Raw genomic sequence first — 72,089 nt, 5'->3', positions numbered from 1 at the left:
TTAGTAGGCCCACAAGTCAGCCTCCCACCAAGGTGGGTCCCAGGTAGTAGGGGGTATTAATTTTTTTGTGCGTAATAAGGAGGCACTTCCGGTGGGTCGGAGCTGACAGCGGGGGAAACGTTTTTTTCGTGAAATATGGTGGCCCGACCTGTGGGTCCCAGCTGTCAGGGGGAAACGTTTTTTCTCGCAAAATACTGGTGGCCCGTCCGGTGGGTCCCTGCTGTCAGGTGGAGGAATAATTATTTTCCGCATAATAAGGAGGCACTTCCTTGCGGCTGCCGTGGACCCAGCTATCAGCCTCTCCACGTGCAGTACTCTTCCGATGGAAGTCGGTCGTTGACCACATTGAGCACGCCGCGCCGAGAGCACCACGACGGTGGACGATGGTGAGGCCTAGGAAGGGGACGACACGGAGCCCGGGAAGACACGGTAGTGGAAGCCCGCGCAGAGAGGAGTACGAGGGTTCACCGGTTCGGCTGCGGTGTGAGGCTGCCGTCGCCGTAGAATAACAGTGGGTGTGGGTGAGTAGAGGGATGCCCTGGCCAGCGGTGGGAGTAGTAGGGGGTGCTGAGGCCTGCGCGGCAGCACAGCCGGCCGCAGGAGGCGGGAGTAGGCGGTCCTGCCAGCGCTGCTTTGGCGGCTGGAGCAAGAAGATCAGAGATTAAAGAAACACGACGGCCGTTGGATTGACATCCAACGGTTACGTCTGCTAGAATCGTTTGTTGACGTATATAATAACTAAAAAAATCTTGCATACGCGTTAACTAAATAGGCCCACAAGTCAGACCACTCCCTCCTTTTTTAATAATTTATATATAGATCATGGCAACTTCTTATGCAATTTATTGCAGTCGTTTTTTGGTTGGCCAGGGCCAATTTCGCATATTTCTGTGGGTTCCAAACTATTTTTAATACCGAAATGTCGAGCCAGATTTAAAGTACTTTGAAGATATATTTAAATTAGGTTAATGCCTAGTGAAATAGGAATCTGAAAATGTGAAAAAATTCAGAAATTATAAAGTAATTGCCAATTTGTCATCTGTTTTTATATTTACAACCCATTTCATATTACTTTCAAGATTTACAGGCGTCTTGAAAGAGTTGCAGCCCATCAGGGCGTAGAAAAATAAGTAGGCCTGGATTGGGTATTCTTCAGAAAAAATAAACTGGGCTCATTTTCACAAAGAAAAAATAGCTGGGTTGGTCACAAGGTGAAAATAAAATATAAGCTGGGCTAGACGGGCCACAGCCCAGTTCAAACCCTACTCCATCTCAATAATACCAAACAAAAAAAATACTGCTTGAGTAGCTATGTCCCAAGTGTCAGCCGATCTTGTGCTGTTCTCTTGTCTATTGACTATATAAGCTCACAATGTCGTGGGTCCCAGATGTCAGGAAAACACTAGGAGGAAGCATTTTATTTTTCCATACGCTGACGTGGTGGGCCCCTACTGTCATCCTCTCCACGTACTTCTGCTGATTCCTGTTGTTTGTTGACCATGTTGACAACGTGAGACTACGACGCGTGGCGAGCGCACCAAAGCGCGCGAAGGACGTTGGCGTTAATGATTTTGGAGACGATGGGGCGGCGATGCGTGCGCTGAGGCACAGCCAGCCATGGGAGGCGGAAGCAGGCGGCCCCGCCGGCGCTGGTTTGGTTTTGGCGGCTGGAGGAAGACAGGACTGAAGAAACACGACAGACTATAAAAGCAGCAAGAGTACTTAACAACCTTAACTGAAACCAGCAGGGGCACTTAACAACCAAAGCTGAAAGCAGTATGAGTACTTATACAGGTTCAACCGTACAAAGCACGCCTCGAACAGTGCTACTTTGCCTACAGTTAACCAAGGGTGAGGCCGCCAAGCCCCAGGATAAGGCCGAGGTGCCACCCCGCGCATCCACAACCTTCTGAAAGCGGCTTCATCTCGCAACGTGGTCAATAAACAGGATATTCGCTTTAGAGCCATGAAAAAGCATGAACATAATCTTCTGTCCTATTCTCCAAGATGGACGGGCCTTCATTATTTGAGACCACCCATGAATAAGTATCTTTTCACCTCCAAGGGGAATTGAGTAGGTCGACATAAACATCATGTTGTGACCAAGCGCAAGTCTGACCCGACCATGGTCAGGCATCTGTATAGGAACAATAGAACTCGACAGTTCCTATTTCAAGAAGATCATAGCTGTAAAACTGTGTATAAGCAATAGTTTATGAACAACATATATAACAGAAAACAGCTCGTACCATAAGTTTCTCGACACAGTTGGACCTGTCCAACGAGTGCAGCAGTGGCACACATATCCCACGTGGCCTTCCACCATTGAAATGCCCCACAAGGACCTCAAGACGATCAATAAAGTGTAGGAACTTGTGGATGTCCATCCAGTCAACTTCAGTGCCATTAGTAACAGCCGAGTTATTACAGAGTAACAAACGAGCAGACTGCTTAACTCTAAAAAAACCTACACGTGCCACCAATTATAAGAAAATATTAGTTAGAAGTAGCATCTTCGTGAGAGATTCGTTGCTACTTCTAAAGTTAAAATTGTGATTAGTTAGACAGAATAGGTGGATTAAGAAGTAATCGAGGCAACAAGCAAGAACCAGATACAAAACTAACATGGATGAACAATTGGAACGACGTCGGGGTGGAAGATCGCAGTGAAGATGAGATCAGGTTCTGCTATTTCCATCAACATTCGTGTGCCAACTTTCAGTCCGTAACACTTGAGAAAGTTTATCCAAGTTCGGCCATAAAAAAACAGTGATCTTCTTGGTTCATGAACCCAACTCGGAACTTATATCCATGGCTTGTCTTCACTATGACCATTAAACTAGTGTATTCAGTTATGGCAAGGCCGAGCATCTTGAGTACGTGTGTTCTGGCAGAGCAAATAATACACTGCAGGAAAAATAGTATGAGAACACAGCATGTTCAAAAAAACTGCACCCTCCCGGATAGAAAAGATGATTCTAGGAACATACTGCGCGCGTTTAAAAATGATGTGTTACGATGAGAAGGAACAAGTGTGGCGTCTCGCCGAGGGCGCAGAAACCTGTAGGGTACTCGCACTTTGGGCACTACAAATGAAACACACTAGATTCAGTAGGAAGAAAAATGCATCAACGGCGGCGGCTGCCATCCTAGGATTACCTGCGACCAAGGGACATAGATTTATCGGGGATGGATGAAGAATTCGTACCTAGTTCTCCATGAGAAAACCCTATGCAATCGTCGAGCGGGGGTTTTCTCTGAACAAGCAGACGAGGGAGAAGGGGATTCAGGCCCAGTGAAATATTGCCGCTTCGTCCGTCCAGCTTACAGCTAAAGCTGGAAAGGGGGGTTGTGATTTGACAACTCATTAGGCATTACCGCGGCGCTACGACCGGGGTGTGTCTACTGTGAAGTTGTGCACTCTAATTTGTGCATATGGCACATGGACCCTGTTGCCGGTTGCCCCACATATCAGCGAAAGGAAGTAGAAAGACATGAGTAACTAGTTACACATAAATATATTTTTTGACAGAGAGATACTCCCTCTGTAAAGAAATATACAAATCTTTTATATCACAGGCTCACCTTGCCGAGAAATATACTCCCTCTGCAACGCACGGGCATTATGGGGGTTCAGCTTTTTTTATGGGGGTTCAACTAAGAATATAATACTCAGATAGGCTCACGGTTCTGGACTTTGGGCCGCAGGCCGACCCTGCATGTTTGGGGCCCCATGTGTCCTTCCTCAGCGCTTTTCATATTGCAAGCAATCGGTACGGCGCTGGTTTTAGATGCTGTCGCAAGGCAAATACACAAAATTGAATGAAGCACGACAGCTGTTGGAATGAAATCAAACGACAGTTCCTAACCAACAATCAGAGTTGTAATTCTATCAACGATATACCATGTGATAAATAATACTCTCATACTACTTCTACACATAGGACACTTGTTTCACCATGCCATATTATTACATCAAAATCTCTCGGAGGATAGATCAGTTCGAGAGTTGCGTGCTGCTACTGAAGAATTTCAAAGTTGATTTGGACAAGCTCTCCTTGCCAAGAAAGTTCGATTTTGACATCATCCCCTACCGCAATATATGATTTAGATTTGAACCTTGACCATCCTTTAGCATCAATCATCATGCGGCCATCCTTTGTACTTACGGTATATTGAGCAGGTTCATTCACACCAAGGTTGCGCATGGTAAGAGAAACTTGGCCGCGGTCGCCCGGATTGTTGAATGACTCCCTCGTGGCTCTAGGAATTCTCTGTTTGCAAACAAGAAGACATACCCAAACAGTTAGATCAACACAGTGAATCATGTGAAACAACATGGAAAGAGAAAAGAACGAAGCACTTGGGCGGCCAATGCTTACCAAGAAGGTGGACATGTCGGTTTTGTAAGGACTTTGGTATATGAAGTGCGAACTGCAGCCCAGTTCGTTGCCGGTGCAACTGCACGGGCCGAAGCAGATGCAAGTGCAAGTGTTGGTGCAGGTGCCGAAGCCGCTGCTGATGCCGGAGATGGTGCTCCTTGTAGAGCTGGTGCCGGTGTCGATGCCCGATCCTCCGGTAGATCAGACTGATCCGCTGACGCGGTCGGTGCCCAATCCTCAGCTGGATCAGACTGAGCTGTTGCCGCTGTCAGTGCTAGAGCAACTGCAGGTGCTCGATCTGTGCGAGACAGTGGCGATCGTGTCTTGTCTGCTATGATCAGCTTTCTAACTTGACTAGGATCCGTGACCATGATCCAGTTTTTTCTTCATTTCTTTTAAACACAAGAAGGACTAATTGTGGCGTTTTTGTTAAACCAAACTGCAGTTCGTCATAGGGATTCAGCTTGTACTCAGACAACAGACTGATCCAATTTTTTCCAGTAATATAAGTGATGGACAGTGCCTTCGTTACTGACATGACATAAGAAGTGAAACCTGCAAAAATAGCCATCGTAGAGCAAACCAAACGGTTTATTCTGTGATGAATGTCACATGGCAAAACCTGCATCGTAAAATTGCAGGAAAAGAAAGAAAACATGACATTAAATCAATAAGATTTAGACAGTAAATCAATAAGATTTACTTGATGTGACATGAGTGAATCCTTACCAGGAAATCACTATGTTGAAGTACTAAACATAAGATTGATCGTCCAACTACGCGTGGCATGCAGGGGCCCCGCCTACTCCCACAAGCAGGACAGTCCAAAGGTCGTGACAAATCGTATGGACCGAACATCCATGGGACTGGAAATCCTGGTGGGTGCGATAAACCCTGCAATGCATACATATATTGGAGTGTAAACATAATTGATAAACCGTCCTCACAAAAAATATGATTTGGATACTTCAAAATATACAGACTGAATTGAGTGGACAAACATTAACATAGATCGTTCTCAGGACTAACCACACACCAAAAGCGGCAGTACTAATAAACAATATAGGGTTCACAAACACAAATCAAGTACTGAACAATAGTACTTACTACAGAGAAGCAAAGTTGCACTAACTAAACTCTGTAGACTATTTCTTGCCACCAACCTACGGGATGAACCCCGCATAACTTCATGTGTGATGTCTACATGCACCATCACAATCTTGTCAACCTTGGAGAACCTAACAGAGTGGTCTTTCCACTCATAAACATGATGATGAAGACAGGACGCATCAGATTTGTTGGGAAGCTTTACAAGAACCACACCATTCGTAATCGAAGGCACAGCCAGGAAATTGTTGTGGTCAAGTACAGCCTCGAGAACACGCCTGACAACAATGCTATAGGAAAACACTAGTTCAGGACACGTGGCGACAAGGACACATCAGCTGGATAGTTCAGCAGTAGAACTCATCATCAGGTGTTCCAATTCACACGGCATGACTTTGAGAACTTCATCTCCACTGCGGACCTGGTTCTAATTCAAACAGAAACCATATTTTATTACTACCTCCGTTCATAAATATAAGATGATTTTCGATATTATACTCCATATATGACTACATATACGCACAGAAATGAGTGAACAAAGACACTAGAACATGTCTTCAAAGGCATGAGAGCAGAGGGATTACATGCAATATCCATAACACAAGTTACTGAGGCAAATATACCTTCTTAAAAGGTAGCATCGATGTTCATAAAGTACTCCCTCCATCCCAAAATTCTCGTCTTAGATTTGTCTAGATACGGATGTATCAAGTCACATTTTAGTATTAGATACATACGTATCTAGACAAATCTAAGACAAGAAATTTGGGACAGAGGGGTTAGTTGAAAGTAGTCTATAAGAAATCAGTGTCAACCTCTCACATGTTTTGGTCAAAAGAGGAATTTAGAACCGTCATTTGGCACACTAAAATCACATGCAAGATCACCCAGAAAGTTGTACTACCAGTACTAGTACTGCGTGTTAGATGAAAAAACACGATCAAGATCGAGAAAAAGATCGTCAACAAGAGACATTACCTGGACTTGCTTAATGAGGGATCCCGGAGAGGGGGGCTTGGACAGGGCGATGGCTTTGAGCTTGTCTGCGGTAGTCTCGGCGGGGTGCTTGTGCTTCTTCGTACCATGAGCCTCGACGGTTTTGGCCAGAACCGTAGACATCACGTCGGTCGGTGCTCCGGCATCCATCCAAGAGAGGAAGCTGAGAGAGAAGAGTGAAAGGAGGAACGAGATGAGGGAGAAGCGAAGCGAGTGGGGGTTTTCTTCAAGAGAGGAAGCTGAGAGAGAAGAGTGAAATGATGGTTGCTTCGTCCATCCAACATACTGCTGGAAAGGAGGGGGTTTTGTGATTTGATGGCTCATTGGGCATTACTGCGGCGGTTCGATCAGGGTACTCTACCGTCACTCTACTATGGAGTAATTTAGTGCATGGCTAGTGGACCCATGTGTTGGCTGTCCGACACGTCGACGAAAGTGAGTAATTTAGTGCATGGCTGGAGGAGGATCCGCACGGTAGAGCATGTCCACTGTTTTTCTGAAGAAAAAAATGATCACAGCAAGCGTTTCCACTCTTACGACGGAGGAGTGCGAAACATGGCAGCCACTTGAACATACACAGTGCTCCTACTACTAGGCATGTGCAGTGGTTCATACGTCAGTACTACACAATCTTGTTGCTAGTGTAGTAAGATATGACAATAACAAATGATGTTGTGCGCATGTCAACTACTCCTATATGTAACATAGTACCACTTTTTCGACTGTTCGGTCGAGAATGAATGGTGAGATCAATGTTAACAGAACTAGGTCCACATCGCACAGAGAGTACGGTGCTACAGTACTCCACGAAACATGAACCATATGAAGCACGCATAGTGTTGGGTGTATGAAGGGTGCACGGGATGGGAGCAAAAGTTCCCTTCTCGACCCACTTTTGGGTGTTTGGTAGAGTGCATGAAGGGTGCATGAGTCCACACTAGTAGGTTGACAAAAATACACTAAGAGGAAACAACTATATTGAGATGAGAATGCAACCAAACACACCCACATGCTTTGTGCTACAGTGACTGATCTGCCCCATCTGAGTTTGATCCAACGGTCATGTTGCGCCGAGACATGGACATGCCCATGCAAAGGGTGCCTAAACACCACCGAAGTCCCTCTGCTTCTTGAGGCGCACGACGTTGGTGATGCAGGGTGCAACCGCCCGCTCCCGGTCGATGGGAGCCAGTGTTAGGCGCCTCACCTCGGACTCCGTGATCTGCTGCACCGCCATGGCACCAGGTAGAAGCAATGGGGAGAGGAAGCAAAGGGGGCGAAACGGCTGAAAGGCAATGCAATCTACGGGAAGGCGAAGGGAGCGGGGAATCTTTTGGTTTTCACCACGGTAAAACACCAGTGGACGACTTCTCACATCAGGGAGCAGTGGGTTTTTACAGGCAGAGTCATCGTGACTAATGCTGCAGTGCCTGCTCCCATCAATCAAAAAATTAAAAATTCTGCCGCGCCTGCTCCCGTCAATCAAAAAATGAAAAATCCTGCCGCACCCAAACACCAGAGCAACGCCGCGGTGGATATTTAAATTTACCTGCCGGCAAGTAGATAAAAAAGGGGTGAAAAAACAAATGTGGCGGCGGCCTAGCTAATCTGTCGAACTAGCCCAACTAGCTAGCCACCGTGCTTCACTGATGTACTCGGCGGGAAAGGTGGTCTTTCATGATTTGACGACTCATTTACTTGCTTCGGCGCTACGACCAAGGAGGACCCAGAAAACGCGCGGTAGGGCGTCCCGTGTCAGGAAGAATATATGCGTGCACCACCCGGGAGGACCCCGAAACCGCGTGGTAGAGTGTGCCACGTCTCGGCACGGAGGAAAAATGTGCGTGTAAAAATATACTGTATCAAACGTAGTACCTATGGTTCGACCTCGGGACCCAACCAGTCGGTCAAAAACACCCCACTAGCCACACAGCTTCATCATGTAAACGTGGCACGAAGGATAGATGTGGTTAGCTCCGCCTCGACCAGCCACAACGTCTTTTGTTCTAGGCAATTCTTCTATTTTCCAAGCTTTTTTTAGTTGTAATAACACCATGACAAGCTAGCGTCGCTCTTCTTGTGTGCCCGTGCAAAGGTTAGACGATGGAGAGAAGAGAGATTGAGATCGCAGACCTGGGACCCACCAGTAAGTGAGACAACGGTCATGCACATGTTGACGAGGCACTCCCTCTACCTCTACTCAACGCAAGTACTGTATAAAATCAAGTTATGGGACAAAGCCAACAACCATTCATTTTTTTAGGCTATCGACTTACGCTTTGTAGTCTAGGTTGCCAGTTCGAATCTTGTCTTTCAGATTTGTTAGTTTTAGGTCCAAATTTGATTAATGACAAGTGGGACCCCCATGTGTTGTTCTGATATTTCAGTGTAGGATGGTTTTTTTGAACAAACACTTTGCGCGGTTAGACAAGTAACGACACGAGTTACACGTATTTTGCAAGTTTACGAACAAAAATGACAGCGGCATAGAATATCACATCCACCCCGCAGCTTAGATACTATGGTGATACGAGTTTTTACACCGTTGGAAGTGAGATCCAATGGCTTAGGAGTAGTCTTTGTAATTATGCGCAATTTCCAAACTCTCCAAAGGTTTTTTTGCAAATAAAACATTCAGGCCTCGTGTGTGCCACTGCATCTTCGATCCAATGGCTCCCCGGTGCTCATATTAGGTGCTCCCCGTAGCTTAATTACCCGCTACAGTGATATGAGCATCTAGGTCGTATGATCAGTGATCAGATGGCACATGCGTAGTACTTGTACTTTCTGCGCATTTCCCAAACTCTATCAGCCGTATATTGCAAAAACATTCAAACCTCCTACTGTGGGCCGTTAGATCTCAGTGAACTCTTATCACCATAGAATCTACGGTGTGGGAGCACCTCATACTCTCCTGTGTGAGAAAACATAAGGTGCTATCACAACTTGGATGCTACGGTGATACGAGCTTGGAGGTCGTTTGATCTGAGATCCAATGGCATCTAAGCAGTCTTTGTGCTTGTAAGCAGTGGCCGAACTCTTTTGGGGATTTTCTGCAAAAAACCATTCGAACCACCGAGGAGGTGTTGGGTCACAAATCCAACGCCCCCGAAGAGCTTGTATCACCAAAGCATCTAAGGTGTGGTAGCACATGATATTCTTACATACAGGAGAATATGATGTCCTCCTTCATCTTAGATGCTACGGTGATACGAGCTTCGAGGTCGTTGGATATGGGATCAAAGGGAATCTAAGTAGTTTTTGTACAAATTGTGTGCAATTCTCAAACTCATCAAGGTTTCCTGCAAAAATATTAAGACACATCATGTGAGCTGCTATATCTCAGATCTACAAGCTCCAAGCAACTCGTATTGGCATATAGCATCTAAGGTATGGGGGCACATGATATTCTCCCGGGGAGGAGGGGTGGGGGGTGCACAACCAATCGGTGGTTGGGAGGGTGGGGACAAATATAATCTAAACAACCCTAAACAGAGCTCCACAATTTTATCTAAGGTCGAGGGGTTGACCCCCGACAATCATACCTCCGCCTAAACACAACATTTGCATGTACTGTAGTACTAGACTTAATATTCATGTTTCAGTTTCATGTTCATTTTAAATATTGAACTGATGACCATGGATGTCTTACATTTTACTCCCTTCGTTCCTAAATATTAGTCTTTTTAGAGGCTTCAAATGGACTGGCACATATGGATGTATATAGACATATTTTAGAGTCTAGATTCACTCATTTTGCTCCGTATGTAGTCACTTGTTGAACTCTCTAAAAGACTAATATTTAGGAATAGAAGGAGTATTTTTGAATTCGTGTCATACATGCATGGTTTGGAAAAATAGATGCACTATACTTATTGGATTGTTGTTGTGTTCATGCGTGTGTGTCTCTCTGTGTGTGTGTGTGGTCATATGCTTGATACATACAAAGTTTTCACACCTCCATATTGTTCATCTTTTAAATTTGAATTTGCATTGGAAAACTTAATAGGGATACCATGAAATGTGAAATCCACGTTGAGATCACTATATCACAAACTCACTCTAATTCAACAACTCGTCATAAATCAGTTACCAAGTTGAGATTAGTATTTGCAAGGAAAATACGGGTATTGTAATACACATAGATTCGTTCGACAGTTTAAAAGGTTCCTTTCGTATTCTCGAATGGTAGGACCCAATGGCGTACCAGCCAGACCTTGGCTCGTGTTGATCCTAAAAAAACCGGGCTCGTGTCCTTCGGTGGCGTGCATGGTACGCACATTAGGCAACCCCAACCAGTCGAGCCTCAGCATTTCAAGTCAAAATATCTGGCGGCCAGAATTCCAGCCCTAGGAAATTCCCCTCATGTCCCCGGTCCATAATGACTACCGATGAACAACGGAGGGATGCTTTAGTAACTAGACAACGTTACCTACCGTGCCGAGCACGGTTCAATTCCCTCGGTCGCCGCTCGTCAAGCTCACCAGTCAACTGCATTTCCTAGTTCTACTACTACTACACCAGGATGAGCACATAATTGAACCCGTTTGTTCGTGCCTAGTACTTGAGTTAATATATCAGGCAATGCACTGGTACGTAGGGATTATCCTTTTTCTCTGCATATATAACTTGTCTGAAGTCTAACTAAGCAAAATGTTTGACCAAATCCTTTCTTAAGAAATACAACAGGACAGATGCACGGCTTGAAAATTTATTGCATGATGCAGGTTATGATATTGTTTTGAATCCTGGATCTTAAATTTCAGAAAATCCAAAAGTGAGCATAAATTCTTGAAACTAAGCATGGTCACGTGATATGGCACAAATATTACTTCATAAGTTTTTTCTTCAATTTGAGACAAGCTGCTTATGAAAAGTTGCACAAATGAAGAGCCAAGGTATTTTGGAACAAAGACCTGTCACGTTAAGGCGAACGCTTTCACTATTGAAACCGTGGGCGTTTACGTGCCGCCACGAGTCCCCGCTTCTCATCGGCAGGTGCCGTCCGAGTAAGCGTGTGAGTTGACAGGAGGCGTGCGAGCAGACCGCTGCGTCGGCTGTCAGGGAGGCGTGCGAGCAGACCGCTGTGCAGGCTCACCGGGAGGCGAGCCCTTTGCCCAGGCTCCGCCGCCCACCGTCGTCCCAACTGCTCCCACTTTTAATGTCGCCATCGCCGCAGTTTAAAATCAACCCTGCACTACCCGGTATCACTACAATCCTCTCTCTTCCTCTCCGATGTACGCCATGCCGCATCACGATGGTCTGCCCTTAGTGTTCCAATTTCCTCAGGAAGACACCCAGCCAGAGTCTCAAGAACATAAGGCGCTTCGGGACAAGCTTGAACTGGCCTCGCGGGAAGACGTCGCGCCTGTCCCTGCTCCCGTTCCGGCTCCCGTCGCCCCGACTGCGCCAGCGCCCATCCCCGTGCACCTGACAGCACATGCGCCTGCGCGTGCACTGACGCGCACTCCCGTGCACCTGCCAGCGCATGCGCCTGCGCATGCACTGATGTGCGCGCCCGTGCCGGTGCCCGTGCACACGAATGTCTCCGCCGTGCCGTTGACAGCGCCTGTCCCCTCGCGGGTGCCAGTGCCTCCCTCAGCGGCATGGATGGCCGTCGTTTACCACTTCCTTGCACCAATGCCAGTCGCCTCCTCCCGCCAGTTGACTCGCTCCGAAGTCCAGAACATTTTGGCCTTCCTTGAAGCTAGGCCAACGTCCAGGAGTACGCCAACAACGGCGCAAGATGCCGCCGTCGCCGTTGGTCAGTGGCCCGATGACCACAGAGCACGGCAGAGGAGCCGCTTCCCACCGCGAGACGCCCCCGCCGCCGCCGTGTAATCTATATTTGCCATGAAAAACGTTCGGATTGCCATGCTTAAAATCCGAACGTTTATCATTTCCGTTTATTTTATATCGATCGTCGTATAATTTAAAGTCAGAGTCAGACTGAACGAAATGTATGGTTTGATCGATTGAATGTTCTGCTAGAGCCGTATCAAATTAAATATAAAACGTCATCAAGCCACATGTATTCCTTGTCATCCAACGACCTAGACTGCTTCAATGTCGAGCGCTCAACACATTTAGCATGTAGTTAATTTCATGCCAAAAATAGTGCTAATCACATGACAACATGCAAATAATATCCTAGTAGTTAATATCCGCATGCACTTAATATACTTCCAAATTAACATGCATTGCACGTTCACACTGACTAGTGCTGCTAGTACGTGAAACTGGTGCCGTGACTTGTGAACGCGTCCAGATATGGTCAACGGCATCATCGCCCGCGAGTTCTTCCTGTTTGCTCGTGCGTCTAAACGCAGAAGGGGAGGAGAGAGAGAGCACACATGGAACCCACCAGTAAGTGAAGGCGAATAGTACTAAAAATAATATTACATGTTATCCATTAATTAGGCTGTGGTTATATAGAAACATTATGTGAACAAAGGGGGTACAACAAACATTGCTATTCTACGTATGTTGCCTATTGACGTGCGGCTTGAAGGCCCGGTCGCATGTTCGATCCTCGTCCTTTATTTTTTAATTTGTATATGGGTCCAAATTTGTTTCATGACATGTGGGCCCCTTGGTGCGTAGTTTGTAGCACTTTAATTTGTGGGTCGAAATTTGTTCCATTCCAAGTGGACCATTGGTGTGTAGTTTTGTAGCTTATTTATAATAATTAAAGAGAACAACATAGCTTTTTTCAATAATACCATGGTGCGACGTTGAAGGCGAGAAAGGACGTGCGAGAGAGCGATGACCGAGCCAGAGGGAAATCAACTAGGGGAGTTGCATGGGTTGCAACGGTGTTTGGAGTAGTTGTGGGCCAAATGCTACGAAAATATAATCTAAACCGACCAGAACAAATGCCTACACAAATTAATCCAAGGTTGGAGTGCCCCTCACAATGTAAATAGCTCCGGCTTTGCGAGGGATGGAGAGGTAGTAGCTTCAACGCGTGGAATATACGGTGTGAGAAAGTGAGGTCAATCGAGAGACATATAGATAGAGAGACAAAGTGAGTGTGGTCTGACATTCATTGAACAAATATATATGCTCTGGAGAGATATTGTCCGATTGAGCTTTTTGGCAAGGGTGAGGGCTGTAAGATAGAGCTTGAGAGATGATCCAGTCACAGACGTGTAGATATATTTTGTGCGTGGGAGGAAGCAAGGTCAACCGATCACATAGGGTCGCCGTGCGATCGAAAGAGTGAGACGGGTTGGAGAGAGTGACCTAGATAGACGATGTGCGTGAGAGAGTATACAATGTGAATAGGTCGAATTGGGCTCAAACATGGTGATATATTGTTTTTTTCCGAGAAAGAGCGAGGTCAATTGAGACTTACGGAGAGAGAGAGAGATTGAGTGAGCGTGGCCCACCATGAGGTAGAAAGAGTGGCGGCGGCTTGGTTGGACTGACCTAGATAAACAATCTGTGTGAGAGAGTATAGAGTGTGTCGATCGAGGCCCAAACAGGGAGATATATCATTTGTGTGTGAAAAAAACAAGGTTAAACGAGACTCAGATAAAGAGAGCAAGATTGAGCGAGTGTGGCCCGCCGTGCAGAAGAAAGAGTGAGACAGTCTCGAGGGAGTGACCTAGATATACAACATGCGTGCGTGCACACGAGAGGTTGGGGGGCTAGATAGGCAATGCATGTATTTAGCGCGAGAGGGTGAGAGGGAGAGGGGGAGAGAGAGAGCTCGTCATGGGGCGCAATGGCGGGTGTGTGAGGTAAATACATTTGGTAACAGAGTGGAAAAAGGGGTTGTGTAGTTGAGAGACTTAGAGATCGAAACAAGGAGAGAAAGAATGAACGTGTGTTGGAAACTGATAGCTTCCTAAGGTGGTTAGGAGAGGAAGATTGACCGATACAGGAAGTATGTAGCGTTTGTGCGGGGGGGGGGGGTGCTAAAAACAACATTTGAATGTACATAGTACGAGACTTAATATCGATGTTTCAATTCGGTGTACATTGTAAGATTTGAACCAAGGACCAGGCATACGGGTAATTATTTCAAATTCGTGCCATACTAAGTTTTGAAAAGTTGACATTGACTCAATTTGTTGTGCTATTTTGTAGGTCATATGTTTGAATCCATCCAAAAGTTTTCTCACTACCATGGTGTTCATCATACACATATGAATTTGTATTAAAAAACTAGCGTGGATATAGTGAAATGCGAAATCCATGTTAGAATTGGAGATTGCTACGTGACACACACTCTAATTCAAATAACTAACTACGTGACACACACACTCTAATTCAAATAACTAATTATGTGACACACACTCTAATCCACGTTAGCGTGGGTACCATTTCGATTTTTTCAAATAACTCCTCATTAATTAATTTATAGTACTCCCTTTGTTCACTTTTATAAGACCTTGAAGACATTTCAGACAACGTGCAAAATAGTTCATTTTAAGTTGTCTAAAACGACTTACAAAAGTGAACGGATGGAGTATCTCGTTTCGAATGACTAATTATTGCAAGGAAAACACATGCATGGTAATACATACATATTCGTTTGCAAATGAAAGAAGATTCGTTTGCATTCTCAAATGTAGGCGCACCAGGCAGACCAGGGTCGTGTCGGGGTGGACGCTGCTTCGGTGCAAGGCAACTGCCTTTGGGTCACTGACATGTGGGCCAGCCACCTGTTGGGCCCACATGTCATGGACACAAAGGCAGGTGCCTTAAGGCACCGAAGCATAGTCTTGTCGGGGTGGTCGCGTGTGTCGGACGGACGCGTAGCACCGAGCCACCCACCCCCCTCCCCCCCAAAAAGAGGACGACGACAATATAAGTTCGCGCTTCCATGTTTCGGATTGAAATATCTGGTGGCCCCAATTCCAGCCCCGCAAAATCTCTCTTCTCCACCGTCCCCTTCTGCGCCCAGATTGTTCAGATCCCTAATTCGCCACCAACCCTCGAATCGCCCCTCGTCTCGTCTCTCTCCCCACCGTTCCCCACCTCTGTGCCGGACGACGACGACAAAGACGTCGGTCGCGCTTCACCACCGCACCGGAGCTACCTCATCTACGCCCGCGTCCACCGCATCGAGTGGTCCACCGACAACGTCGTCCGCCGCAACCGACGTGCCTCACAGACACCGAGTTCCACAGCATCAGGTGCACTTCACCAACGCCGTCTCCCAGCTCACCGGGGCTACTTCACCGAGCACATCGTCGCACCTCCACCCCCCGAGGCCGTTGGGGCTTCACAAACGGTCTCGTCCACCACATCATACCGCTCCGCTGCCACTCAAGATCTACATCCGTGCGTGGCCAGCCAACGCCAGCGCATCACCCTCAACGGCTCTGAAGTGACCCGCACTCTAGCTAGGCGAGCATGCCCAAACGCCGGCCCGAACTAGGTATCCACACATCACTCCCTTGTGCACTATTCCGACGATGTTTGGATATCCTTTCACTGCTCTCTTAGCTTACACGCCTATGCAACTCTGACTTTAACTCTTATTTCTTCTGAAGATATCATCAGAAACAAGCAAATCCATTTTTTAGCGAAGCATGACGGCGCTATGGGATCTGGTACACATCCTGCACACCCGTATAACCTTGTAAGTATCTGTCCTTCGGTACAACATCAAGGTCGATTCCTCTTATTTGATCAACCATTCGTCGTGTCAAAAATGCAGAGGTGGATGCAAGGAGCACAAGGACTGCACATCTAAGCAATTGGTAACATGGACTTGAACATGGAACTTCCCAAGCGCAAGCAGAGCTTCAGTGAGCCTGTACAACGAGCTAGCGTAAGTCCCTGCATTTCATTTAATTCGTATTGGCATTCGTGTATGATTTGTGTGTAGTGGCTGATCCACGAATTCAAGTTACCAGGGGCGAACATTTAACTTAAAAAATACGAAGGCACTTGCACTCCGGAAGTCAACATAACTTGAGAAATGTGAAGCTACATGCACTTTGAAAACCAGCTAATGATCCAAAGTAGTTCAGATTATAAACACTAAATGATGCAAGAACCAAAAAACACAAAATGCAACATGGTGTACAAGGACTACAAACATGGTCTATACCTGCTTGAATTATTCGTTCTCTGGCTGAAAATATCAAAGTGTAATTGCACGTATAACCAGTGCGCAAACTGCATATCAATATATCTATCCTGCACAAGTATGCCAATAGTTTCAAACAACAGATTAGAAAAGTATTTATGCTATGTTGTCATGATACGGAGACTTTCTGGTAGATGGCCTCGACGTTTCCTCAATCTATGAAAATGCACTATAATTTTCTTGTCATCAATGCCTGCAAATCTTTGTCTCTCTCAACATAGTAGATCATCATTAGACACTAAATCCTTCAATAAACTTGCAAAATGCTTGCATTAGATCCCTCATTAGACACTATATGTTCATCACCAGGAGCAGGTAAAATGTTTGCATCAAATCCTTCATTAGCAGTCTGTTCATTAAACACTTCAGGCTCAAGAACAACATGATCTTGTATGTTTGCACCGGAAACTTGATTAGATACATCAGATTCAGTCAGTTCAGTATTGATTGGGGGAGTTATAAAATAAGTAGAAATTGGTTTCATTTTCTCATAGATTCCCTACATACAAACATTTTTACAACACCGTCAGGTTTAACTATTGGCCAGAAATTGAAAAGTTGAATTAGATATAGTCAGGGATGTGATGTACCTGCTCGTTACGCATGCTACTCTTGCAAGCTGCGACTGTCCATTTGCGCAAGCTCGATGCCATGCCCGTGCGGCCGCCGCTGCCTCCCATGTAGGCTACACCCAGGGTTGGATCTTCATCTTCTTGTCCTTCCGTTCGCTTGAAGCCCGGCGACCGCCCTCCAACGAGGGCGCGAGGAAGTGCTGTGTCAGTCTGTCCAGCGACGGCTAGGTTAGGAGCGAACCAGACTGGAGGCTGGAGCGAACGAATTGGGATTTTTCCTGCTGTCGATCAATATGGGAGGTGCTCGTTTAGGCCGCGAACCTGCTATAGGGCCTGCCTTGCACTTATGTTATTGGCCCATCCAAATTGAAACATTTTTCTTCATTTTTTTACATTGCCTGCTCGTGCGCTGGGACGAACAAAACTAGCATGGGCCAACCTGGATGTCACACTAGGTGCACACTTTCCAGCCACCTAAGGCGGCCGCCCATACCAGCCCCTATGGTGGCGTCACCCCTTTTTGCGTGTATGATTGGATAGTGAAAAATATTCCAGTGGCGCTTTTGATTTACCCACAGAATGGTTGAGTTGCTTGTTTCTATGAACTGAGTTCACCAATAATGTGAAGGATGCCAGTCTTTTCATCCTATTGTAGATTGCTTAGATCTCGATTTGCGAAAAGTAATCGCATGAAATATACAGTAAAAGCCAGTGTGATGTGTTTGGCTACAACTAGTCTGACTACACGTCCTCATATAACATATCAAGGACGCACCATCTTACCAGAGTAACCATTTGACTTACCCATGCAGTGTGGGAAGAAAGAAGTATTGAGACTGCGTATCCAAGCAATTGATGCAATGGACTCCTTCGCACAACCTTGTAAGCGAAAAATAAGTTGTAGTGTGCCTGTACAAAGAACTAGCGTAAGTTCAGTTACCCGCTTCTCGGAATTTTAGTTAGCCACTTATTGCAAAATTGTTCAATTACGTTGCTTGGCTTAATTTAGTTTGCTACTGATTACATAATGGTACAGCCTGTTAATCATATTGTAGACTGCGCCTATCTATGTGTTTGATACTTACTGTTAAGAATTACCTGTTTGCCTTAACTTAAATATCTACTTGTTTGTTTAACTGCTTTGCTGCTGCAACAACAGGTTACAGTGATGTTAATAACTACTTTTCAGCATCTAATTGAAACTCTTTAATTCCTTGTTTGTTTAACTAGTTTGCTGTTATAACTCCCAGGTGGGATGTTTTGCTAACTTCAACTTTTCTGAATCCAATCGGAACTTTAATGGCAAAACAGGTTAGCCCAAGATCAAAGAGCGAGGTCCCCATGGACGTTGCATCATCCCACAGCAGTGGCACCGGCCCAATCGTGCATTATGAATTGCCAACTGCTGATGCTCTAGAGGCTAAACTAGTGGTAGAAAGAGATTCTGCTTCTGCACTTAGAGATGAAGTTGACATGTTGAGGAAGCAAACAACACAATCACAAGCATTATTCAAGACAACCATTAAATATTTGGTGGATTTCAAAATGAAGCAAGCTGAGACTGACTAGATTGTTAAGGTCCTCAAGGAAAAAAGGAAATTAAATTCCTACTTGGTAAATCATAGGTGAAATGTTCTTTCCATAGTTGAATAACCTTTGTGTTGTCTGTTCATGTAATCAATCAAACCATTTGTTTTAGAGATCATGTAATAATTTTTTTTGGTTTGTAATTTTATTTGAGCACAAGTCTGTATTAATTGATAAGACTCGGAGACATTTCATTTGGATTGTTGTGCCAGACCTACAAATATGCCAATCGGGCTGAATGTGCATTCAGTAATAGTAGTAGTATAGATGGACCATAAGTGGCACACATCGGAAAGGGCCAAGATGCTGGCTAAAAAAGGGATGTTGTTGTAGCCAAAAAAAAGTACAACGTCCTAGCATATGTATGTTAGTTGATATTATTGATCGATATACTCTATAAGTGTTTATATGTCTGTTAGTTCTGTACATTCTTGGTTGATTGACTAGGTATTTGAATCTTGATACATCGCTTGTGTACATATCTAAATGGGAGTACACATTATGCTGCGTGTGACATTTGAGTTGGACATGAAGTGTTCCAAATATTCGAATTCACCTTAAACTGGATTCTAGTTTCTGAATTTGAGTATCGGCATTTGTAAACCATATTCATATATGATAGTGGAATACATCTTTGTCGTCCTTTTGAAGATATATAAAAAGACATAGAATGATTTATAAAGATTCATATAGGAATACAAAATGGATTCGAATTTAGTTGCCAGGGTAAACGTGGATGCTTATTGTCCCAAAATTCGAAAGAAGCAGCAAAATGTCCACTCCCACGTCGGCTGCCCGAAGCCAAGTGTTTGGGAGATGGAAATTACTGTCTACCCATTACACAGACAATCCATTGGCCCGATTTCCACTGCTCTCAATAGGGGTAGGTTAGTAACTTCAATTAGACGTGACACGACCACCTCTGAGCCCATTCCGACACGGTGGACGTCAAACATGGGCGGCAAAACTCATTCGAATCAAGCTCGTCCGAAAGACCTCTGTTTCTCCCTCCATACCCCATTCATACACGGTGGGCGGCAAAACAAACTCGACTCGGCCGAAATCAATGTTGGCAAATATTTTCAATAGGGGCAGGTTTGTAACTTCACTCAGACATGACACAACCGCCCTACCTGTCAGTCCCATTCATACACCGTGGGTGCCAACCATGGGCACCAACCACCCTCTCCTCGCCCGAAATCGCTCTGGGCAAATATTGGCGAGATGCGAGATTACCGTCCTATCCCAACCGATGAGACGTCCAAATTTTAAACAGGGGCTAAGTTCGTAACTTTCCCATATTTCAGACAAGCGCGTCCCAAAAACATGGTTCCCCGTACCTCTCCCTCCATTTTCCCATTCATACACCGTCCGCACTAGAACACCCCATCCCCACACCAGCCTCCGTCTGCCACCCCATCCATCGCCGCCGTCCTCCACCACATCCATCGCCACCGTCCTCCACCATGCCAGAGCGCCTTCCAAGACCGCGTCGTCCACTGCTAGAGATGGACGTTTCTCATCCACGACGACGGACCAATAGCCTTGCATCGCGTCCTCTCGCTTCATCGGCGCCGTCGTCCTCTTTGCGGGGGCCGCTCACACGACCTTCTCTTCCACCGCAACGGGACTTATCCCCTGATGCACCCGTCTACCAGCGTAGATCTGCTTCAACGCCACCGACAGCCATCGCACCCCCGATGCCTACACGGCGCCGCAAGAGAGGTGGTACTTCATATCTCCTAAACTTTTTGATCTCAACCAGAAAATAGATCTTAACTTGGTTACTCTACTTTCTTTTCAGCTCTTAGAATTTAGTTCTTAGTTCGAAGCAAACAATGGATGCTAAATATCATTTCTCCGGTTTGCAGCTTCAAATCTGCCATGGCACAGCCATAATACGATTTAATTGATCATGCTTAGGGTTTAATTGATCATGTTGGTTCCGTGGTGGTTTCTTTATTAGAAATCGGAGGGGAAACCCTCTTTTGCTAAAAAATATGCTTAGAGTTTCCCCCTTTTATGATCACTATACGATCAGAATACGTGCTTCGTGTCATAATAACACTGCTCCACCCATCAAGCTAAACAAGCTTAGTTGTTCAAATACGAATATGATATTATTAAAACAGAGTTGTTTAATTGGTTAGCTAAATGTTCCTAAATTAGTTTCGAAAATGCATGTTCGCCACTTGGGTGTGTATCTCTACAGGATGCCCATGGTGGGCTGGCCCACCCTGGGATTTTGGGTCGTCCCAGGCCCCGATTCCCCTCTGTTCTGCTGCGCGCTTCCGATCTGTACTCGCCCCCAGCCGCCTGCCTCGCTGGCGACTTGCCGTCCCTGGACGACATGACTCTAGGAGGAGACACCGGACTAACAGGAGGCCAGGAGCCGCTCGCCCAACAGCGTCACCGCTGTCCGGGCGCGCCGCCGTGCCTACCTTCCCAGTCCGTTTAGGGCTCAGGCATGCAGCACCCACCAAGCCAACCCGATTTATCCTGAGATACGTCCTCAACACTCAGCAGCCACTCCTCATCACCCATTTTCTAATTGATTCATTACTCATTAGGAAGGACTGTCATTAGGGTTTGTTGTGTGCTTAGTGCTACCTACACTTAATGGTTCAGATGTATTTCGTTAATCTTTAGTACCTCCAAAGTTCACAGGGTTTTCAAAATTCCGGCCCTCGGAACAGAAACTAGTCATTTTGGATTGTAGGTCGTAGTGACATTGACCTAGATTACTACTGCAAGCCAGGTTTGTTGACAATTTTACTTGTCTTTCTTACTCATTAGATATAATATCCAATTATTCACGTCGATTAGTTGCAAACAATAAGTGCTAGACAAACTTCTTCATTCATATTTTGGACGGTCTCTTACTGCAGTTACAATTCTGCATACTTGTCCTAGTAAGCTCACAAGTAAATGATTGATTCACTACATCTATGCTTGCCTTGTCATATTTGTTGTCAATATTCTTTTAGGGTGGACCACCCTATTTCTAAATACTAGAACCATAGACATGAGTGAATAGTATTTATCTATGTGATCTCTTCCATCATGTGTGGTTAACGAACACTGCATTGTATAGAAAGAAAGTGTCATTTCCAGCTTTTACATAGGTTTCGATATTTTACATGGAATACAATATGCCTACTTGCTTTGTGTCGCACTACCAACACTCCACCCTTGAAGGTAAACATTACACCACTCATAATTGCTTAGTTTATTTGTTCAAATACGAATTTCATATGATCCTAATGTTCCTACTTCAGTTTTGAAATGTGTGCCTTCCTGTTATAGAGACATAAGGGGTTTGTATTTCTGTGTGTGGTCTGGTCAGCACAGTTGGGGAGGTGAACTTTGCATATGTAGGGGTTTATAGGGAGACACTCTCCGAGTTGAATCCGCAATGCATTCCATAGATAATCTGACTACTTTTTATGTTTTCATGAATCATAGATTCTAAACAACATCATAATGATTATGAGGTTGAGCGCATGAAAATAATAAAGCAGAACAATGCCATGGCTGTCAAACTTGGCATTAAGGGACTGAAATCAAGTCTGGATGCAATGCAATGCAATGCAAACGCTCTCCACCTACAGATTCATGCTCAGAATATGATCCTAACAGTGATTCTGAGCTAGAGGGAGACCTAAGTCAATGTAGCTCCCTAGTGGAGGAGTCAGAGGAAGATGCCCTATCTTATTCACCCATCAAGGTACTTGCTCTAACTTTCCAAGGTTATATTGCTCGCACATATCTTGCAACTGATGCTTTGCATTGCTTCTACTTTGTTGAACTGCCATTAGCTTAGTTTACACATCGTGTATGTGAATACGCCCTGCCTATCCATTTTTAGTACATATTCCATCTGTCATCATACCATATTTATCCATTCAAATGTTGTTCTTGTGTATCAGACGTTCAAAAGGAAGAGCGCGATTGCTGATCGTGGAGGAGCACAAGCAAAGTATTTGGAAAAGGTAGTGGCACCTAATAAATCAAATAGCCCATTAGGTGTAGTTGCAATATCACCTGACCCACAAAATACCCCAGCTCTAGCAGATTCTAGCCCTACTACACTGGTCATTTCTGATGCCCCAACTCAGCAGACCCCAACTGCAGCAAACAGTATGATTATGCCAGTTGACATAACACCAGCTGTACGACGCAAAACCCCCATTCCAGCAAAGAGTACACCAAATCCAGTTGCCAAATCCCTTTTCGAACCAGAGAGAGCCCCAATTATAGCAAATAGGACCCCTGTTCCATTTCTTCCCAGTTTAGAAGACGAAGCTTATGTTGTTGTCAGGAACTTTGTGCGCATCTTTCCTTCATGGAAAGATTATACCACAGACACAGAACAATTTCTGGTCTTCCTTCGCAACTTACGCGTAAGTAATGTACTAATGTTATTCATGGTCATTATTGCATATGTTTCTGCTGATAGAATACACAAGATTTCATTCTTTTAAATAGGCGAGGAGCAAACTGGATTGTGATGACAAGCAAGGGTTGGTTGCGCTTTTCAAGCACTCGTTGATGAAGTATCGTTCCTACCTGAGGCAAGCGCACTTCGATGGCAAGCCTCTGAACGAAATTTCTGTAAAGTCTCCGGTGCTACATTTATCCGATGGTGAATGGAATAATCTTGTTACACATTGGTATCGGCTGTAGCATAAGGTACTGTCCATGATATCACATCACAATTTGAACTACATTTCTGCATTTGCCTTAATGTCTCACTTGTACGAAAACTGTTAGCAGAAGAACATTCGTTCTCAAGGGACCACAGAATCTCGCAACTATACTGCACACTGCATTGCTCTTGTGAGTACCTCTTGCCCTGTATGACCATACTTACTTTCATAGCTGTTTGATTATGTAGCATCACTACACATGTTAGCCTCGTAATCGTCCATTTGGTGGACATTATAAGATCTATATGGACTCTTACATAAATTTAGAATCAACCCAATGCTTTTGAAGAGGTTTAGCACTGTAGTCCTCTTGCAAGGACTGAACATGGTCTATCACTGTACTCACATTAACAGCTACTCCCTCCGTCCCATAATATAAGAACGTTTTGTACAGTACACCAGTGTTCAAAAGACTCTTGTATTATGGGAAGAGGGATTGGTTCATTTTGTAGCATTCTGCATCTTATCTCCCTCGCCCACCATTTACTAAAAAAGATCAGATCTATATTTAATCTTACCAACAAGTAGAATACACAGACAATGCTAGTGTAGAAGTGTAGCCCATTGCTCTTGCAGTACATTTTGTCCTGTAACGCTTGTACTTCCAGGGATTGGTAGTTGATTATGTAGCATCAATTTGCATCTTATCTTCATTATCCTCTATCCCTTCCAGTATTATCATATCTATAATTACTCTCTACAAAATGTAGAGTAAAGGCAATGCTTATGAAGAAGATTCTGTGATGAAATTCTTGAGTTATCCTTCCCTTGACATGGAGAAGGGCATTATAAAGCCGGTGTTAACTATTAATGTAAGTCAGTCCTTCTAAAGCCTTTATCCTCAACTCCTGTTTAATTTTCTCATACTCCATATCGTTTACTGCTGTTTAGTTTGCTATTTCTACCAAAATGCATGTTCGTAAGAACCGTAAGTTCTAAGTTTTACTTGTAAAACCAAATTCCTTATTCATACCATGCACATTACTTAATACTCCCTATATGTATGCTTGTTTTTGTGGATCTATAATCCAGTGTGTGGTGAAGCAGCCCACATTTGCACCTTGTCATCTCCTGTTTTATCTTATTGATGTGGCTGATGATATGAACAATGGGCACATTATCCAAAATAGATACGATGATTTTCTTTGCCCTTCATCTATGCTTGTTATGTTGACATGGTAATCCAGTAGTGTGGTGAAGCTCCCCGCATTATGAACAATGCCAAATTATGCTATTGATATTTTGAACTTACTCTTTATTTTCTAATTTGAAATTGGATAGAATTGACAGAACAGTTATCATCTTTGTATACACGTGCAAAACATGTCATCTCTTTGCTTTGTTTCAGGGTGATATGCCTGATGGCATGCACAAGTTTGCTGAAGGCTGTGAGACAAACCCAACATATATTGCAGCAAAGAAGGCAAAACATCTTGAAGATAACGAGGCAACCCCAAAGTCTTGTCTTGATGCACTGTCCAAGTTACTTGAGACTAACAGTCAGACAAGCTCACAGAATTCGTTGTCTGAATCAGTTCGACTTCTTCAGTCCCAAGTTCTAGCAGAAAGGCATTCTGCAACTCAACTTCGACTTGAAGTCTTATCTCTAAGAAAGATTGCGGAGAACACCAATGAGAACCTCATCGCTAAACAGCTACACCTGGAAGCTATGACCCGACATGCTAGGCCGGTCTCACAGCCTTGCTCAGCAGCTTGCGCAGTAGTTCCCCCGCAAGGCTAACCTTTCTTGAACTGTCTTGGAAGTGGTCTCGGTTCAGTATTATTTTGTTACGCTGCAATGGTGCCCAGTTTTTGTAATCTGCTTCTTCGTTGCGCTTTATGATCACTGGTGGCGAACTTCAATGCCCACTGGATCTAATATACCTTAAATCCTTTATTGTATAATGTAGGTTTATTCTTAGTTACTATGCCGTAATTTCTTTATTGTATAGAGTAGGTTTGTTCTTAATTCCTACTAGTTACTGCCATCATTCGCTATCTGAAAAAAAAATCAGATGTAGTCGACCGGACCGAAACATTCGACTCTAACGGGCCAGGTTTTTAGCGGGCCACAATTGGGCCGGCCTGCGTCTTTCTTAGGCCCGAATGATTGGGGCCTTCACACATTGTGCCAGGCCCAAACTTACACCGGCCTATATTTTAGTTGGGCCTTTTGTCGACCCAGCGCTTAGTTTGGCCTAGGTAGCATTGGGCCATTAACAAGCTGAATATTGTACTGGCCTGTTACGGCTGAAATGAAACCACGGGCCTTTAGCAGGCCAAAATGCATGTTGGGCCTCAATTTTCACTAGTCGTTGACGGGCCTTCAGTAGGCCGAAATGTAGACCGGGCCCTTTTGGGCCCAGTTAGCTCACGGGCCGTTACCAGGCCGAAACATATATCGACCCTTAGTTGGCCCACTGATATCATGGGCCTTTAAGAGGCCGAAAGCTTAGCACAGGCATCAATGGGGCCGAATTACGTGACAGGCCTTTAACATGCCCAAAGTCACATTGGGCTTAATTGTTGCCACCTTTAGCACGAGCCGTTAGTGGGCCCGATGTCCCGTCGGACCATATATGGCCCATGGGCAGCACGGGCCATTCCCAGGCCGAAAGTCACACCGGGCTGAAACGGGCCCATGTCTACATCAGGCCTCTAACAGGCCAAAATTCACTGGGCTGTAGTTGGGCCCGAATATTCGGCGAACAATTAACGGGCCAGATCTCGCTTCGGGCCGCAAATGGGCCCAAATATTGGGCGAACAATTAACGGGCCAGATCTGGCTTCGGGCCGTAAATCGGCCCAAATATTGGGCGAATAATTAACGGGCCAGATCTGGCTTCGGGCCGTAAATGGGCCCAAATATTGGTCGAACAATTAATGGGCCAGATCTGGCTTCGGGCCGTAAATGGGCCTCTATTAAGCAGGCCGTTATTGGGCTGGCCCACTAGTACCTGATTAAGTTCTATGAGCCTTTGACTGGGCCGGCCTTTTTAACCTATATGGGCCTCTATTGGGCCTAGCCACGTGTCGACGTATCATAGGCATGTCTCCTCCAATGGACGGGCGACATCTGGCCCACTAACGAGCTGATAGGTGTTCCCTTCGGCCAATCAGAATTTTACACATGGACATTTCCCATTGGTCAGGGCTGTTAACGGGTTATCGGATCCAAAATACGACCCGATAGCTTAACGACATTCCGTTACGGTGGATGCCACGTGCCGGTAACCCTTGACATAAGCACTTCTGTGATGCGCGATTTATCGTCATGGAAGTGGACACTTCTGTGATGATAATTTTGGTAATGTCATGGAACACTTCTACGACAACATAGGTATGACTATCTTGATTCTGTCATAAAATCGTCATAGATGTACATGCATGACAAAAAATGCGACCTACTGTGACAAACACGTATCATCATGGAAGTGTATTTTTTTGTAGTGATAGTGGGGTACCTCTCCGGCGAGCCCCCTCCCCGCTGCGGCTAGTTCTTCCTTCACCCCGGCGAGCCCCCCACCCCCTGAAAGTCGACTGACCCAAAAGTCGATTCAGTCGACTGAAGTGTAGCTAAATTGGAGCAGCATCGCAAGCAAGAGCAAGAGCGAGAGCAGCAGTGCGAGTAAGAGCAGACCAGGTAGGGGACCGAGAGCAAGAGCAGAGTAGCAACGCGGGCGAGAGCTAAAGCAGCAGCAGCTCCTACTGATGTGGACGTCGTCGCCGAGGGAGCGACGCCATGGAGGAAGTGGTCGGCGACGCCGCCGTGGATGGAGCCGCGCCGTGTCGGCTCGGGACCGAGCGACGGCAGCACCGTGAGATCGAATCAAGAAGAAAATGTGGCGATTAGTGTACATCCTCTTTGGTGGCGCCGATTAGGCCGCAGCTTCATCCGAGGAAATGGTGATGATGATGCTCTTCCGGTGGTGCAGGTGAAGACGGCGGTGTGGGAATGGAGGTGGCGCGAAAGACGAGGGGAACGTGAGGGCAGATCCTTGGAGGTGGAGGACGGGGTGGCTGAACCGGCGGGACGATGAGATCGACGAAGGATCCTCATCCGGTACGGTGGATGAGGGACGTCGAGGTGTTGCTGTGGACGACGTCGTTGGGGAAGAGGCTCCGGTTGGGTGGCGGATGGATCAAGGTGTGGGGTTTCGTCACGGATTTTCACGGCCTCGGTGTACGAATGGGTGGGCCGATGGGATGGCAGTGGGGAACCAAGGCTTAGAGACGCGCTTGTCCGTAATGTGGGGTAAGTTACGAAAGTACCCCCACCGATTTGAGGCGGTTCTTTCGGTTCAGGGGTACCACAGGCATTTCGCGTGTCGGGATTTCACAGGGGGTGGGAGTTTTCACGGGCATTGTAATTTCGGAATAGCAAGGCGCGGGTTGAGATGGAGGGATTTGTCGAAGCACAATGAGACAAAGATATATCTAAAATATTTCGGGCTAACAAGGCACGGGTTGAAGAGGCGGGAGTTTCGCAGCACGATAGACAGAGACGCTAGCTTGAATTTTCGGCGTAACAAGGCGCGGCTTGAAATTTCGGAAGAACAAGCTTAACGTGTACCCCAAAAAAAGACAATTTGCACCTCAACATGCACAACACACACAAACACCATTTAGACTAGAGTAAGGTACACGTGCATTGCACGCATGAGATTTGGCAACCAAATTATGAATAAATACCACATCATAGCATGCAAGCTTTGAGTCATATATGCATGATGTAGATGTTCGTTTAATTCTTATAGTTCATTTCATTCAAAATCATTTAGTTTTTATAAGAAAGCTAATCTATTTTAAGATTCATGGAATTGTGTGTCGTAAGACATAAAGTAAAAACAAATAATGGCAAATCATGTAGAAAAACATTTGGGCAATTCTGATACGGAAGATTCTAGAACAAATAAGAAGTGCTTGTGTTTTGATGTTTGTGCATTATGCTTAAGTTCAACCATGGAGTCTTCTAGATTATACATGTGGCGAAATCTGGTGGAATCTAGATGATATCCAACGACCAGTAGTGCTCAAATTTGCCATCTTTGGACCATCAGATTCGCCTCATCCAACGACCATCTTTCAAAGTTAAAGTTACCCGCACACAATATTAAAAAATATAAAATATATAGGGGTATAGATATAGATATGTGATGCGAAAGCCGCCCATCATCTCCAATTAGAATAGTGTGTCCATGCACGGATGTGATGTGGCCCAATGATGTCTGCCATCGGTATCTCAAATTCAAATCAGTCTGACCTTGTTCAATGTGTATGCATTACAACATGCTTGTTTCCAAACCACACCACGCAGATCTCCGTTATATTCATGCATGCATGGGTTTCAAATATCAGGATCTCTTATTCAAATATTTGAATTCAACTTTACATTGATTATGACCTCACCTATTCTTTTACATCCACACAGTAGTCTTCTCTTTATAATGGTACCACTAACTTTCTCTCGTGCATGCATGCACACACACTACCAGTCGGCATTATCCATCGCACGCATGCAATCTTCTTCTTCAGGTCGTTCTCCCATGAAGGCACACACCCACACACATCCCCCTCTCCGTCATATCGGGCATTCTTTATCTCTCACACGTGCATGTGCAACGATTGATGTTCCTCTATGTATGTGTGTATATAGCTAGGTCTTTCATAGTTTTCCACACAAACCGATCAATCGATATATCCAGTGAGGTCTCACCCTCTTTCCCACGTCCACATCGATCAATCTATACCTCTCTATATAGGATTAACATATATAGCTAATACACCCACATTAATTATATATCCAACGCCCCCCTCTCATCATCCATGCCTTCCGCTTCATCTCTCAGATGCGTGCACAATGGCGAAGACAGGGGGCAGTAAGGCCCCTGCCCCCCTCCCCCCTAACATCACTATATATCGAGGCTAATATGAATGTGATCATTAGACAATTGCTGCTAAAAATGGTTTAAGTTCATGAATTACCCTCCTCGTAAAGGATTAACAATGCTTGGCCCCCTAGCTCATTTATTTTTCATGGCTCCGCCACTGCATGCAACAGCGCACGTGTTCGCCCCCTCTCTCTAAATATCAATCTCGCACTTGTGCATTCCTTCATATATAATCTCCCTCCACTCGGCCCCTCGCACCATCTTCTAGCCCCCACCGGATTTTGCCACATGTACAATCTAGCAGACTCCATGGTTGAACTTAAGCATAATGCACAAACCTCAAAACAACAATGGTTCTCTTAGAATCTTCCGTATCATAACTGCCCAAACTTTTTTTCTAGTTGAATTGCCATTATTTGTTCTTACTTTATTCTTTACAACGCAACCATGAATCATAAAATAGATTAAGGGCTTCTTTGATTCAAATGATTCTCAAAGGAATTTTGGAGGATTCTAATCATTAGGAATTCTTCCTATCTTGGTTGTTTGATTTGTAGGATTGTAAACCATAGGAATTTTTCCATATGATTCATTTGCACTAGATTTCATAGGAAACATCCCATCCACTCAAACCTCTTTGAAAGAATTCTGCGTTTTTTCTATGCACAATCAAACGCTCGTACAATCCTGTAGGATTCAAGACGACATTCCACTATCATCCCATGTTTTTCCTATTCCCGCGTTCTTAGCTTTTTTATAAAAACTAATTGATTTTGAATGAGATGAACTATAAGAATTAAACGAAGGTCTACATCAGGCATATATGACTCAGAGCTTACATGCTATAGTGTGGTATTTATTCATAATTTGGTTGCAAAATCTGATGCATGCAATGCACGTGTACCTTACTAGTACTTCGAGTATGTGCAAAACACGTAAATTAGAATACCAATGGCATGCTACACAGTGTCTCTCTTACAGTTCATGAAGCCACGTGGCACATGTGGAGGCGTTGTCGCGACCTCCTTGCGTGGATTGATCACAGTGACGTGCTGCTGGTTCCAGAAGAATGTACTCGTCCTCCCTGAGCCATACTAGCGGTACATGCACGAAGCGAAGATGTGCACGCACGCCACGCACGCACTCATTCCCTCGCACGCACACGCGGGTACATGGGCAGACGCAATTTTGTACCAAGATCCACCCCATGTGATAATTTGACGCGTGTAAAGTCGTTCACTTCATTGATGGTCAATTAATACAGCGCATGCAAATTGAGTGGACGTGAGGGCGGAAGAAAGACATTATTACTCCACTGCGCGCATGTGAGTAGTTAAATCATGGGTTGCTAGTAGTACTTCCATTGGTCTCCTTCGTATTTTGTGCCAATTTTTGACAGTAACATAATATTTACGCATTTGAGCAGTGTAGTACTTGAAATTTATGTTCTGCTAAACTCATCGGGAGCCGTTTTGGGCCTCGAAACCAAATCCATCAATTAATCTTTACCTTGTTCCCATCACATTCGAAAGCCTGCTCACACCTACTAGTACGTACCAAACCTGAACATGTTCCCACTATGCAGGTATTAGTACTAGTGCTAGTACTTAGGTTATAAAAAGGGGAACTACCTAACCGAAAATTACTCTTCCTTTCCTCCTCATAAGTGCTTCTTCTTCGTCCATCATTTCCATGGCCGGTGAGCAGAGCTCTAGGTCGAGAACTACTCGTAACAAGGGAGCAGCAACCAAGGCTGCGGAAAAAAAGAGAGGGCTCGCCGCCACGCAGAGACCTCAAAAGATCTCTCACAGGCAGGCGATGGCTCCTAGGAGCACCCTAGTTGCGGAGGCGAACATGCCGAGCCGGCGGAGCTGGAGTCGTTATCCCTTGACGGCATGCCTGATCAGCTCAATAAGCACCTCAGTAAGCAAAAGGAGTTCATCCAAGGCTTGATGGAGTTGCTGGAGGAGAGCCTCGATGACATGCCCGCTGAGCTCAATCAACAGGGGGAGTTGACCGCCGTCTTGGTGATGCTGCTGAAGAAGAGCATTGCCTCGGAGAAGAAGGCGACCAGCGAAATCCTGCGACTTCAGGAGGACAAGGCGAAGCTCTGCCACGAGATCGACCTGTTGAAGGAGAAGAACGCCGGCTGGAAGAAGCTGCATGAGAATTGTAGTTCCTCGATGAAGATGCTGCAGCCCTCGTCATGGAACAGAAGGAGGAGTTGGCGAAGCTCCGCATCGAGCACCCGGCTGCTGTCAAGGTACGTAATGCGGCCGTGGAACAGATGATGAAGGCTCGCGTCGAGAAATCCCGCGTCATGGATAGAATGAAGAAGATGGCGGAGGAGATGCGCAAGGATATGGAGGTCGTGGAGGCGATGAAGAAGCAGTTACGACTCCGCGGCGAATTAGATCATTTGGGGTGATAATCTTCCTTCTTCTTTTGCTCCTGTGTTTCATCTTTTGCTTCGGGTGTTTCGCTGCACGTGTCATGTTCTCTGCGAGGCATGAATAGAACAATGGTTTTTTTGAGGGAATGAATAGAACAATGCTAACAATGAGATGACTAGCAAATTAGATCATTTTTTATCGCCATATGGCACAGGGCTGCCGTGTTTCGTGCTCGTCCGTCGCAGTACTACTCCAGTAGAAAACTTGAGTATACCGCACGGTTCTTTGCTCCTCCTCGATCAGGTCGTCGGTGCATTTATACGAGCAGTCAAATCACAAGGCCCCGCCTTCCAGCAGTAATGATCCGTCAAATCACAAAGGCCCTCACCTCTCGTGAAACTGACCAAGCTAGACTGCCCCGCCCTCTAGCCTTTTAAAAAATGTATACTTTTGTACAGCAGTAGTATCGATGGATTGCGCCATGGAGCAAAACTCGAAATTAAAAAAAGGTGGTACATATAGAGAGTGCTCGTCGCCAAATTATGCATATAGTACTATTAAAAAGGCTAGTCACAATAATGGTGTCCAACACAACCCACCCCTCAAATAAAACTAAGAGGGTGCTTGGATACGTTTCAGTCCAATGACTAAAAGTAGTGGGACTAAAACATGCTAGCCTCACCCATGCTTGGATCCAAATACTAAAAAGGCTAAAATCGAGTTAATGAGCATTTATTATCCTCCAAACCCTCCAATCCAGAACTCGCCTATGTTAAAGGGGAGGAGTTAAATGAGTAGAGAGAGGACTAATCCACATTTTAGTAGGGGTACCCTTGACTAAAATTTTTTTTAGTCTCAAGACTAGTTTTAGCCCCTCTTTAGTCAGGGGTGCTTGGAACTTTAGCCTCTTAAAGAGACTATTTTTAGTCAGACTAAAATAAGTCCCTTGGATCCAAGCACCCTCTAAGCGTCCTGGAATTCTTTGACAAAACTAAGCACCCTGAAATTCTTTGACAACTAAACTGCTGGCTATATGATGTTGGCCATATATACTGTATGTATATAATGTGTAGAAACGAGTGGTAGTACTATACCAACTAGAAGATGAAATGTAAGAAATACTAGTATGTACGTACTGAAGAGTTAAAGTAATGAGAAGAAACATAACATAGTTCTGCTGGGGGCTCAACACAACACACCCCTCAAATTAAATTAAGCACACCTGAAATTAAACTTTGCAACTATTCCGGTAGACACTGCATTAGAACCACCATGAGCAATGACACTGCCACCTTACCCGGAGTCCTCGTCCACGTCCTTGACTTCGTCCTTGTCCCTCTTCCTCTTGGCCGATACTTCTTTGCTTGAACAGCACACTTGGTTGTTGCTCTTCATCCAACCCTTGTAGATATTGAAGCAAAGGTAGCCATCCATTGCAGCATAGTGGACGTGGTCTATATCTAGTACATTCCGCTGCCATGCATGACGATGAAACGTGTATGGAGGTTTCTCCAGTTTACCGTACAAAGGATGAACCATGGCTCCTGCCAGGGTCAGCATTGAAGGCTGATGAGAGGACACCAGCCGATTCTTCTGGATGTCAAAGGGGTTGCCTACAACGAGACCTATCCGACGCAGGACACCCTGTCATTCTTAAAGTCTAAAGTAACGAATTTCACTGTTTTGTCCTTGAGGAAGTTCTTAAAATCCTGGCACTCAACGTTGGCATGGCATATGTGGTAGACCAAGCAAACGTTATGTACACAAACCTGGATCACGGCGGGCTTCTTCCTCTCTTCGTCCTTTAGATCCTTCTCTGGTCCCAGGACTGTGGTGTACTCAACATCTAGCCCAGCGACCCACTCATCATTTGAGTTTTCGAACATGCGTCTGAAGCGAGAAAGGCATCCTTTCACCATCGCGGAAGAACGGGTGTAGATGACGTCGAACTCATCGCCGGTGATGGTTCTAACCTTGTACTCACCGCCGATCATGGATATTTGGGACGCCATGGATTTGGGAGAAGGGTTAGGATTAGTGGAACTGCCGTGATGTGAATGGACGGGACGACTAGGAGCGAGCCGCCATAGTATTGAAGGACGTGCGGGGACGAGTAGGAGCGAACTGCCAGCGTGCGAACGACAGGGTAGTGGCTTTCCATTCTCCCATGATACGGGCTTCTGAGAGCCCTTGGATCTGAGATCGAACAGTTGCATGGCGTGATTCTAGACCTATGGGTGAATATCCTATCCTGGAGGGTTATTCTGCAAATTTTCAGCAACTTAGCATGTGACCATTTGATCTCACATCCAAGGGCTGCCAGCAGCCCGTATCATGGTCGCGCCTACCACGACCGTCGCGTCGCTCGCGCGGTCGCGCCCTTGGAGATTTAACACGGTGCGTTAGGCTATCTAATGTTGGCATGTCATACATAGTCATCACTTAGTCACTCATACTACAAGGTTGGCTATAAGTGTATTTTTTTACACCTCTCTATCTCTTTGTTCGTGATGGAGGTGGTCAGGAATCGGGAGACTCACGCCGGTCGTAGCTCCGCAGTTAAAATGATAATGGCAAGTCAAATCACGGGGCCCCACCTTTCCAGCAGTAACTCGCTGTCAAATCACACAGCCCTACGTTTGCAGCAGCCTACTCCCTCGTCTTCTCGCGTCTTTGTCGAACCGACTAGGCGGAACTGCCCCGCCGCCTACCGCGCAGGAAAAGCCCCGCCCTCGACTTTTAAATAGTATAAAGTATACTAATTTTGTATCCATGGATTGTGCCCGCGCCATGGAGCAAAGCGTCTAGAAAACGACGGTACACATGTACGGAGTATACAGCACGCGCGTCGCGTTCGCGTCGCACCCCAGACGGTCGGTCGGTCTGGCACGCTGCTCTCCGAATGGAACACGCATCATATTGCGTTTGCACACACATGTGGGAAGGCAATTGAGAACTGACCGTAGGCACACTCCCTGGCCCCACAAGTCGGGTGACTTAATAGAAGAGGGAGACGAGCGATAGTAGTAGAGAAGTGCTGTCCTACGTTGGTGCCTGGACGATCCCTGCAAGACACGGAAGATCAGTTCGTCCATGCATGTGACCAGGCTCCAGCAGACACGCCTGGATTGGCTATTGTCTACATATCGTGTAGGCTGTGTTGTACATGGTTGTAGTTGTGGTGAGAAATCTAAAAAAAGTTTCTTGTCATCTCGCAAAATTAGGTGTCATGTGCTTCGGATCACTTTGAGGGTTAAACAGCAACAACTGAGTTGGGCTAGTCATTGGGGGCACATGCACGAACAGTGACTACTCGGCTGCCATCTAGGTCAAGCCGGCTATGTTAATTAGGACATCTATCGACGAACCCCTTTTCTACGAGTTTATCTTTAATTTGAGCTTTGTTCCTCGTCTAGTTTATCCGTCGGGATTCATGTTGTCTCCTTTGGGCAGTGAGGTTACGATTTCTTGTCATGTGGCATTTTTTCGTGTTATATGTTATAATCTGGCGCTTCAGATCAAAATGACGACAACTGCGCCTCCGGGCCACGTGCATGAGGAGGTGGTTTTGCAATGGAGAAGATCAGAAGAGGGAGAGGTGAGACGGTGGTTTTGGAATGGAGATGATGGAGAGGAGAGGAGGTGGTTTTGCAATGGAGACGATCAGAAGAGGGAGAGGCGAGACGGTAGTTTTGGAATGGAGATGATGGAGAGGAGAGGAGGTGGTTTTGCAATGGAGAAGAGGGAGAGGAGCGTGCGGCAGCGATTTAGGATTAGACGAGAGGGCCGGCGCGCTGTGACTGGATCAAAATCAAAATCAATTTACCCTTTAATTAAGAAAGCGACCCCACATTAACTAGTCTCCCTTTTATTCTGGGTCATAATTGACCATGATTTTCGCACATTAAATATATGTTATACGTTGCAAAAATAATATAATTTGAAAGTACATTCAGATACGAACCAAACGATACAATTTTTGGTGACATGCATTCACATTTTGCTTGTCAAATGCAGTACATGGTCAAGCTTTGACCCAATATACGCAAAACAACAAAAAAAATACTTCCAAGACCAGCGCCGCTCTTCCGCTCTTCTCCTCTTCCACCGCCGCTCCTCTCTTGTTCCAATCTAAATGCAGCGCTGCTCCTCTCCTCTTCCATTTCAAAACCACTTCCCCTCCTCTCCTATTCCAGTCCAAAACCAGCGTCGCTCCTCTCCCGTTCTAATCCAAAACCAGCGCTGCTCCTCTCCTTTTCCATTCAAAAACCACCGCCGGTGAGTGAAGGTGCTATGGAGAAGTAGATCGATGGAGGAGTACAACCGATACATGAGGATCGCAGACGGCGACCCTATGAAGCTAGCTAGAATGTTGGAGATACAGTCTTGGTTTGACAACAAGGACCAACTAGCGGCGATGGCGACATCCATGGCCAAATATTTGAAACAGACTGAAAAGGCGGCGATACTCCCAGAGGGAGTCGCGCCGGAGTACATAGAGCTGCTCCTCTGGGCCATGGAGCAAACAGATTCACCGAATCCGATCGTGAGGGAGCGGTGGTGGGAGTATCGATCCCAGATGGAGCATCCACCAGAGATTGAAAGATCGAGCATCTACAGGGTGCCGTTTGTGAGGGTGTCCTGCCAGAGCGAGCCGGTGGAGTCTTCGTCGACCGAACCCAACGTAACTGCAAGAGGAGAAAAGCAGTTGGCCCAACGACGCTTCCCCACCATCGTCTCCCTCGCCGTTCACATCATCTCACGGGGCGGCTGTCTGCCGCCGAGGAATAGGAGGGGGCTGCCCCCCAGCCCAATAGTCGGGCAGGTTGTGAATTGTCAGGAGGAGCTTAGGGTTGTCAGTATTTGCAGGTTGTGAATTGTGTTTTGTGTTGTGTATTTTGAGAGTACTTTCATATATGAATGTCTTTTGAATTTCAGATTTGCAATATTGAGCATATGAAGTATTTTATGAATTCTAGAGATCTATTTTTTGCATTTAAAAAAATGTAGTTCCGTAGGAGTATAAAAGTGCAGACAATGTGATTCTCAGAGAAGAAACTGCAAGTTTCAGTTTCAGATAAGAAACTGCAAGTTCAGTTTCAGATAAGAAACTACAACTTTTAGAGGCAGAGCATTTATATTAACACGGCCTTTTCAAACAGGGTTAACATCATGTTGGAAGTTTTATTCATGGTCGAAAATGGAACTACCAGCCAGTTAACATCATGCTGATCAACATTCATGCATAGCACATCTTCATATGATGCACAGTCAAAATGCCCAGACAATGTAGAGTGTGCGAAACACAGAGAAAACGAGGGACGAAGTTTTGGAAAGTGTTGGACGTGGTTTTGGGCTGCCCCGTCTAGGCTTTCATTTTTAACATGCGCAGCCCACGACCTCGGATGGGAGGTCCATAGGCCTGTTTGTATTTTCTTAGGGCCGTCATGTATCGACCGGCCTATGGACCTCCCATCCGAGGTTTTATTTTTGGCAGCCAAATTTATGTATTTTTTTGAAGAAAACGCAGAGGTCTGTTCTATTTTTCTATATAAGAATAGGAACGCCAGGTCCAACTTATGTTTCCCTTCTAACTATATTATATATATTTAAATTATTTTATATGTTATTATATATTATTTTTATTGTCATCATATATTTAACAGATACTTACATATGTAAGAAAACAATATCCCACATCTTATTAACTTATAAAAATCCTAGTGATTGTGTACAAAAGCTTGGTAAGATTTAAGGACGAATGTAATAATATCACTTATTATTTAAATATATTTATAACAAAATGCTCAGCCCCTTTTTATTTTTTGATAACATTGCTGGCCCAACCCAACATTATAATTAGAATCAGCCTAGCAAAATCGTGTATTTCGAGAAAGTGCACATGGCCTGTAATTTTTTAGGAAATAAAATAAATGTGTCGCATGGATGCTACATTATTTGTTCACCCAGCCCAGCTAATGGTTGTAATTCAAAAAAAAAGATGAAATTGACTGTAAATTCTACCGCGCAAAAAAGACTGTAAATTCTGAAAAAATGGGTTGAATACGTGCCACATTTTTGGAGGCTGAAATGTGGGCCAATAGGTCGAAGCCAACGCAAGTCGTTGTCAATTTAGTCAACAAATGATTCTGACATGTTAGCTGTTGGATTTACATCCAACGACCGACATCCATCTTGAATCTCTCGTCTTCTTCCTCTAGCGCCGCCGGGACCACCTCCCGCCTCCTGCTGCTAGCAGCTCTGCTTAGCACGCTTCGCTATGAAGCACTACTCCACCGTTGGCCAGGCCATCCCTCCACCCCTCCACTGCTGAACCACACCGCACTAGAACCAGTTAACCCTCGTACACCTCTCCGTCTGCGACTCTACTCTCGCGTCTTCCCATCTCCGGCTCGTTGCTGTCCAGGGCTTCGCCGTCGTCCACCACCTTGGATGCGCTCGGCGCGGCGTGGTCAACGTGGTCAACGAACGACACCATCGGAAGTAGACTGTGCATGGAGAGGCTGACAGCTGGGCCCATGGCCGCACACAAGGAAATGCCTCCTTATTACGCGCAAAATAATGATTCCTCCACCTGACATCTGGGACCCACTGGAAGGGCCTCTGTATTTCGCGAAAATAACGTGCCCCCGTTGACATGTTGGACCTACCAGCTATCTTCGCATGCAAGGAAGTGCCTCCTTATTACGCACAAAAAAATGAATATTCCCCCTGCCAGCCGGAACCCAGCATAGTGGGAGGCTGACTTGTGGGCCTACCAAGTTGACGGGGACGGAGGGCTTTGTCAACTTAGTCAATATAAACGATTCTAGCTCCTGTTACCGTACAATGTTCATCCAACGGCCGTAGTGCTTCTTCAACCTCTGGTCTTCTTGCTCTAGCCGCCCAAACCAACGCCGGTCATGCTGCGTGCTCCTGCCTCCCGTGGCCGGCTGTGATGCCGCGGAGGCCTCACCGCCCCCTACTACTCCCACCGCTGGCCAGACCATCCCACTACTAACCCACACCCCCTGTTATTCTGCGGTGACAGCAGCCTCACACCGCAACTGAACCAGTGAACCCTCGTACTCCTCTTCGCGTGGGCATCCACATCTGCGTCTTCCCCGGCTCCGAGTCGTCCCCTTCCTAGTCCCCGTCGTCGTCCACCGCCGTGGTGCTCTCGGCGTGGCATGGTCAACATGGTCAAGGAACGACTTCCATTGGACGTGGACTGTACGTGGAGAGGCTGACAGCTGGGTCCACGGCGACAGCAAGGAAGTGCCTCCTTATTACGCGCAAAATAATGATTCCTCCACCTGACAGCGGGGACCCACTGGACGTGCCACCGTATTTCACAAAAAAAATGTTTCCCCCTGACTGCTGGGACCCACCAGCTACATCTTCGCACGCAAGGAAGTGCGTCCGGGCAAAAAAACAATTTGCCCCCCTGACTGCTGGGACCCACCAGCTACATCTTCGCACGCAAGGAAGTGCGTCCAGGTAAAAAAAACGATTCGCCCCCCTGACTGCTGGGACCCACCAGCTACATCTTCGCAGGCAAGGAAGTGCGTGACAGTCGGGACCCACCTGGTCAAAGCATACGTAGCGTTGTCATTCTGGTCACGAACGTGTACGTACATATATACTGGTGGATGTAAAGGCGCACACGTGTCGTAGTAGAGACGTGTACGTGTCGTAGTAGAGGCGCGCACGTAGCATGTTGTAACACCCACAATGCGGCTATATCTCCCATGTGTCGGAGCACGACTTAGAGGCATAACCGCATTGTAGGCATGTCACAAGAGGGGTAATCTTTAGACATCCCATGTACTGAATAAGAAAGAGGTACAGAGTTGGCTTACAATTGCCACTTCACACAATACATAAATATAGCATTACATCATCCAGAATACAATCAAGGTCCGACTACGGAACCAAAATAAAGACAGCCCCAAATGCATAAGATCCCTGATCGCCCCCACTGGGATCCACTACTGATCGTCTGGAAAAGAAACGTAGTAACGTCTTGAGTCCTCGTCGAACTCCCACTTGAGTTCGGTCGCATCCCCTGGAATGACATCATTGGCACCTGCATCTGGTTTTGGAAGTAATCTGTGAGTCACGGGGACTCAGCAATCTCACACCCTCGCGATCAAGACTATTTAAGCTCATTGGTAGGAAAAGATAGTGAGGTGTAGCTGTAGCAAGCACTAGCATATATGGTGGCTAACATACGCAAATGAGAGCAAGAAGAGAAGGCAAAACACGGTCGAGAAGCTACAAAGATCAAGAAGTGATCCTAAAACTACTTATGTTCAAGCATAACACGAGACCGTGTTCTCTTCCCGAACTCCATCGAAAAGAGACCATCACGGCTACACACATTGTTGATTCATTTTAGTTAAGTTAGGTGTCAGATTTTCTACAACCGGATATTAACAAATTCCCATCTGCCCATAACCCCGGGCACGGCTTTCGAAAGTTCAAATCCCTGCAGGGGTGTCCCAACTTAGCCCATCACAAGCTCTCACGGTAAACGAAGGATATTCCTTCTCCCAGGACGACCTGATCAGACTCGGAATCTCGGTTACAAGACATTTCGACAATGGTAAAACAAGACCAGCAAAGCCGCCCGAATGTGCCGACGAATCCCGATAGGAGCTGCACATATCTCGTTCTCAGGGCACACAGGATGAGCGCTCCGTACAACTAAAACCAAACCTCGAGTTTCCCCGAGGGGGCACTGCAAAGGACTCTAGTTTGGACCAACACTCAGAGGAGCACTGGCCCGGGGGTTTAAAATAAAGATGACTCTTGAGTCCGCGGAACCCAAGGGAAAAAGGCTTAGGTGGCAAATGGTAAAACCAAGGTTGGGCCTTGCTGGAGAGTTTTATTCAAGGCGAACTGTCAAGGGGTTCCCATTATAACCCAACCGCGTAAGGAACGCAAAATCAAGGAACATAACACCGGTATGACGGAAACTAGGGCGGAAAGAGTAGAACAAAACACCAGGCATAAGGCCGAGCCTTCCACCCTTTACCAAGTATATAGATGCATTAAAGTAAACAAGATATAATAATGATATCCCAACAATAAACATGTTCCAACAAGGAACAAACTCCAATCTTCACCTGCAACTAGCACCGCTATAAGAGGGGTTGAGCAAAGCGGTTACATAGCCAAACAACGGTTTGCTTGGACAAGGTGGGTTAGAGGTTTGACATGGCAATGTGGGAGGTAGTATAAAGCATGTGGTAGGTATCGCGGCATATGCATAGCAATAGAGCGAGCAACTAGCAAGCAAAGATAGAAGTGATTTCGAGGGTATGGTCATCTTGCCTGCAAAGTTCTCCGAGTTGACGTAAGCTTGATCCTCGTAAGCGTACTCAACGGGTTCCTCAATCACGTACTCGTCTCCTGGCTCTACCCAAGGCAAGAACACAAGCAAAAGGAAACACAATCAACCACGGTGCAATGCGCAAGCAACATGATGCAAAACATGGCATGATATGCGGGATGTAATATGCAATGCATATGCATGCTTCGGAAGGGAAAGATTGACCCAGGCCTCAACTTGGCAAACCAAGAGTGCCTCTGGAAAGATGAATTGATTTCAGTCAAAATTGATATAACGATCACCGGAAACGGATGCACGGTTTGCAAATGGCAAGCAAAATAATAATTACACAAATCTGCGATTAACAGCATGATGTCATCTAGAATGCAACAAGAAACTAAGCTACTGCACTCCAACATAGCAACAACGGACATGGCAGTGATCTACTCAAGATGCTTGACAAAAGATGAACACTGAGCTACGGCTAAATCACACAAGAGCAGGTTCAAACAAGCATGGCAAAAGTGCAAAAGATAACAGCATCACAGACTTAGTGAAAATAACATGACATGATTTAACATCAGGAAGCAAAGTTTAGAGCAAGATAAAAACATGCTACATGATCCGATCATAGCAACACAAGGAATGGAAGGAAACTACTCAAAGCATATAACAAAAGTCCCTTACTGACCATAAGCCGAAAAGGATCAGAAGATATGATGGCACCCATGTAAACATAGCAAGTTTCGTTAACAGATTCAGACTTAGCAGAAAACTGGACATGGCATAAACAGAGTTATGTAGGCATGTTTGCGAGCTCGATGCACTCAACCAAGGAATTGCATGACAAACTAAGCATACACCCAGCAAGAAGACATGTTCAAGTAACTAACCATGGCAAGAACCAACTCATAGCATGCATGGACCAACTACAACAACCTTGGCAAAATTGATTAACACGTAAATAATCTACCAGGAACATTTTATAGCAAAAGTAGAGCAAGATTGAGTCATGCTAGGGTACTCCATAAATGAAAACAAAGACATGGATGGATAGAGCACAAAAATATGCTCAAATCTTCCATACTGAACATGCTCAAAAGAAGCATGGATCACTCTGTAGCAACATGAATACATGGCATAAAAATAACATCAGGGAAATGACTTAGAAGAATTCTAAGTCCCTGAAATTAGCAACATCACGAGGGCTACTTTGCATGGTTGTGCTAGTCACCACATTGATCACAAAAATACATATCATACACCCTTGTAAAGATGGCATGGCATAGCCCAAAATACATGTAGGGCTCAAGCTCATAGGAGGCACACAATAATCATGGCAAAAATGACAAATGCCCATAATCTGTAACTAAACAGAAACTAACATTATATAGCACTCTTACAACAACATTTTAGGCATCAATATGGACTCAAACAAGCATCATGCAATGGAATGAAATGAAGAGGACATCCTAACGAACAATTTGATATCTCACACACGCAAAACGGAGCTATGGATGATGCGATATGGTGCGATGGACATGGCTAAAAAAATATGCACAAAAAGACTTAGTGAAGAAAAAAGAGGTCAACCCTAGATATTTTGGATCCAGATCTGAGCACGCGGTTCCTGATGATCGTCGGAGGCTTGCCGGAAAAAGGACGCCGGAGAGCTCGGGGAAGAAGAGGTCGGCCGGGGCAGCGAGATCCGGCCGCCCTCTGCCCGGATCCAGCCGGAGCGGTCGCCTGCGATGGCGGGGCGGCGCCGCGGAGCTCCGGTGGCCAGCGCGGGCGGCGTGGAGGCGAGGCGGCGAGGCGGAGGCGGCGGGCGGCGCCGGTGAGGAGGAGGTGCGGCGGCGCGGCGAAGAAGGAGCGGCATGGTGGAGGCGTGGGCGAGCGGACGGTGGCACGGAGGGCGCATGCCGTGGGGGCCGGCGACGGGCCCGGAGGGCCGGTAGGTGCACGGCGGATCTAAGGACGCGTGTTAGCACGCGGTTGGCTGAGGGGGCGCCGGCGGACATGTCCGGCGCGGAGGAGAGTGGTGCTAGGGTTTGGACCCAGGATTTTGGACGAGGAAGGCATATTTATAGATTCTGGGAGCTATGAGAGTCCAAGTGAGGTGTGGTTTTTGGCCATGCGATCGTGATCGAACGACCGAGAGGATGGAGGGGGTTTGGATGGGTTTTGGGCCACTTTGGAGGGGTGTTGGGCTGCAACACACATGAGGCCTTTACGTTTCCTCGGTTAACCGTTGGAGTATCAAACGGACTCCAAATGGTACGAAACTTGACAGGCGGTCTACCGGTAGGGTACCAAGGCGGCTTGGCAAATCTCGGTCCACTCTGAGAACGTTTAACACCCGCACACGAAAAGAGGAAAAAGGGGACTCCAAAGGACGTAGGAGTGCCGGAATGCAAAACGGACAACGGGGAAAATGCTCGGATGCATGAGACGAACACGTATGCAAATGCGATGCACATGATGACATGATATGAGATGGATGACATGGACAAAATGCAAAACGAAGACAAAACCCAACCACGAGGGAATATCATAACTTAGAGCCGGAAATGGCAAGAGTTGGAATACAAATATGGCGAGTTACATACGGGGCGTTACAACACTCCACTATTATGAAAGGATCTCGTCCCGAGATCTAGGACTGGAAAAACTCCGGATATTCGGAACAAAGGTGGTCCTCGCGTTCCTAGGTGGCTTCTCGGTCGGAATGATGTGACCACTTGACTTTCAGGAATTTGATAGACTTGTTGCGAGTCTTGCGCTCGGTTACTACAAGAATAGCAACGGGATGCTCATGATAAGACAGGTCTTCTTGGAGATCAATCTCTTCAAAGTTGATGGTGTCGTCAGGAGTCTTGAAACACTTGCAAAGCTGAGACACGTGAAACATGTCGTGCACGTTTGCAAAGTTGGATGGAAGCTCAAGTTGATAGGCGAGGTTGCCTCTTTTGCCAATGATCTTGAAAGGACCCACGTATCTAGGGGCAAGCTTCCCTTTGATACCGAAGCGACGAGTACCTTTCATTGGGGAGACACGCAGATAGACATGGTCTCCGATCTCGAAAGCCAAGTCACGATGCTTGCTATCATAGTAACTCTTCTGGCGCGATTGCATGACTTTAAGATTTTCACGAAGGACTTTGCACATTTCTTCAGCCTCTGTGATCAAATCATTGCCAAGAAGTTGGCGTTCACCAGTCTCTGACCAATTAAGAGGAGTACGGCACTTTCTGCCATAGAGAATCTCGAATGGGGCCTTGCCCGAACTCGCTTGGAAGCTGTTGTTGTAGGAGAACTCGGCATATGGAAGACAATCCTCCCACTTCATACCGAAGGAAATGACACAAGTGCTGAGCATATCTTCGAGAATTTGATTTACTCACTTGACTTTTCCACTAGTTTGAGGATGAAAGGCTGTGCTGAAGCGAATGTTGGTGCCCATAGCCTTCTAAAAGGAATCCCAGAACTTAGAGGTAAAGATGCTTCCACGATCTGAAGATATCAACCGCAGAATGCCGTGCAGAGAGACAATCCTGGAGGTATATAGCTCTGCCAACTAAGCTGCTGTGATAGATTCTTTGATAGGAAGAAAATGAGCCACTTTAGTGAGCTTGTCGATGACAACGAAGATAGCATCATTGCCACGCTTGGACTTGGGAAATCCAGTCACGAAGTCCATCTCAATATGGTCAAACTTCCATTCTGGAATGGTAAGATGTTGGAGGAGACCAGCTGGCCGTTGGTGTTCTGCTTTCACTCTTCTGCAGACATCACATTCATTCACGAACTGAGCAATCTCGTGCTTCATTCAAGTCCACCAATACGACTGCTTGAGGTCATGGTACATCTATGTACTTCCAGGATGAATAGAAAGGAGTGAATTGTGAGCCTCATTCATGATGACTTTACGAAGGTCACCTTTAGGAACAACAATTCGATCCTCGAAGAATATAGTATCTTTGTCATAAAGGCGATAGCACTTGTACTTGGGTTGGCTCTTGGCAATCCCAATCTTCACCTTCTTCACCATTGCATCAAGAAGTTGTGCCTCACGAATCTGATCTTCCAAAGTAGGAGAGACTTGGAGGTTGGCAAGGAATCATTGAGGAACAACTTGAAGATTAAGTTTGCGAAAAGCTTCACAAAGATCCGGTTGGAAGGGCTTGAGAATCAAACTATTGCAGTAAGCCTTCCTGCTCAAAGCGTCTGCAATGACATTGGCCTTGCCCGGAGTATATTCAATTCTCGGATTATACTCTTGAATCATTTCGTCCCAACGAGTCTGCCTGAGGTTGGGGTTGGGCTGAGTGAAGATGTACTTGAGACTCTTATGATCAGTGAAGATGTCCACTTTCCTTCCCAACAAGAGATGTCTCCATGTTAAAAGAGCATGGACAACTGCCACTAACTCAAGGTCATGAGTGGGGTAGTTCTTTTCGTTGGGCTTCAACTGGCGAGAGGTATAGGCCACAACTTTCTTCTCTTGCATTAACGCATCACCGAGACCTTGCAGGGAGGCATCACAGAAAACTTCAAATGGTTTGGATTCACCAGGAGGAGTCAGAACTAGAGTTGTGACTAACTTCTCTTTGAGGGTGTTGAAAGCCACGTCACATTCAGGCATGCAGACATACTTCACATGCTTCTAGAGGAGGTTGGAAAGAGGCTTTGCGATCTTAGAGAAATTCTCAACGAATCTTCGACAATAGCTTGCGAGCCCAAGGAACCTGCGGAGTTGCTTCACATTCTGAGGCGGTTCGGAATTCACAATTGCAGACACCTTCTCAGGATTAACAGCTATGCCCTTGGCGGAGATGATATGCCCAAGGTAGAGAACCTCATCGAGCCAAAACTCGCACTTTGAAAACTTTGCATAGAACTGATGTTCTCTGAGTTTGTCCAGCACCAATCTCAAGTGCTTGGCATGATCCTCCTTGTTCTAGGAAAAGACCAAAATGTCATCGAGATAGACCAAGATGAAGTCATTTGTGTAGGGGTTGAAGATGAAGTTCATCATGTGAGAGAATGTTGGAGGAGCGTTGACAAGGCCGAAATACATGACAGTGTATTCATAGGAGCCATAGCTTGTTCTGAAAGCTGTCTTGGGGATGTCTTGTTCACGAATGCGAATCTGATGATAGCCCATATGGAGGTCAAGCTTGGAGAATACTTGAGCGCCTTTGAGTTGTTCGAAAAGCTCGTTGATGTTGGGAAGTGGGTACTTGTTCTTTATGGTCTTCTTGTCCAATGGACGGTAGTTGACGCATAGTCGGTCCGTGCCATCCTTCTTCTTGACAAAAAGAACACCACAACCCCATGGAGAAGAACTCGGTCGGATCAGACCCATACGCTCTTGTTCATCGAGTTGTTTCTTCAGCTCCTTCAACTCTTTAGGTCCAAGCTTGTAAGGACATTTACAAACAGGTTCCGTGCCAGGCTCAAGATCGATGACGAATTCAACTGGCCGGTGAGGAGGCATTCTTGGAAGCTCTTCTAGAAAGACGTCTTGATATTCACAAATGACTGGAATCTGAGAGATGGCATCCAACTCGCCCTTCTCATTGAGAGAAAACAGTCAAATGATATCATCACGAGCGGCAAAGACGATCATATCCTCAGACGAGTGTGTCAATTGAATCTGCCTGGCAGCACAATCAAGCTGAGCCTTGTGCTTAGAAAGCCAGTCCATGCCAAGAATTAGATCAATATCCGAGTCACCAAGAACAATTGGAGAAGCTAGAAATTTGTAGTCGCCCATCTCGACAAAAACATCCGGGACGCAGATATTAGATGACATTTGCTTGCCCGGGGACACAATTGATAAAGTTCTTGGCAAATGTTGATAATCACACTCATACTTTGATGCAAAAGGTTTAGAAATGAAACAATGCAATGCACCAGTATCAAAAAGAACTTTTACCGGAATAGAGTTAACTGGAAGGTTACCCATGATCACTTCTGACGAGTCCTCTACCTGAGCAACGTTCATCATGTTAACCTTGACATGCTTGGGATTATGCTTGATCACTGCATTGCCGGCAGATCTCACAGGAGGAGGAGGCAGAAGACGCCTCTGGTTGAAGTATTTGTTTGCATAGTGACCCTTCTGCTAACACTTGTTGCACGTAACCTCTGAAAGCGGCCGGTGATACGGAGCACTTGACCTTGGAGCATGAGATGAAGCTTTGTTCTGAAAGCCTGGGTTGGGTGGATGGGAAGATCCATTGCCACCTTTGCTCTTCTGCTGATAAGGCTGATGGAACAGAGGAGGAGGAGGCAACCAGTACTTTTGCTACTTAGCTGCCACTTGAGTTGAAGAAGAAGAAGGAGTTGCATCCTTGACTCTCTTCTTAGAAGCATCGCACTTGAGCTGAGCAGCCTCTTGCTTTAGTGCCATGTTGTAGAACTCATCATACTTTTTCGACTCAAAAAGCGCAAGAGCTAGTTGCAGATCTTCTCTCAGGCCACCTCTGAACTGATAAATCATGCTCTTCTCGTCAGGGACGTCTTGCTTGGCGAAGCGAGCGAGCCTCTGGAACAGGATGTTGTATTGGTAAACAGACAAGCTGCCTTGCTTCAGACTGCGGAACTCCTCACGCTTACTCTCAACAACACTTTGAAGAATGTGGTGAGCTTTGAAGTCTTGGCGGAAATCATCCCAGGTAATCACACGACCTCCTCTGGAATCTTTGTATTGTTGATAGCACTCAACAGCTTGGTCTTTGAGTTGGAACGAAGCAAACTTGACAAAGTCCTCAGGCCTGACGTTGCTACACTCAAAATGTTTGCAGATATCCACGAGCCAATCGTCAGTGTCTGTGGCCTCGACACAGTTACTGAAAGACATTGGCTGGTTGGCGAGGAACTGGTTGAGAGTAGCAAACTGAGTTTGATTGTTGCCATGGCCTTGATTTCCTTGGTTGCGCTCTTGCAAGAGTTGCATAATCATCTGCGTGTTGGCGTTGGTGGTGGGCATCACAGCTTGCCATGCCTCCGGAGGTGGAGGTGGTGGCCATGGTTCCGGATTCTGACGCATTGGAGGAGCCATCCTGAAGAGGGTGACATCCGTTAGCATCTTGAAAGACATATATTCAAGTTGAATCAAATGGATCGAAATTGCAACATATAGCCTTAACATTCGAACAAGAATGAACGAATGAATTCCAAAGTAAATCATCACACTTCCATAAATTGAGAAGCCACTTAGATAAAGGTAGATGAATAAAACAACAAGGTACGGACATGAACAAATAATTGGTAAGGATTACCAATCACAAACCAAATATCTACGGAAGAAATACTAGAGCTACATGAATTCCCACCTATGAAACTCCCGAAACTTTCTAGTTATGCAATCAGGTGTTGGGGATACAGGGGAAGCATAATATCTCACCCAAAACTAGCAAATCCTACATCCAGTTGTATCCATCCTTCAACACATAACCAAGAAACCTTCGGAAATCATCTACCTCAACCTTCGAAAAGCATCTGTTATACGAGTTATGGCAATACTCCCGAACTCCCGCCCCAGTACTGGGTGGCGTCGAGGTTATCTCACCAACAACTGCATAAAAGAGATTTTCGATGTCGGCGAAACTCAGGTATTCCAGAACTGCAATGATAAAATTGTGATGACAACACCTCGGAGCTCAACTCCCCGGGACACTGCCACAACCCCTAAATGTCAGGAGGCACCAAGAACAATGTTCTCGTCACAAAACCATCGGAACGATTCCAAGATACCCGCGTGATCCTAAATTTTTTTAGTGAAATTTAAGAACAGAAGAGTCAAAACTCTACGTCATGATGCCTCACCAGAGTGACGAAGGGACTGAGGAGTAAAAAGAATCCTACTCTCCGATATATATAATCCTATAAGACTCAAATCATTTTTCTAGACTCAACAACGCAAGTGATTAGATCAAGCAGGGGGTTCCTAAGTCAGGGAAGGCTCTGATACCAACTTGTAACACCCACGATGCGGCTATATCTCCCATGTGTCGGAGCATGACTTAGAGGCATAACCGCATTGTAGGCATGTCACAAGAGGGGTAATCTTTACACATCCCATGTACTGAATAAGAAAGAGGTACAAAGTTGGCTTACAATCACCACTTCACACAATACATAAATATAGCATTACATCATCCAGAATACAAATCAAGGTCTGACTACGGAACCAAAATAAAGACAACCCCAAATGCATAAGATCCCCGATCGCCCCAACTGGGCTCCACCACTGATCGTCTGGAAAAGAAATGTAGTAACGTCCTGAGTCCTTGTCGAACTCCCACTTGAGTTCGGCCGCATCCCCTGGAATGACATCATCGGCACTTGCATCTGGTTTTGGAAGTAATCTGTGAGTCACCGGGACTCAGAAATCTCACACCCTCATGATCAAGACTATTTAAGATCATGGGTAGGAAAAGATAGTGAGGTGGAGCTACAACAAGCACTAGCATCTATGGTGGCTAACATATGCAAATGAGAGCGAGAAGAGAAGGCAAAACACGGTCGAGAAGCTACAAAGATCAAGAAGTGATCCTAAAACTACTTATGTTCAAGCATAACAGGAGACCGTGTTCTCTTCCCGGACTCCGCCGAAAAGAGACCATCACGGCTACACACGCTGTTGATTCATTTTAGTTAAGTTAAGTCTCAGGTTTTCTACAACCGGATATTAAAAAAATACCCATCTGCCCATAAGCGCGGGCACGGCTTTCAAAAGTCCAAATCCCTGCAGGGGTGTCCCAACTTAGCCCATCACAAGCTCTCACGGTCAACGAAGGATATTCCTTCTCCCAGGACGACCCGATCAGACTCGGAATCCCGGTTACAAGACATTTCGACAATGGTAAAACAAGAACAGCAAAGCCTCCCGAATGTGCCGACAAATCCCGATAGGAGCTGCACATATCTCGTTCTCAGGGCACACCAGATGAGCGCTCCGTACAACTAAAACCAAACCTCGAGTTTCCCCGAGGGGGCGCTGCAAAGGACTCTAGTTTGGACCAACACTCAGAGGAGCACTGGCCCGGGGGTTTAAAATAAAGATGACCCTTGAGCCCGCAGAAACCAAGGGAAAAAGGCTTAGGTGGCAAATGGTAAAACCAAGGTTGGGCCTTGCTGGAGGAGTTTTATTCAAGGCGAACTGTCAAGGGGTTCCCATTATAACCCAACCGCGTAAGGAACGCAAAATCAAGGAACATAACACTGGTATGACAGAAACTAGGGCGGCAAGAGTGGAACAAAACACCAGGCATAAGGCCGATCCTTCCACCCTTTACCAAGTATATAGATGCGTTAAAGTAAACAAGATATAATAATGATATCCCAGCAATAAACATTTTCCAACAAGGAACAAACTCGAATCTTCACCTGCAACTAGCAATGCTATAAGAGGGGCTGAGCAAAGCGGTAACATAGCCAAACAATGGTTTGCTCGGACAAGGTGGGTTAGAGGTTTGACATGGCAACGTGGGAGGCAGGATAAAGCATGTGGTAGGTATCGCAGCATAGGCATAGCAATAGAGCGAGCAACTAGCAAGCAAAGATAGAAATGATTTTGAGGGTATGGTCATCTTGCCTGCAAAGTTCTCCGAGTTGACGTAAGCTTGATCCTCGTAAGCGTACTCAATGGGTTCCTCGATCACGTACTCGTATCCCGGCTCTACCCAAGGCAAGAACACAAGCAAAAGGAAACACAATCAACCATGGTGCAATGCGCAAGCAACATGATGCAAAACATGGCATGATATGCAGGATGTAATATGCAATGCATATGCGTGCTTCAGAAGGGAAATATTGACCCAGGCCTCAACTTGGAAAACCAAGAGTGCCTCTGGAAAGATGAGTTTATTTCGTTCAAAATCGATATAACGATCACCGGAAACGGATGCACGGTTTGCAAATGGCAAGCAAAACAATAATGGCACAAATCTGTGATTAACATCACGATACCATCTAGAATGCAACAAGAAACTAAGCTACTTCACTCCAACATAGCAACAATGCACATGGCAGTGATCAACTCAAGATGCTTGATAAAAGATGATCATTGAGCTACGGCTAAATCACACAAGAGCAGGTTCAAACAAGCATGGCAAAAGTGCAAAAGATAACAACATCACAGACTTAGTGAAAATAACATGACAGGATTTAGCATCAGGAAGCAAAGTTTAGAGCAAGATAACAACATGCTACAGGATCAGATCATAGCAACACAAGGCATGGCATGAAACTACTCAAAACATATAACAGAAGTCCCTTACTGACCATAAGACAAAAAGGATCAAAAGATATGATGGCACCCATGTAAACATAGCAAGTTTCGTTAACAGATTCAGACTTAGCAGAAAACTGAACATGGCATAAACAGAGTTACGTAGGCATGTTTGCGAGCTCTATGCACTCAACTCAAGGCATTGCATGTCAAACTAAGCATACACCCAGCAAGAAGACAAGTTCAAGAAGCTAACCATGGCAAGAACCAACTCATAGCATGCATGGACCAACTACAACAACCTTGGCAAAATTGATTAACACGTAAACAATTTGCCAGGAACATTTTATAGCAAAAGTAGAGCAAGATTATTTCATGCTAGTGTACTCCATAAATGCAAACAATGACATGGATGGATAGAGCACAAACATATGCTCAAATCATCCTTACTGAACATGCTCAAAAGAAGCATGGATCACTCTGTAGCAACATGAATACATGGCATAAAAATAACATCAGGGAAATGACTTAGAAGAATTCTAAGTCCCTGAAATCAGCAACATCACGAGGGCTACTTTGCATGGTTGTGCTAATCATCACATTGATAACAAAAATACAAGGCATACACCCCTGTAAATATGGCATGGCATAGCCCAAAACACATGTAGGGCTCAAGCTCATAGGAGGCACATAATAATCATGGCGAAAATGACAAATGCCCATAATCTGTTACGAAACAAAAACTAACATTATATAGCACTCTTAAAACAGAATTTTAGGCATCACTATGGACTCAAACAAGCATGGTGCAATGGAATGAAATGAAAAGGACATCCTAACGAACAATTTGATATCTCACACGCGCAAAACGGAGCTATGGATGATGAGATATGGTGCGATGAACATGGCTAAAAATATATGCAGAAAAAGACTCAGTGAAGAATAAAGAGGTCAACCCTAGATATTTTGGATCCAGATCTAAGCATGCGGTTCCCGATGATCGTCGGAGGCTCGCCGGAAAAAGGACGCAGGAGAGCTCAGGGAAGAAGAGGTCGGCTGGGGTGGCGAGATCCGGACGCCCTCTGCCCGGATCCGGCCGGAGCGGTCGCCTGCGACGGCAGGGCGGCGCCGCGGAGCTTCGGTGGCCGGCACGGGCAGCGTGGAGGCGAGGCGGCGAGGCTGAGGCGGCGGCCGGCGCCGGTGAGGAGGAGGTGTGGCGGTGCGGCGAAGGCGGAGTGGCGCGGTGGAGACATGGGCGAGCGGACGTTGGCACGGAGGGCGCGGGCCGCGGGGGCCGGCGACGGGCCCGGAGGGCCGGCGGGTGCGCGGCGGATCTGGGGCCATGTGTCAGCACGCGGTTGGCTAAAGGGGCGGCGGCGGACGTGTCCGGCGCCAGCGGACGTGTCCGGCGCGGAGAGAGAGTGGTGCTAGGGTTGGGACCCAGGATTTTGGACGGGGAAAGCATATTTATAGACTCTGGGAGCTAGGAGAGTCCAAATAAGGTGCGGTTTTCGGCCATGCGATCATGATCGAACGACCGAGAGGATGGAGGGGGTTTGGATAGGTTTTGGGCCACTTTGGAGGGGTGTTGGGCTGCAACACACACGAGGCCTTTATGGTTCCTCGCTTAATCGTTGGAGTATCAAACGGACTCCAAATGGTACGAAACTTGACAGGAAGTCTACCGGTAGTGTACCAAGGCCGCTTGGCAAATCTCGGTCCACTCCGAGAATGTTTAACACCCGCACATGAAAATAGGCAAAAGGGGATGTCGGAGGACGTAGGAGTGCCGGAATGCAAAACGGACAACGGGGAAAATGCTCGGATGCATGAGACGAACACGTATGCAAATGCGATGCACATGATGACATGATATGAGATGCATGACATGGACAAAATGCAAAACGTAGACAAAACCCAACCACAAGGGAATATCATAACTTAGAGCCGGAAATGGCAAGAGTTGGAATACAAATATGGCGAGTTACATACGAGGCGTTACACATGTACACGTACGTACAGTGGCCAGGGTGCAAGAAAGAAAATACGGCCACGTATGTGTCATACGGTCGGGGTCTCGAACGCCTACTCGCGCGTACGTATGGCCAGGGCTCGTGTACATGGCTGGGTCAGAACGGAGAAACATCGTCGTCGTCGTGTTCATGGGAGGCAACGGAATGTGTCGTGTTCATGGGGAGGCAACGGAATGTGTCGTGTTCACCGGGAGGCAATGGAACGCATGGGAGCCAACCGGTTGGGTCAGAACGGAATGCGTGGTCGTGTTCGTCGGGAGGGCTTGGACGGAACAGGTGATGGAAACAAGGCCTGGCGTACCGCACAACGGAGGAAACCGACCTCCTACGTTCGAAACAGGGTCCTGTTGATCGGGAGGGGTCTGGCATACCGCAAAACGGAGGAAACGGACCTCCTACGGTCGAAACGGGGGTCCTGTTGATCGGGAGGGGTGTGGCATACCACAAAACGGATGAAACAGACCTCCTACGGTCGAAACGGGGGTCCTGTTGATCGGGAGGGGTGTGGCGTACCGCAAAACGGACGAAACGGACTTGTGTTGGAGCGCTACGGTCGAAACGGGGGTCCTGTTCATCATGAGGGGTGTGGCGTACCGCAAAACGGGACTCCACGGGATACTGTTCATCTCCACCGTCGACCTCCTCCAGCCTCCATGGGCTACCGTCGACCTCCTCCAGCCTCCATGGGCTCCTGTTCATCCAGCCTCCACCGCGCGCTACGACACCGGCTACTATTCAACCACCCCTCCACGGGCACCCCTCCACCGTCTACTGTTCATCCATCCCTCCACACCACAGGGTCTTGTTCAACCACCCCTCCACGGGCACCCCTCCACCGTCTACTGTTCATCCAGCCCTCCACCACACCACGGGGTCCTATTCATCCAGAGGAAACACCACTACTCACTGTTCATCCAACCCCCCTGCAACACTCACTGTTCATCCCAGAGGCAACATCGATCGGCTTCAGTTAGCAGCAGTAGCAAAGGAATCGCCCGATCGGGTTCAATTAACAGCCATCGATCGATCGCTAGGGTTCAGTAATGCGTAGCCTGCAGTGCAATCGCTCGGGTTCAGTTAGAGCCCAACACCTCGCTCGGGTTCAGTTAGAGCCAACACCTCGCACACACGCGTGTACGTGTACGAGAGAAACGCGCATCGCTTGGCCCCCGACCTCCCACCGTAACTGGGAACTCCCCAAAAATTTCCTCCCCCTCGCTTCTACCACGGTTTTTTCCATCATGGATGGCCCAAAGAATGTCATGCAGGTGCTTCTCCGGCCCGCCCAGGACGAAAAGCCCATTTTATGTCTTGATTTTTTGTCATAGAAGTAGGAGCCCACCACATCTATGATGATACCGGGTTTTGTCACAATTATCGTCATAGAAGTGTCATATGTATGACAGAATTTTTTTTCGTTCGACCCAAAATGTCACGGATGTGTCTTTTTTTGTAGTGCTAAGTCAAGGGGCTATAAATGTCAGTGAGAGCTATAGCTTTTTTTTAGACACACGAGGGGCGTAGCTAGAGGGTGGCCAGGCTCCATGAACCAACCTTGAATTTGGCCCATTAATTATATACCTTTGTATAAGAACAATAAGCCTGGACCCAACGTACAAGGCCTAAGCCCAAGAATAAGTGCATGATGCCACAATCAATTCATTTCCTCTAGATTATCCTCGTACGCTGATTCCCGATTAGATTGGTTGACTGAGGTATTGAGCCCTACCGAGCAATGTAGCCAATAGGTGGACTCACCAGCACCAGGCATAGATGCAACCAGGCAGCGCGCCAATAAGCGGCGGGTCAGCAGCTAGCGACGCACATATATCACAAACAAAGGTAGAAATTCCACCAGTTTTCATCTTCTCCAATTTAAAGTATGATTGCAAACTTTATATTCTTTGCAAATGAGAATTCATAAATTGAGTTGATCTACTAGAACATTCTTATTGTAAAATTGTTGCAAAATGAGGAGAATTGGAGACATTACATCTCTTTGTCTGAAACATGCATCAAAGAAGAATGTTGCAACTCCTTTTTCATTTTTGTTTCCTCATGAAACATGGTTTATGGTGGAAGAGTGAACTCCAGAGCCAACTCAAAATAATTGAAGAAAATTATTACACCCGCGCACGCTGGGGCGGGGCTAAGCCCACCCAAACTTTGTACCAAGTTGTGAATATTTCAAAAGTACATGGCTTGATGTCTATAACCATGCTCAATATTTTTTGGAACAAACATGTATATATGATTGCAAAACCCAGTTGGCTCCCCAATCGTGTGCATCAAAAGCTTCGGTATTTTTTATCCTTTCCTATCTACAAACAAAATGACATTCATGCTAGATAAATACAAATTTAAACTTGATAAATACAACTCTTAAATAAGGACAATATACTTAAATGAACGATCACATGGCTACATGAAGAGGCCATAAATATTTTAAAAAAATTGAATGGACTTCCACCTAAGTAAAGTGTCTTTTCAAGCACCTTCACACAATTTGATTATGTACAATTCTTGTTGGCATCGAGACAAAACACCTTTAGCAATCCAAAAGTTTTTAGATAAAACGTGCAGGAAAATAACATTATGATTAGTGAGAAAACACAATTCAAGAAATGCTATTTGGATAATTGTCATTTCATAATTCATGCGTTATTTAGTAATGTCATATTTGAGCAGCACACTAACAAATGATGGTTCTAGTAGTTTTCTTGCAGAATTCACATACACAATGAGGGTAACAGGGAAGTGTGATTTTAAGACTTTAACATTTTTGCATTGGAGGTCATGATGGGGAAGCACCCAAGTGACTTCCCAACCTCTCAGCCACAGATATCCTCATTACAAGAAGATGATTTACCCAAGGACATACTGGACCAACAACTGGATCTTCCAATGGAACAAGCTTTATAAGAAGTTGTGCTCAAAGTCAGGATATCATTTGCTTGGATTAGGGTAAATCCTGAATCTAGGCCTTAAATGTGATACATAGCGGAAGAATATCAACACAAATTGCTACCTCTATTAAGCATTCAGACTTATCACTAAGTAAGCTAAAAGAAATTAGCGGAGCTATGTGGAGGTGTGTGTGGGGGGGACACTGTTGGAAATATGCCCAAGAGGCAATAATAAATTAGTTATTATCATATTTCCCTGTTCATGATAATCGTTTATTATCCATGCTAGAATTGTATTGATCGGAAACTCAAATACATGTGTGGATACATAGACAACAACATGTCCCTAGTAAGCCTCTACCGGACTAGCTCGTTGATCAAAGATGGCCATGGTTTCCTAGCCATGGACATGAGTTGTCATTTGATAATGGGATCACATCATTAGGAGAATGATGTGATGGACAAGACCCAAACTATGAATGTATCATATGATCATGTCAAGTTTATTGCTATAGTTTTCTGCATGTCAAGTATATGTTCCTACGACCATGAGATCATGCAAATCACTAACACCGGAGGAGTACCTTGTGTGTACCAAACATCGCAATGTAAATGGGTGACAATAAATGTGCTCTACAGGTATCTCCGAGGGTGTCTGTTGAGTTGGCACGGATCAAGACTGGGATTTATCACTCCGTATGACGGAGAGGTATCTCAGGGCCCACTCGGCAATACAATATCACAATGAGCTTGCAAGCAATGTGATTAGTGATTTAGCCACGGGATCTTGTATTACGAAATGAGTAAAGAGACTTGCCGGTAACAAGGTTGAACTAGGTATGGAGATACTGACGATCGAATCTCGGGCAAGTAACATACCGATAGACAAAGGGAACTACATGCGGGATTAGCTAAATCCTTGACATCGAGGTTCGATCGATAAGATCTTCATAGAATATGTGGGAACCAATATGGGCATCTAGGTACCGCTATTGGTTATTGACCGTAGAGGTGTCTCGATCATGTCTGCATAGTTCTCAAACCCGCAGGGTCTACACACTTAACGTTTGGTGACTATATAAGTATAGTTGAGTCATTATGGTGGTTACCAAAGGCTGTTCGGAGTCCCGGATGAGATCCCAGACGTGATGAGGGACTCTGGAATTGTCCGTAGGTGAAGGTCGATATATTGGACAAAGGGTATTGGAGCCCGGAATAGTTCCGGGGGTACCGGGCGATGACCAGCATCACCAAAAGAGGTTTTGGGGGCCCCCAGCAAGTGTTGCGGGGCCTCATGGGCTAAGGGGAGGTGGCAAACCAGCCCACTAAGGGGTTGTGCGCCACGCTCACCCTTTCCCACATAACCAAAAGGGGTGGGGGCGCCCCCCCAGGGCTGCCATCCCCTTTGCTTTGGGTGCCAAGGCTCCTGTGGGTGGGAGGCGCCCACAACCCATATAGGGTTTCCCCCTGTGGCCGCCGCCACCCTAGATGGGATCTAGGGCCCCCTCCTCCTCCCTTCTCCCTATATATAGAGAGGTAGAGAGAGGGAAGTCGCACCCTTGAGCACATCTCCACGCCACGACACTGCCCTCCTCTCCCTTATATCCCTCTTCCTCTCCGTAGTGCTTAGTGAAGCTCTGCTGAGATTCCGCCACCACCACGCCGTCGTGTTGTCGGAGGACTCGAGCTACTACTTCACCATTGATCACTGGATCAAGGAGGTGAAGGCATCATCAAGCCGTAAGTGTGTTGAACGCGGAGTTGCCGTCCGTTCGGCACTTGGATCGAAGTTCATGGGACGGACCGTGATTGGATTGCGAAGACGTTCGACTACATCAACTGTGTTTCTTAACACTTCCGCTTAGCTATCTACAAGGGTATGGGTATGTAGATGCAATATCTCCTCTCATAGATGGCCATCTCCTAGATTGATCTTGGTGAGCGTAGGAATTTTTTTGTTTCCCATGCAACCTTCCCCAATAGTGGTATCATAGCTAGGTCTATGCGTAGATGACATCAGGAGTAGAACACAAAGGAGTTTGTGGGCGTTGATATTCAGATTGCTTCCTTCCTTGGTCTTTTCTTGATTCAACAGTATTGTGGGATGAAGCGGCCCGGACCAACCTTATGTGTCCACGTACATGAGACCCATTCCATAGACAAACATGTGACTTTGTTGCATAAAGATGGCTGGTGGGTGTCTATCTGTCCCACCTTAGTTGAATTGGATTCGACAAAGGCGGTCCTTGTAGAAGGTTAAATAGCAACTTGCATATCACCATTGTGTCTTTGCATAGGTAAGAATCATTCTTGCTAGATACCCATAGCAGCCACGTCAAACATGCAACAATAATTAGAGGATGTCTAACTTGTTTTTGCATGGTATGTTGTGATAAGATATGGCCAAGGACATGATGACATATATTTGATGTATGAGATGATCATGTTTGTAGCAGTTTATATCGACTTGCATGTCGATGCATATGGCAACCGGCAGGAGCCATAGGGTTGTCTTTAATTATTGTATGACCTGCGTGTAAATCATTAAGTGCTATGTAATGCTTTACTTTATCGCTAAGCGGTAGCAATAGTAGTAGAAGCATGATTGGCGTGACAACCCCGATGGAGACACGATGATGGAGATCATGGTGTCATGCTGGTGATGATGGAGATCATGCCGGTGCTTTCGAGATGGAGATCAAAAGCACAAGTTGATGACCATATCATGTCACTTATGATTTGCATGTGATGTTAGTCCTTTTATGCATCTTATTTTTCTTAGGACGACAGTAGCACTATAAGGTGATCCCTCACTAAAATTTCAAGATAAAATTGTGTTCTCCCCAAGTGTGCACTATTGCGAAAGTTCGTCGTTTCAAAGCACCATGCGATGATCAGGTGTGATAGACTCTACATTCACATACAACGGGTATAAGCCAGTTTTGCACATGCGGAACACTTGGGTTAAACTTGAAGAGCCTAGCATGTACAGACATGGCCTCGGAACACAAGAGACCGAAAGGTTGAACATGAGTCATATAGTAGATATGATCAACATGGAGATGTTCACCATTAAAACCACCCCATCTCACGTGATGATAGGACTTGGGTTGGTGATTCTGGATCATATTACACTCGGATGACCGGAGGGATGTCAATTTGAGTGGGAGTTCTTAAGTAATATGATCAATTGAACTCATTATCATGAACAATAGTCTAAAGTTGCCTTTGCAAATTTATGTTGTAGATCAATAGCCCGCGCTATAGCTCCATGTTTTAAAACGTTCCTAGAGAAAGACTAAGTTGAAAGATATTGTGAGCAATGCTGCAGACTAGGTCCGTAGTCTAAGGATTGTCCTCACTGCTGCATAGAAGGCTTATGTCCTAGATGCACCGCTCGGTGTGCCAACCCCTCTAGCGCCATCTGTGGATGTTGTGAACATCTGGCAGACACGTTCTGATGACTACTTGGTAGTTTAGTGCGCCATGCTTTACGGCTTAGAATCGGGGCTCCAAAGACATTTTTGAACGCCATGGAATGTATGACATATTCCAATAGCTGAAATTGGTATTTCAGGCTCATACCCGTGTTGAGAGGTATGAGACCTCTGACAAGTTCTTTGCCTACAGAGGAGAATAGCTTAATTAGTGAGCATGTGCTCAGAATGTCTGGGTGCTACAATCGCTTGAATCAAGTGGGAGTTAATCTTCTAGATAAGATAGTGATTGACAGAGTTCTCCAGACACTATCACCAAGCTACTAGAACTTCGTGATGAACTATAACATGCAAGGGACAGAGATGATCCCAGAGTTGTTCACGGTAGGCCGCGGAGGTAGAAATCAAGAAGGAGCATCAAGTGTTGATGGTTAACAAGACCACTGGTTTCAAGAGGTAAAGGGCAAGAAGGGAAACTTCATGAATGGCAAGCCAATTGTCGTTCGAGTGAAGAAACCCAAGGTTAAGCCCAAACCCGAGACTAAGTGCTTCTATTGTAAGGGGAACAGTCACTGGTAGCGGAACTACCCTAAATACTTGGTAGATAGGAAGGCTGGCAACTTCAACAAAAGTATATTTGATATACGTGTTATTGATGTGTACCTTACTAGTACTCCTAGTAGCACCTGGGTACACTACAAAAAAAATACACTTTCGTGATGATACGTGTTTGTCACAGTAGGTCACGTTTTTTGTCATGCATGTACATCCATGACGATTTTATGACAGAATCAAGATAGTCATACCTGTGCTGTCGTAGAAGTGTTCCATGACATTACCAAAATTATCATCACGGAAGTGTCTAGTTCCATTATGATAAATCACTCGTCACAGAAGTGCTTTTGTCAAGGGTGACCGACACGTGGCATCCACCGTAACGGAACGCCGTTAAGCTATCAGGTCGGATTTTGGATCTGATAACCCGTTAACAGCCCTGGCCAATGGGAAATTTCCACGTGTAAAATTCTGATTGGCCTAAGGAAACACATGTTGCCTCACCATTGGGACAGATTTCATCCACTCATTGGATAGGAGGTGCCTATGATAGGTCGACACGTGGCACCGCCCAACAGTTGCCCATTCCGGTGAAAAAGGCCGGCCCAGTAAAAATTAGCAGGCCGACCCATATAAGGCCTACTTGTGTCTTGTCCATTTAAGCCCACGGCCCATATGAGATGTGCCAATTCGGCCCGTCAATGGCCCGTTAAAGATTTAACACCATTGCAGCCAATCGTCAGTTCGAGCCCGTTAACAGCCCGCTATATATTTGGGCTCAATATCGGCCCGATGAGATTTCGGCCTGTTAATGGCCCATTTAATGGATGGTCCAATTTTTAGGATGTACATCTTTCGGCCTTTTAGCGACCCATTTAAATGTTGGGCTAATTTCCGGCCTGGTGTGTCTTTCAGCCTGTTGACGGCTGATACGTCTCCAACGTATCTATAATTTTTGATTGCTCCATGCTATATTATCTACTGTTTTGGGCAATATTGGGCTTTATTATCCACTTTTATATTATTTTTGGGACTAACCTATTAACCGGAGGCCCAGCCTAGATTTGCTGTTTTATGCCTATTTCAGTGTTTTGAAGAAAAGGAATATCAGACGGAGTCGAAATGGAACGAAATCAACCGGAGAAGTTATTTTTGGAAGGAAACACACCTGATGGACTTGGACCCCACGTCAGAAGATACGGGAGCTGCCCATGAGGGTGGGGGTGCCCCCCCTAGGGCGCGCCCCCTGTCTCGTGGGGCCCTCGTGGCTCCCCTGACGTACCTCCTGCACCCATATATACCCACGTGACCTAAAACTTCCAGAACGCAACATAGATCGGGAGTTCCGCCGCCAGAAGCCTCCGTAGCCACCAAAAGTCAATCGGGACCCTGTTTCAGCACCCTGCCGGAGGGGGGAACCCTCACCGGTGGCCATCTTCATCATCCCGGTGCTCTCCATGACGAGGAGGGAGTAGTTCTCCCTCAGGGCTGAGGGTATGTACCAGTAGCTATGTGTTTGATCTCTCTCTCTCTCGTGTTCTTGAGGTGATACGATCTTGATGTATCGCGAGCTTTGCTATTATAGTTGGATCTTATGTTTCTCCTCCCCCTCTTCTCTCTTGTAATGAATTGAGTTTCCCCTTTGAAGTTATCTTATCGGATTTAGTCTTTATAGAACACTTGATGTATGTCTTGCCGTGGATATCTGTGGTGACAATGGGATATCACATGATTCACTTGATGTATGTTTTGGTGACCAACTTGCGGGTTCCGCCCATGAACCTATGCATAGGGGTTGGCACACGTTTTCGTCGTGATTCTCCGGTAGGAACTTTGGGGCACTCTTTGAGGTCCTTTGTGTTGGTTGAATAGATGAATCTGAGATTGTGTGATGCATATTGTATAATCATGCCCACGGATACTTGAGGTGACATTGGAGTATCTAGGTGGCATTAGGGTTTTGGTTGGTTTGTGTCTTAAGGTGTTATTCTAGTACAAACTCTAGGGCTGTTTGTGACACTTATAGGAATAGCCCAATGGATTGATTGGAAAGAATAACTTTGAGGTGGTTTCGTACCCTACCATAATCTCTTCGTTCGTTCTCCGCTATTAGTGACTTTGGAGTGACTCTTTGTTGCATGTTGAGGGATAGTTATGTGATCCAATTATGTTAGTATTGTTGAGGGAACTTACACTAGCGAAAGTATGAACCCAAGGCCTTGTTTCAACACATTGCAATACCATTTACGCTCACGTTTATCACTTGTTACCTTGCTGTTTTTTTATTTCAGATTACAAATACCTTTATCTACCATCCATATACCACTTGTTTCACCATCTCTTCGCCGAACTAGTGCACCTATACAATTTACCATTGTATTGGGTGTGTTGGGGACACAAGAGACTCTTTGTTATTTGGTTGCAGGGTTGCTTGAGAGAGACCATCTTCATCCTACGCCTCCTACGGATTGATAAACCTTAGGTCATCCACTTGAGGGAAATTTGCTAATGTCCTACAAACCTCTACACTTGGAGGCCCAACAACGTCTACATGAAGAAGGTTGTGTAGTAGACATCAACGGCCCATAAATCTGATGGGCCATTTGTAGTCGGACCTGAGTTTCGGCCTTTTAGCGACGCATTTAAGTGTTGGGCCAATTTTTGGCCCGGTGTCACTTTCAGCCTGTTGATGACCCATAAATTAGTTGGGCCATTTGTAGTTGGACTTGGCCTTTTAGCGACCGATTTAAGTGTTTGGCCAATTCCCGACCCTGTGTGCCTTTCCGCCTGTTAACGGACCATAAATGAGTTGGGCCATTTGTAGCCGGACCTTAATTTTGGCCTTTTAACGTCCCATGCCCTTCATGGTCCAATACCAGCCCGATTTCTTTTTCGGCCTGCTAAAGGCCCACAACACAGTTCGGCCGTTTACAATACGACCTGACTTTCGGCCTCTTAGCGGCCCATGCTCTTCATGGTCCAGTACAAGCCCGCTGTCTCTTTCGTCCTGCTAAAGGCCTACAGTATAGTTGGGCCATATGTAGCCCAACTTAGTAACGACCTGTTAACGGCTCGTGAAATAAATTGGTGCCACCTGTTGCCGCTTCGATGTCGGCCTATTAACGACCCGGGAGGTAAGAGGGCCGACCATTAACTTTCGGCCAAGTAACGGCCCATTAACTTAATGGGCCCACTAAAGTTCGTTCATGTCTTTAGGCCAAATTAGATAATTTGAGCCCATTATGACGAGTAGTTATGCAGAGGACCAAAACCGATCAAGCAAAGGTACGGCATACAGGGAATAACGTTGCACATCCAGCATATATTACAGGAAATTACATCCACTGGGCAATCAAAGATTGATGCCAGTGCAAATAAATGAGCAGAACCTAACCATCTACAATGTCACAATCTGCAACCTCAGCACAGATGACACCCATAAGCATGTGGGCAAGTTCTTGATGCTTTGCTACACTGTCTCTGAAAACATTGATCAGTTGTTGTGTCGCACGACTCTGCACCTCTGATTCATCCACCATTTCCATCATTGCTTCAGCCATTAATTGGTTCAGAAACATACATTTATTCCGTTGCATTCGAGATAGAGGATACTGAACAGATTCAGATGGCGATTTTGGCAGGCTTGTATTATTGATAGTGGAGAGTGTCTCGACCACTGCATCATAACATAAATTAGGACGGGAACCAAACAGATTAATCATGAGTAATTTCCATATTACCTGGCCTAGATTTACTGGAAAGAAACAATGGGGTTGCCTTGCTGTTTTCAGAGTTTGTCTTCTTATCTTCAGCAGCCTGCACAAAATTAACACACTAGCATTGCTATCATTGGCCAAGTCAGATAATAGGAAAGCAACATTGACACAAAGAACGTTTGGGCAACTAGCCTACACCAAATTATCACAATATGCCACAACTATCATCAGCCAGGTAAGGTAATACGAAAGCAGCATTGACACAATGAATGAATGGGCAACCAGAGAAGCACTACAATTCAGTAATGTGCGTGATATGAGATAGTACATTCATGCAGCTCGGTATGCAAAACTACCAGGCAGTTTTCCTTACAAAAATCAACATTGGCGCCTTTAACATTTTGCTACAACTAATTTTAGATCAGATAAAGGTTAGATTCACGCCGATTAACAAAATACATGCTGATGTTAAAATATAGTGATATACAAAAGGTACTTACATCAGCACTGGAGCACAGAGAATTCCCGCAAGATATTTTCCTCGAATACGATCCCAATGGAGGAACTCTTGTATTGTTTAATCTTATTTTCTAAAAGAGAGATGGGTAAGAAACATGTAGAAAATATGACCAGAATGCTATAAAATTTCATGATGCGAGGATACGCACATGCTTCTTAGAATGGAGTTGACATTCTTTTGCTGGACTGGAGCGGACTAGTTCTTTGGCCACTGGAATCTGCTTATTATTAGTGGGAGTTGGGTTTCTTTGTGCTGGAGTAGTATCTATGAAAAATGGAGTTGGTTTATTATCTCTTGGCATTTGGATCTTTTGCAAAGACCTGGTTTGTAACCCTTTAGATTCTAACATAGCCGTCTTCCCCTTGCATGCCTTATATAGAAGAATGGTGATTCAGTTATAAAACATGCTACAGCAGAGATGGAATAGGTACTGAAGAATAGAAAGGCGTGACATATTGACATGTATTCCCTCCATCCGGAAATAAATGGATGGGTCTAGGCGTATTTCAGTTCTAGATACATCCAGTTTTATCCATTTATGCGACATTTAATCTGGACGGAGGGAGTATGATGTAAGAGTTAGGGATACGACAGGACAACACAGTAAAAAAACACTGAAAAACCCACTGCAGAACCAAAGTATTCAAACCCACTGATATGAGATAGTACACTCATGCAGCTCAGGATGCAAAACTACCAGGCAGTTTTCCTTGCAAAAATCAATATTGTGGCCTTTAATCATACATTTTGCTACAACTAAATTTAGATCAGATAAAGGTTGGATTCACGCCGATTAACAAAATACATGCTGATGTAAAAATACAGTGATATACAACAGGTACTTACATCTACATTGGAGAACAGAGAATTCCTGCAAGAATCTTTCCTCATAAACGATACCATTGCAGAAATTCTTCTATCTGTTAAGCTTATTTTCTAAAAGAGAGATGGGTAAGAAACATGTAGAAAATATGATCAGCATGCTATAAAATTTCATGATGCAAGGATATGCACATGCTTCTTAGAATTGAGTTGACATATTTTTGCAGGACTGGAGCGGACTAGTTCTTTGGCCACTGGAACCTGCTTATTATCAGTAGGAGTTGGGTTTCTCTATGTTGGAGCGGTATCTATAAAAACTGGAGTTGTTTTATTATCTCCTGGCGTTTGGATCTTTTGCAAAGGCCATGTTTGTAACCCTTCAGATTCTAACATAGTCGGCTTCCCCTTGCATGCCTTGTATAGAAGAATGGTGCTTTAATTATAAAACATGCGACAGCAGAGAGATGGAATAGGTACTGAAGAATAGAAAGGCATGACATATTGACATGTATTCCCTCCATCCGGAAAAAATGGATGGGTCTAGGCGTATTTTAGTTCTAGATACATCCTTTTTTATCCATTTCGGCAACATGTAATCCGGATGAAGGGAGTATGGTGTAAGAGCTAGGGATACAATAGGACAACACAACAAAAAAACACTAGTTGAATGTAAAACTGTATGCTAGAGGAATACGTACAGAAATAACTAAGGCAACATACACATGTATGATTGGGAAAATAAGATGGCATTGCAACAGAGCACTAGAACAACACTTCAATGTAAAAACATCGTATGGTAGACAGATGAAGTACATACTGATGAATAACAATGCATAGATATTCAGAAGCATGATGTCCAAATTAAGCAGATGGAATTTCGATAGAGTAGAATGACAGTACTTGAATTTGAAAACATGTTATCATGAATGGAATAGGTACTGAAAAACAGGAAGGCATGACATATTTACATGCATGATCAGCATGCTAAGCACATGGCATTGCAACAAAGTAGATACACTCCAGGACATTATATGCATGTTGTACCCATATCACAGGCCAAGTTAGAGCAAGGACCTTGTGGGGTGAAGAGGATTCATCATCTTTCTGCAAGTCTTCTGAAGAACTGCCTTTACATGTTCCATCATATTGGGTATCATTGACATCAAGTTTATTGGCCTTTACATTGCTCCGTGAGGTTTTTGTGGATATATCAGTGTGTGCAATTATATCTGACATGCATGGAAGACAACTAGTAGTTAGATTTATGTAATGAGTGCCTGTAGGAGATGACATAAATAGTAGGACTGGGGTTAACTAGCAGCAATAGGTCTCATAAAATAAAGGGAGAACACAGATGAAAGCTACAGAATATGTATCGTTTGTACTCGAGATTAACTAGATGGCACACAAAAGTATTAAAGAACAACATAGGTAATACTAGAAGTGGTATAATACTATAATCACCAGCCTGTGGGATAGCATTGGCTGATGGATGATAAGTATGGAACAGCGTTACCTAAAGAACAAGTATCTTAGCTGAACTATGGAACAACGTTAACTCCTGAACAAGACCCATAAGAGATCAACATGAATATACAGTGAAATGTGATGATCTATTTTCCATGCTTAGATGAATAACAAAGCCATAAATGTTAAACACAAGTAAGATGAGGGTACAACCTATCTGGCTGCCATCCATAGGAGTGAGCATCATGTGCTGACTTGTCGATGGCCATGCAGTTGTTGTGGCTGTCCATGTCGGGCACACGCATTCCATGCACGGAACTGTTGAGTGGGGACTATAGCTCCCTTCTGGTGTATGCTTCCCTTGTTGGAGCAGCTACGGTGAGTCGAAAGACGGTGTGTCTGAAGATGCAGATAACGCATAATGTTAAGAACGACATATCTCTTTGATATAAAGAAATACACTAAGAGATCAACAGCAAGGTACGAGAGTGTTCACACGTCTGTTGACTGAAGACTAAATTGGGGGCACACAATTTTATTTTATTTTGGTACTGTCCGATCTACGCCGGATGGCTGGCCGTCTTATGCCTCCCGGCTGACACTGTTCGAAATCTTCCCCGAAGAGCCAGCGACCAACGGCAGAGCAGCCTGCCTCCACCGTCCGTGGCCCCGGCCAAAACCTCGCTCCCCGCCCCACCGCACTGCCGTGGTTGCGCCGCCCCCGGGCTAATCCACAAAGACTCCCCGTCATCCAGATCCGGCGGCGGCTGTACCTTCAACCCACGCAACTCTAAAAGATAGCCATCTAAGCACTGCTTCCGCGGTGAACTTGCGGCCCCGCACCCTTACGTTAGACACCAGCCAACCGGCAGCCTAGGAGCCCCACCGCCTCGAGGGGTGATGCTTCCCATTGGGAATCGATTGGCCCAGAATAAAAATTCAGACAACTGACGCCTAAATAAAGTGATTTGAGATGAGGGTGCAACCTATCTGGCGGCATGGTGAAGTAGGCAGGTCCAGCTGCCGAGTCGGTGAGGCCGGCGCGGTTGCGGTGGCGACCGGCGGCAGGGAAAGAGCGATGTCGCGACGGTCGACGGCTACGTGGAAGCAGCGCCAGGTCTCTGGACGGATCCGAAGTTGGAGCCGCTCTGGCGCCGTGAACAACGGCGGGGGTGAATCGGCTCCGGTACAGTTCACACGGCCATCGTCGAGGCACCACCAGCATCACGGAGTAAGAGGCACATTGCCCAGTGCATGACGGCAAATGTACAGCGTCTCCGGCATTAGGGAGGAGGGCGACTGTGAAATTGGTGCGGTGGGGGCGCCATGGAGGTGGGGCTGAGGTTTCGCGGCTCGGGAGAAGGGAGCTTCCCGGGGAGAAGGTGATTTGGCGCCCACGAGGTATGAATGGGGGGGCGGGGGGGGGGGGGAATTGGGAGGGGAGTGGAACCATGTCTTATGGACGCATTTGTCTAAAATATGAGGGGGAGTTACAGTTCTACCCTTGCCTATAGGCTTCTCGGCTTGGGTCTGTGTACTGAGGGTCAGGGATAGTAGAGTAACTTTGCTTCTCCCCAAATAGTGGGCGGGAGCGATTTCGGGCGAGGAGGGCGTGTTTTGAACTATAGTGGGCGCGAGCGATTTCAGGCGAGGAGAGCGTGTTTTGAAATAGTGGGCGCGAGCTATTTCGGACGAGGAGAGCGTGTTTTGCCGACCATGGTTTATGAATTATTCGGCACATGTCATTTTGGCCGAGGATAAGGCGTGCTTGGATGAAGTTACGAACCTACCCTCGATGTACAACGGGCCAATTGATGCATGTCCCACATAGGACGGTAATTTCGCGTCTCCCATTTATTTGCTCAGGTGAATTCCACCGAGCAGAGAGGATGTTTAACGGTTCATTCAAATTTTGGGAGAATGAGCATCCATGTTTACCTTACCAAGTCGATCCGGATCAAATTTTGAAATATTAGCTTGCCACTTCTTTTTTACATGGAGAGATGATGCTCGAGAGTAATGTGTTTTTACATGCTCGTTGCTAGCGATTTACTATATGACAAATAGTTGACCCACTCAAAAACGCGAATCAAACCCAAAATGAAATATCTCGATTCAATGAAATAGCTTGTTCAGTAGGTCAAAATAGTGAACTAAAACCAAAATTGAACACCTCAATCGAGTAGCATGTTGTACAGTATTATAGTACTCCATGAACATGTTGAAAGTCAAATTAATGAACTTGTTTGATATACGCATATATCCGTTCATGTGTGGATTGCAGACAACATGTTCTCCAATTTAAATATTTGAATGCAAGTTTATATCGAAACATGGTTTATATCAGTCTTTGATGCATAAAACGCGACCTCCCCCTCTCCCGGACACCTGTTCTCTCTCTCTCTCTCTCTCTCTCTCTCTCTCTCGCCGACAATCTTCAATTCTGTCGCACGCATCCGACACAAAAACCTTGTGGGTCCCTCTCCCTTTCTCTCCATCTCTCTCTCTCTCTTTGTGTGTGTGGGGGGTCTTTCTAATTTGCATGCATATATACACCATTTATAGGTCTCTCTTGCACACTATGTATGATACTCTAGCTAGTCCAAGCTAGATATCTTGGGTGCACTCATTGTACGCACACAAATTCCTTGGCTCTTTGCCCGTAACTCTCTCACGCACCACTATGTCATCTCGGAGCTCTTCCCCCCCCCCCTCTCAAACTCTCCATCCACCTGGGTCACACATACACATGCATATCTCACTCGCACTCGATAGGCCCATCTAAAACTCTACCTCTCCCCCTCGTTCTCTCTCCATCTCACACGCGCACACACACAATCTCATGTCCAGCTAGCCAAGTATGATGGTCTCTCACTCAATTGTAGGCACACGCAGTCCCCCTATATGTATATGACTAGCTAATCTTAGTCTTCATCACAAACATGTGCATGGTCTATCTCGATTTCTCTCGAGGCATCTTTCTATCGCGCACGCACTCCCTTGATCTCCCACCCATATAGTCCCCTCACGATCTCGACGGGATCTCTCTATCACAAACACAACCTCTCTCCCTCCCCATGCGTCCATGCCATCCATGTGTCCCTCTCGACCTTTGTTCCTTGTTGGCCAGACCTCTATTGGACATGTGCTATAGGGGTGTCTCTCTCCATTGCAAACAATCACACACTAGCTATCTTCGTGTTTCTCCTCGCCTCGCTTTTCCATCTCAGAGATGCATGCGTGATATGTTCTCATAAGAAACGAAAAAACACACACTCTCTCTAATTTATCGTTTGTTGTCACTTTCTGTTTCACACACATACTCTTTTTGCACACTTACTCATTCTCCTTCACACGCACTTGATCTGTCTCGACTGAGGCACTCTCCTCGGTCCATAGCATATAGATTTATTGAAAAGTCAAACATCACAAAGTTTGACCATGTACGTGGAGAAAAAGAATTACATCTAGTACGACAAACATATACCATTAGATTCACCATGAGATGTAGTTTTGTATGATGTATCTTTGGTATTGTAGATATAAATAACATTTGCGTAAACCTGATAAAATTTTCCAAAGTTTGACTTCTAAAAAATTTACATGCACTGCATTATCGAGCAGATGGAATATCTCTTTCCCCCTCTCAGCTATCTGACGCACCACTCAGCCTTATCGGGTCTCCTCAATCTCTCTCAAACTTTATTGGTCAGTTTGGTTCATGACCTGACCCTCATGCCTTGATGGCCGGTACTGCCTAGTGTGGACGTGAGATGTAAAATATTTCTGCCTCGCCAGGCTTGTGTGGTGCTAAAGTGTTTGGTTCATGCCTGGGCCAGGCAAAGCATCAACGTCCCATCAATCAATCCATGCATCAATTATTTAATGATAATATCCATCCATGTTGCTGTTAGCCTCGTGGCCACACGACCAGGCACAGCCAGGCATTCGAAATCGGTCGCCTGGGCCTAGCTACTTGCAGTGTCTGGAGTTCAGCCAGGCTAATTAAATTGCAAGGGAACCCAGGCCAGGCGGGCTTTCTTTTTCACAGGGTAGCAACCAAACAAGCGTGCATGAAATCCAGCCACAACCCCAGGCCGGGCAAAAGATGCTCAGGATGCAAGCCAAACTGGCCTTATATCTCCCTGGTTCACACATACACATGTCTCGCTCGCGCTATACATATAGACCCATCCAACACTCTCCGCCCTTGTTCTCTCTCCATGTGACACACACCCCCCTAAGTACCATAATCCCTCACTCCATCATAGGCGCAAGCACTCCCCCCTCCTAAGTATGATTATCTCTTACTAGCCATCAGGAACACACGTATTGTCTCCTTCCATCCATACGTCTATCTTGATATCTCTCGGGGCATCTTCTATCGCGCACACACCTTGTCACTCGATCTCCCACCCATGTAGTCCCATCACGATCTCCAGGGGATCTCTCTATGACAAACATACACTCTCTCCTCCCCATGACTGCATTTTCTCCGTACGTCTCTCTCGACCTCTCTCCCTTGTTTGTCAGACCCCTCTTGGCCACATGCTAGGGGTCTTGCTCTCTCGGTTCCGAACAACCACACACTATCTCCTCACCATGCCTCCGTTGTCGAAGATGCATGTGTGATATGTTTGCATAAGACACGCATGCTTTTTCTCTAGTTTTATCATGTGTTGTCCATGTCTATTTCACACACGCACACACACTTTTTTCACTCTCTCTCTCTAGTTAGGGACTCTGTCAAGTCCATAAGCATATGGATGTTTTGAAAAGTCAAACCTCAGAAAAGTTTGACCAGGTATATGTGGAGAAAAACATTTACATCTGGAACGATCATTAGATTCATCACAACATGTACTTACTTCATACTATCATTTATCTTTGGTATTGTAGATATAAGTAATTTCTTTATAAATTTGGTCAAAGCTTCAAAAGTTTGACTTAAAAAATTGTTGGAACTACATTATCGAACGGAGGGAGTAGCTCTTTATCTCTCTCTGCTATCTCTCATGGGCCACCCCTCTCACTCGAACTCTCTATACCGACGGATTATACGCTCACTGTGTCAGCGTATAGATCCGTATATTGTTTAGTTGACCGGTCAACCAATCCACATGCTGCCTTGTCAGCTTGTGTTCTATATCTTCGTGTGCTGGCCCATGTGGCAGTGGGTGAAAATAAGTAAACTAGAGGCCCATCTGACACGTGGTGATGTAAACAAAGTTGAAACCACTCGGGATAGCACCTCGCACGCTAGTAAATTGAGGGCACATTGAGGACAAACTTCTTGCGCGCGAAGGAC

Source organism: Triticum urartu, chromosome 4A (genome assembly GCF_056163025.1).
Source record: "Triticum urartu cultivar PI428250 chromosome 4A, HENAU_Tu73, whole genome shotgun sequence".
NCBI lineage: Eukaryota > Viridiplantae > Streptophyta > Magnoliopsida > Poales > Poaceae > Triticum > Triticum urartu.
Note: the sequence above shows the minus strand (reverse complement) of the source record.